Source organism: Magnolia sinica, chromosome 4 (assembly GCF_029962835.1).
Source record: "Magnolia sinica isolate HGM2019 chromosome 4, MsV1, whole genome shotgun sequence".
NCBI lineage: Eukaryota > Viridiplantae > Streptophyta > Magnoliopsida > Magnoliales > Magnoliaceae > Magnolia > Magnolia sinica.
Genome location: NC_080576.1, coordinates 14679063 through 14751151, shown reverse-complemented (window position 1 = coordinate 14751151; position 72089 = coordinate 14679063). Strand labels below are relative to the sequence as shown.

Here is a 72089-nt window from a genome sequence, read left to right as displayed (position 1 = left end):
CCCACCTGATATTTGGAACTGCCTCAACCTTGGTATTGACGGCTAAATTACCATGATAAAGAGGATGGACGGATTGAATTTCTCGAAATCATCACAGTGGACCCCATATGTATAGCATGTGTACATAGTGCACATGTGCACTGCATGAGCACCGAACGACCTGCGTCGGTCAGCAGCGCTGACCCGACGTCCTTTTCAAAAACGGAACTTTCCGTTTCAGCGCCGCGCGTAACGGAAGGAAATCCATTTTTACGGACCGCTGTGGGCCCCACCGGTGGCACGTACGTCTGATCCAGGCCGTTCATCGTGTAAAGGGTTTTGACAACTACAAAACCACGTTTACATTTTGTACCCATACGTGCACATGTGTTCGGTACAGAGGACACAAACAAGCTGCTCTATAACGTTCAAAAAGATCTTAGCATGATTCCTTCTTTGGGCCGCGTCCACGCAAATTCAAAACCATCCATCTTTGAACGAAATCTCGTCCTCTATCCAATGGACGGGGTGGATTTCCCCGAAAACGCTTATGTGGGGCCCACCGAGCATCACAGCGGAAGGATCCGCGTACCCTGTTTTAGCGCGCCCGGACGCTGTCCGATTTTGGCAGTGGTTGTGGCCCACCATCTTCGATCAGATGGAAGATCTGATCCGTCCATCTTGTAGACGACTTGGAAACGTCCTAAGGGACGGTATTTGTTTGGAAACTGAGCAAGGAAAACCAAGGCTGTTTTGCATCCGAACTCAGCTGCGTAAAGAAGTTCCGCACGCGGCTGTTGCTGCGACCGAGTCCTTCTACGACTCTGCCACCGACCCCAGCCATCCAGCAGCTATAAAAGGGGAGTTTTGGACATGGGAAAGGCATTCAGAACCAGGGGATTCCAGATCTGAAGCAAGGGAGAGAAGAAAGAGAAGAACGAAGAGAGAGAGAGATTGTTTGGTTTGACGTTTCTTTTATGAGTTTTATTTAATATTTTTTATGGATTTTATGGGTCACTAATCTCTCAGCTAGGGCTGAGATGAAGCCCCTAATTTGATTAGCTCTTGTATTGGTTGATTCACTTTGAATTTCAATTAATTTGTTTCTTTCTTTAAGTGGGCTTTATGGGTTTAAATTCTATACTTCTCCATCTATGAACTTGATTAAAATATATATATGGATGTTGTTTGGATGCTTATTATAGGTACTTGTGTCTGATCAAGAACAAGTTTCCTATAGAGGAAGAAACAGTGTGCTTTAATGAATGTACATTCCATGTACCTGACCAAGGATATGGGATATGTCATTCATGGCATTGCTTAAAGGAATTAGGCAGTTTGTATGCCCGATTAAGGACACAGATTGTGCTTTCTCTGTATAAGTGATATCAATCTAGATCAAGGTGAATCAACAGACAAAACAAGGGTTAGGATAATTAGGGGTGGATTCGAAAGTCCTAGTGCTCTCTCTCTGATTGAATTTTCTTCCCTGTTCTTAATTAATTATTTTTCATAAAATTGTGCTTAGTAATTCATTCCACTATTTGTTGGATTAGTTAAGGAGAATCATGGATTTGAATTGTGACGACCAGTCCTCGTGGGAACGATCTCGTAATACGTACCGTATCTACATTCTTTCATATGATCTTTCATATTATCAATTTATTATAATGCATAAATTGAAATATGTAAGAGTGGGGGCATTATGTATTAGGTAGATAAACAAAACTCACTCTAATTAAACTTAATTATATATTATTTTTTCAAAATGAATGAAAAAATCACCTTAAAAGATATTTTTAGAATATAAAGAGATCCATTGGAATATGGAAAGACAGCGTTGAAGGGGATGGGACTGCTTTTTGGGATATTCCCTGACCTACGGGGACTCACCAAATGCACGCCGTGGATGTCCAATACACATCACGTGCGATAGGGTGTGGATGTCCAATACACATCATAGTGGGCCCCACACAACTTGACCTCACAAGGGATTTCAACTGGCTGGGTTTAGTGTAGGTCTCGGCTAGGATTTTGAGCTGTTTCAAGTGGAGCCATCAAGCAACCTTATTCAAATTTTAGAATTTTTGGGCTCGAGCCTGGCCGTTGATGCCCCTAGACTTCATGGGAAGTTCTCATGATGTCGACCTCATGTAACATTTGAGAGAGAGAGAGAGTTTAAATAACTAAGAGGCCTGTTAGGATGACTTGAAGAGACACTTGTGCATCTTTTATTTTGAATTAAGGGTATTATAATAATTTAATTATAACAGTCACTTAATACTGTCAATGTCATTCTATACCATCCAACCTAACTGTCATCTCGACTTGCACTAGGGAAGTGTCACATTATCCAACCATGTGTTATACACATAAGTGCCATGTGGGTGCTATGTCATATAGCAGTCAACGCAGAGCCAGCTATTGACTAAGCCTTCTTTTCTATTTATACTATGTTGGAGTATGTACCCTGAAAAATCAACATAAGACCTAATCCATTGGCAATGTGGATGGGACAAAGCTTATCTCGTCATAGATCATAATGACATGGGTTTCACAATGACAACTTGATATACCTTAGTATGTAATGTTACTTTGAACTCACATCGATTTAGGGTAATTGAGGAGTGAGTCCTCTGTAGTTCTAAAGAACTCCATTCTTGACACGATGGCCATTGCCTAAGGAGAGTTGTGATCTATCAATCTCAGTACCTTGTTTAAATCATGATCATCACAGGTACATAAGACACACCTATGGATGCTCTATTATAAAATACATGGTTATCTTGTGAGAGGAGACTAGCTTGGGTCAGGATGGATAGTTTCCACCATCAAGGAGCAAACTTGGTATTAGTGTGCCTTAACACTTAACACACATAAGAATGTGTACCATGGATACAGGGTTTGGTTAAAACCTGTAGACATTCACATTGGTCGATCAAGATCGAGTCAATGGTTTGGATAATGTAATTGGGCATACTGGTATATATCTTCCTAAGGGTTGGATAATGTAATTGGGTATATTGAGTTGGATAATGTGATTGGGCATACCGGGTTGGATCTCCTTAAGGGTTGGATAATGTGATTGGGCATACCGGCACCAAACTCTTAAGGAGATCCAAACCATTGATCAATTAGGCTCATCTTATGGAATTCTTATGCCACCAACATCTCCTGGCCATCCATCAAGGTGGATCCCACCTAATCTCACCAATGTGCGTTCAGTGCATGCAACCGTAAGTCCTTTCAATGCATGTCTTGTATGGAAACTCAAATCTGCTTCCATCTCTTTCAAACTCTCCTCTCTCAGTACCTCTATACTCTTCGTTGATCAACATCTATGGGACCCACCTAATTGATATGAATCATCCATTAGTTAGCCTAAGGAGACTCCCAATGATTGACGTTCCTTCCACCAATTTTTAATCTTACAACACACCTAAAATTTGTACATGTTTAATAATAAAAACAATAGTCAACCACAACTTGGAGAACCCAATGAACGGATTGGATGGTGGACCCACCTAGTTTCACCAGTAAAGCTGGGCAACGAGTCGAGTTGGACCGAGTTAGGGTCAACCCAAATTCGATTTTGAAATAGGCCTAACCCAAGCTTGACCCGACTAGGTACCGAGTCCAGCATACTTGAGCCAATTCAAGTCCAAGTCTAGCATAGACTAATTTGAATTGAATCCGACCTGGTCACAAGTACCGAGTCAGGTCGAGTCGACCCCGAGTCGGGTCGGGTGTAGCATGTATCTACGGGCTGAAATCACAACTCAAAACCTCGATACACTTGCCGGAATTACAACCTCTCCATCAGCTACATGGCATCTCACATATAAAATGTCGTATCTAAGTTTTTTTGTTTTTTTGTTTAAAATATATATGTACGAGTCAAGTTAGTACCAAGTTGGATTCCGAGTCGAGTCGAGTTACTTGGTGACTTGAACTCGACTCGGTTTGAGTATGGATTGGGCGAAGTCAACTCGGTTCAGATTGAGCAGGATCTAAACGAGTCAGAAGAGTCTAGTTTGCCTGGTCAAGTCATCCGCTCTGCTCACCAACAATCTGAAATCCCACCGGAAATGGGAATCCTCTAAAAAAAGACTCATATCTTACCATCATCAACAAACACCGACCGGTTAATCCATCACATCTATAGCATCAAACGGATGTCGCCTGACAGATTCCAGCTGCCCATCTAGCAGCACCCCCTCCATAGTTTCCAGCTTGCCCATCCACAAAAGTCTACCATTGATCCATGACTAGGGACTCATTTCAAAATCAGATTGTTTACATGATCTTAACCTCAAATTAATGGACATTTGTCTATTTAATTTGGATTGTCAACAACTTTTAACTTCAGCCGCTCATTAAATGTCCACTAATACTTCAAAAGAGGAAATTAAATCATGAATTTTATAAGTTAAAGGAGAGAAGCTTAACATCTCCCATCACATTTTGCTACAGTATTAAAGTTTTTCTTTTCTTGCTTTTTTTTCCTTCTCTCTTTGATTACTCAAGGTCAGAAAAGAAAACGAAAACAAAAGAATCCGACCGTGGGAGATTTTTTTAGTGACCCCCTTTCCCGGTGAGATGATCATTCAAATATCTTGGATTGCCCATAAATATTCTCAATTGAGCGCGTTCCATAATGCAATTGGCCCCACAATCAATGCCAGTGTAGGAAAAGTTGCTCTTAGGTAACCGGTTCTCAATAAAAACAACGGTGATGGCTTCAGTTCAAAGGAGAAGCAGTAGGATATCTCATTACAAGAGATTTGGGGAGGTGGATTAGCTACTGAACCTGCTAGTAGCCGCTACTGAAGTGATGTCACCACGTTCTGCTAGCCCCACTATGATGTATGTGTTGTATACACACGTTCATCCATTTGAAAATATCATTTTAGGGCATTATCAAAGAATGAGACATTGACAGTGACACGCACTATTGAAACCTTTATAGGGCCCAACATCAACACAGGCATGGAATAAGGGAAAACAAAATTACCGGCTTGATCGAAAACTTCTGTGGCCTCCAAAAAGTTTTTAATGGTAGGCACTCAATATCCACTGTTTTTTTTTTTGGTGCTAGGGTCTACTTAAGCTTTAGATTTGCCTTATCCTTTATCTCATGTCCTAAAATGATCTCTCCAAATGGATGGGCAGTGTGGATACAACACATACATCAGACCGTGGTGTCATCACTTCAGTAGCAAGACGAGCTACTGTCACCAATCTGCTTCCAGATTTTAGACGTTGTTAATTTGATGACCACCAATTGAAAGTTTGTGTCATCCAAAAGGAATTGAAGGGCTTGGATGCACCATGGTGTGAATGTGTCCTGATGTGCCAGTTTATCCGTGCAGGCCTATAGTTCTAGGATTCCAACAGTTAGTCTAGGAGAGCCTGCGGTGGCAGTTGGTGCCTAGAATATCTTCTGCACCAGAAGGTTCTGAGTTATGGACTGTCGCCCAATTTATAAATGCTTGAATGCAACAACAATTTCAAAAGTCAAAAAAATAAAAATAAAAATAAAAATACATGGGGGGTCTCTTGAGCCATGCCTCATCTATGAGGTTGGTGGGTATAAATTCCAACAACGTGTTGCAAAGAAAGCAGCCTCGAGGGGAAGAAACGGCCCATGTCTCTGAGCTAGGCTTTGAATTCTACTATTTTAGTTGGGTCTGGCCTCTGGTAATATGGACCTTGATTCAAGCCCAGGTGCACCCTCAAAAGTCATGAATGAGCCTATTCTAGGCTCTAGGCCAACCCAAGCTATTGCCAAAACCTGATGGGTCTATGTAACCATGGGCCCACCAAAGCAATTGCAGCTCTATTGATGGCTTTAGACATCAATATGCGTGCAGTTGAGAGAGATCGTCAGAGATATTGAGAGATGGGGCCATCAATGGCGGGCTCGGGCGAAGGAAAATCAAAATTTGTGGACCGGCCGAACATTTCAAAATCCGGGCCCAAGCTAACCTGGACGGGGATTGCCTACTGACACCACCATGATGTGTTTCTTTTATCCACGCCGTTCGTCCATTTTTCCAGATCGTTTTATGCACTCAAAATGAGGCAGATCAGAATTTCAGGTGGACCACATGATAGGAAACAATGTTGATTGAACAGCCACTATTAAAAACTTCTTATGAGCCATAAAAGTTTTGGATCAAGCTGATATTTGTGTTTTCCCTTCATCCAAGTCTTTGTAACCTAATAAACAAGATGGATGGAAAACAAATATTTCAGCGGGCCCTCTTAAGTTTTTAATAGTGGGCAGTCAGTCATCGTTGTTTTCCAGTGGTGTGGTCCACCTGAGATTTAGATCTGCCTCGATTTTTTTGGTTCGTGCATTAAAATAAAGATCCAAAATGGATGGACTGAGTGGATAAAACACATTCATCATTATGGGCCCACAGAGAACCATCCAGTAAGGGCCTCCCTACTGCCAGCGTCAAGACTGTCCATCCAATCTTCCCCGAAAATCCGCTTTATCATTGGCAAATGACAGCCTTATTGAGAGATCCATGGAAGGAGAGAAAGATGGATAAATGGGAGTTGGACTGTCCAATCTTCACCAAAAATCCACCAAGCATGGCATGCACAAAACATCCAATGGCTCTACATTGATTACATAAAATTCTTGATTTAAGTGTTAAAAAAATAAGTTGTCACATCTGCATTGGGAAAGATGTGATAATTAACTACATAAAAAATTATTACCTATTTACATGTTAATTATGATCCAGCTGAAAAATCAAACGAGCTCTTATTATGCCAAAAAAAATACTGAGTGCGATTCAGTAGTGACACCTACGTAACCCATGTCCATGCTGGAAAAGCTCTATAGCCCTTAATTACCATGATGCATGTGTTTTATCTACGCCTTTCATCCATTTTCCATAGCAAAAAAATGAGACAGATCCAAATCTTAGGTGGACCACTACCACAGGAAACAATTGTGATTGAATGCCTACCATTAAAAACTTTCAAGGGGTATAAAAGTTTTGGATCAAGTTGATATTTGTTATTTTTCTTTCATCATATTTAAGTGACCTAATTAATAAGTTGGATGTCAAATAAATATTACAGCAGGTGACCTAATTAATAAGTTGGATGTCAAATAAATACTACAGCAGGCCTTATGAATTTTTAGCAGTGCATATTCAATTAACACTGTTTCCTACGGTATAGTCCAACCGGGATTTAGATTTACTTTTTTTTTTTTTTTTTTGTTCAAACCTTAAAATGAGCTAGCAAAATAAATGGACTACATATGGACAAAATGCATGCATCATTGTGGTGCCCACAAAGCTTTTCCAACACCATCGTGTCATTGGAGGATTCACTACTGATCAATCGGAGTATCCAACCAACTTTAAAAGATACACAAGCTTGTGTGTATCAATCTCCCAACATAACAACGGCTGAGTATTGTTACATGTGTTCAATCATAGTCATCATCCTAAAAAAGGAAGTAAAATTTCTTGTAGAAATCTCATTTTTAATAAAGAGAATGGGTCCTAATGTGTGACTTAGTGGTAGATGCTTCGCGTTTTAACGATATCATGTATATATATATATATATATATATATATATATATATATATATATATATATATATATATATATATATATATACACACACACACACACACACATAAACACTATATGGTGGGACGAATGATCACATGAGTTCTACACATTATAATTACCATATGTCTGAGCTATGTAAGGCCAAACCGTGCATATGGTGTGGTGGGTGTGTGTTTAAATAAATAAATAAAGGAGAATGATCATATCAGTAATAGACATGATAACTATCATGTGCTATGGAAGGCCAAACCGTAGATGTGTTATTTCTAACCTTACATTAATGAATTATCCCGGAGAAGAACTCAGTAGAAGATTTTATTGAAAGAAAAACACGGATTTCTTGTAACCAATGTTACATAAATCAGGAGCGGATTGCGTGTGAACCTAGAGAGAGTGCTTGGGGCTGTATGGAGGTGGCAGAGATGTTCCTGAAAAATCCACTCTGTCCGTCTGTTTTGACCACAATAGAATAGGATTCTAAAAATCAGTCAGATAAAAAACTCACGAGGGCTACACCAACAAAACAGTTAAAACAAAAACATCCACCGTTAAAACCTTCCTGGAGCTGATCATGATGTTTATATTCCATCCAAACTGTTCATAAAATCATTGCTATTCAGATAAACTGTAGTAACAAATATCATACTAACACAAAACTTCTGTCATCACAAGGCATTTTATCCCCACTATGTTAGACAAATATCTGTATGAGTTTTTGATCCGGACATTTCAATAAAAGCACTAGAAGTGCAGTCCCAGATCAAGTGGTGTTGCCCACACCTTATGTAATTGTTTTATATCCACGACATCCATCCATTTTGCCAGCACATTTTGGGAGTCAAATGCCAGTGACCGAGCACAGAGCCGTCTGGGACCATAGAGATGTCTGTGCCAACTCCACTCCGTTCATCTGTTTGGAAATAACACGGTAGGACAGGATTTTAAAAATCAGGTAGATCCAAAACTCATTTGGCCATTTCACATGAAATAGTGGGGTTTGAATGCTTAACCGTGACAAAAGTTGTGTCGGAATGATAGTGGGGTTTGGATGACATATAAACAGGTCAGTTCCAATAAGTTTTCAACGGTGGATGTTGTTGTTCCCACAGTTTTCTTGGTGTGGCTCACCCAAGCTTGGATCTGCCTTATTTTTAAATTCATGTCTCATCGTAGTCTTTAAAAATAAATGGATGGAGAGGATTTGTATGGACATATATGTAGACCCAAGCAGCTCCTCCAACAGAGGATGGACACGTCCCCATTTATGTACTGAGTAAACTCAGTCGTACCCATGGTTTTTTTTTTTTGTTTTTTGAGGGGGGGAGGGGGTGTTAGCTTGTTAGTACAAGCCCATGTCCGTACACACTCCATGTTAGCCACCCCTGCTAGGGATCGATACCAAGACCTCAAGTGTTGCAATGAGGTATCTCCACCCAGTTTGCCAGTTGAGCTATGGGTTTGGGTGTCAGTTAGACCCATTGTGAATGTATATAATTTACCCAGCCGTCTATCCATTTTTTCAGTGGTTGAGCACAAAATTGAAGCATATCCAAAGCTCTGGTGGACCACCCCACATGAAACAGTGGGAATAATGACTTCAACAATTGAAACATTTTTAAAGGTGGCGGTGATTTTTATTTGTCATTCAACCTGTTAATAAGACCAAACAGACACTAATAACAGCTTGTCACAAAGCTTCTATGGCCGTCAAAACTTTCTTAAAAGAGAATTTCAATTCACACCGTTTCCATGATAAGGTCCACTTGAGATTTTGATATACTTTAAATTTTGTCTTAAACTATAAAATTATCTGTTAAAACAGAAGAATGGAGTAAATAAAATATATAAATCACATTGGATCCCACACAGTACGCTTCCCACATTTTAAGACATGAGACAAAAATGCAACATATCTAAGTCTCAAGTGAATCACACCACTAAAAAAAATAGTTATTGAACACCCACCATTAAAAACTTCCCTGAGCTACGAAAGTCTTGAATCAAGCTTATATTTACGTTTTCCCATCATCCATGACTTGTATGACCTTGTCAACCGGTGGCAAACCAGCATTAATGCGGTCCCTGGAAAGGTATCAACGGTAGATGTCATTATGAGCTGACAAAATCAATGGATGGCGTAGATATAAAATGTATACATCGAGATGTACTCGCTCAACACATCACATCACCACCGCTAGGGTGGTGTGGGCAACACCACCTAATCCGGGTCCCGACGTGCGTCTCCATCAACAGTGTCCCCTAATGTTCCCTAGCTGTGGTCCACCTAAGTTATGGACCAGGCATGATTTTGAATACACACTTAACATTGTGGGTCTCATTTAATGTATAGGTTGGATGAAACTAAAACATCACTGTGGACCCCACAAACTCCAACGTATGGTAATAATTATACACATGAGCGCATGTGCGTGGCCCCTGCTATGGCCCCTGATGTATTCATTCTATATTCACACCGTTCATCTACTTTTTAAAATTATTTTAACGAATTGGATAAAAATATAAAGCAGAGCAAAAACTCAATTGGACCATACCATAGGAAACAGTGGTGATTTTAGGACCCTCCGTTAAAAGCTTTCTTAGGCCAACCGTAATGTCTCCGTAATATTTATTTTCCATCAACCTATTTGTAAGGTTACACAAACCTGATTGAAGAAGGAGAAAAAAATACATATATCACCGTGATCCAAAACTTTTGTGGCACACAAGATTATTTGGGCGCATGCCCTGTATTAATCTAGCAAAACGATTAGACGTTGTGAATATAAAACACATACATCAAGGTGGGGCCCACCATAAGGGACGCACCTAATCTGCTTCCATTCTTATTTTTGATCCAGGTAATGCCAACGGTGGGCTCACATCGATGAATGGTCTATATCTTGCACAAGCATTTCAAGTTGGCGCGTGTGCAGTTGAATCACCTCTTTAGTATTTTCTGGTGAGAATTGTCCAACCATTTACCAACTGTGAGATGTTTCACAACTTCTAGAAGATGATGGTGACTTAAACATGCGAGGTCAAGACCGTCCAAATTGTGGACAGAATCATAGAAGGATCATGCGGTAAAAAGAACACTGATATGTAAATCTCAACCATCTAAATTCTCTCCACCGATCATCACCAGACATTTCATTCACTAACCATGCTTTTGGCATACACCAGGCTAAAACACCAGAATTGCTCAGTCGGTGGAATTTTCAGTCTATACTCAATCAGCAAAGCGTCCAACGTTTTGGACGGTCCAGATTCCTGTTACACTATACCACGTGCTAAGCTGATGAGTGTTTTCGAAATTCAATTAATGTGTGCGGTTAGGAAAGCATAGCATGCTAAAGTCATACTAGACTCAATGTTTGATTGAAAGCTCCCCCACGTTGAGATGGACCATTTAAAAACAAATGGTTAGATTTAATTGTCCTCTCAATTATAGGCTGTGACAAATCTTTATAGATTTTTTTAGCCTTGTATCTTAATGACTTGTTCTTTCATCACTAATGACACCTAATGTATTGATCAATAGAGTAAAGATGAACAAATTAAAATAGAAAAAAATTAAAATAATGTTGATTTTATTTATTCATAAATAATGTTCATTACAATTGACATATTAATTAATAAATGAGAGATAAATAACTAAATCACTTATATTGACATACTGTTTAAGTGAGACTCGATTGATTAAGATTCAACAATGGAAGGTTGTGAATATTTATTCCACTTATACGGTAGTGCGGCGGCGACACTATACTATAAGCCTGTTTGGATTGACGGTCGGGATTGATTTGTATTATATTAAGTGTCGAAATATGTCATATATTATGTTTGATACAGAGTTGAAATCCGGAGTCTATCATCCCCACGAATACCTCATAGAATGAATATTAATGGATGGCGGTGCAGTATTGCCAGTCGCTTGTGCATTGAGCAGTGCAGCGTACTCATGATGCAGTATTGGGTAAGAAATCTAGTTTCTGAAAGGAAGATGCATTTGTGGACGACCATTGCATGCTACTCCCTCATCTCTCCCGATCATCCGCTTTTTACTGCATGTGGTTAGTCACTTCCTCTGAATCTCTTTCGAAGGTTTGCGATTCATATTACAGGTGAAGCTTGTTTCGAAGAGTTGGAACAGGACGAATTGGGAATTCATTTGAACTGGTTTGACTGAGTATCATATTGGATCGACTTTCCGAACAGTAGTTCTTCATTTCTACAACTTGTAATTTAAAACATCTTCTTTCTATTTTTTCATGATTTGTCAACTTCTAATTCTCCTAGTCGTTTACTTGAGCATCTACGGAATAAAACACTTGGACATATCCTGATGGGTCCCACAAGTAGTAGAAGCTGAGAGTGAATTGGATTACCTCCCTCATGCATATGTTCATTGTTGATGATGGATGCTATATGTGCCCCATCATGGATGGGCGGACGACATCAATTGGCTACAAAAGCCTAATTCAATTACGATCTGACGAGTATAAAATAGATGGACAACATGGATGGGTCACAAACATTATTGTGGGGCCCATATAGCACTAACAATCAACCCATTGAAGCCCGACAGTGGAAATAGTCAACTTGTAACGGCCTCAATATAAAAGGTGTATACACTACGTAGCCCATATATGTCGTATCCAAACATTGACCACTTGGATGCATTTGTATACTTGCCTAACTTGCAATCTTAATTAAACACTGGACTGTCATCTGTAAATGTGGATGTATATCGATTTTGGTCGAATGTATACATGAACAATAGATGGATACAATGCAATACACTAGTTTAGGTATATCCAAACATGCCTTAAGAATCTAATATAAACCTTGAACGTTCTGCAACATGGTTGGACAAAAATATATGGGATAAAGTTAAGCTAGATTAGGTTAAGATTTTAAAAAGAAAAGAGAAAAAGAACGAAGATAAAGAATCTAAATATAGATTGTGTTTGGGGTGGGCCTTTAATAACTTTAGGATGTGGCAAAACCTTTGTTGGTTTTCTCATTAGTTAAGGATTCTTCGCAGCCACGGCTTTTTATATTATCTTCTCATAAGAGATCTCCATAAATTTGAAATCATTTTTAGATCTCTTGCTAGCGTGGCCCTAGATATTTAAGGACCTTTAGGGTTTTGTCTTGTTGGGTCCGGTATGATCACAAATCATTTTTAGATCTCCCCCTAATGTAGCCATGAAAATTTGTGGATATGGTGTAATTGATCTCTCTCGATTTGGATCGAGACCTAATTCATTGGTTTCCATCTATCCAAATATTGGTCCGATTTTTTAATCTTTATAATTACCAGATGAACTCTAAACGTCTCTGAAAAAATCACCCATTTTGAAAAGATTGTGAGAGACTACCTTACCAAGTATATTCGAATATATGATAGTATCTTTATCTTAGTAGGTTTTTTATTTTATTTTATATATATATATTTTTATTTTTTTTACAGGCGTGCTGGTTACATTTCCACAATTACATACCACACGAATTAGGGCCACATGTCATTCGTTGCTTCATTTCCTCTAAATATGTGTGCACATTTCTATGCTACTATATTTATGACTAGAGACATGTTGTTAAATAATAAAAGATGAAAAATATCTTCGAACATGAGTACAAATATGTCATTATTAAGCGCGTAGTGCTCACACATAATCGTATCTTATTGATTTACGAGAGGGTGTATAAAAAATAAGTGTACACAATGAATTCCTCCTGCATGTGTCAAATTATCACAACAATGTAACTCCTTTGTAAAAGAACATGGTTTATTATTATTATTTTAAATTTATTTGGATGGTGAAAACAATAAGTTTGTAGAATAAGTTTGTTCTACAACTCTTGCCCTTGGCCACTTTGATGTTTCCATATAATCCAATTAGTCGGTTCTATCACGAGATTAGAATGCCTCATGTGGTCTGGCTTAGCGCACTATTTTTATGATCTAACTTGCTCATCAAGTGAGCCTCACTATAATGATGTGTTTGAAAGCATTTAGTGCCATCCACCACTCAAAAGATGCCAAATTCACGCGGTGGCCCACACAATGGTTAGATTGATCTATACTATGGGGTATGGGGGTGTCCTCCTTTGCTGCCCTTCCGTACAGACAGTGTATGTGTACGGACAATGCTAGTAGGGAAATGGATTGGCTACTCCCCATGACAACAGCTCCGTGGCTGGTGGTCGGTGCTTTGTGGACCCCACCATGATGTATGTATTTCATCCATTCCGTTCATCCATTTTTACAGATCATTTATTGCTTGATCCCAAAAACGATAGGGATATAAATCTCAGGTGGACCACACCACATGAAAACAATAGTGATTGGATGTCAACCATTAAAATCCTCATATGGCCCAATATACTGTTTATTTGACATCCAATCTGCTGATTAGGTCATACAGGATCAGATGAAGAGAAAAAAAAAAACAGCTTGATCCAAAACTTTTATGGCCCCCAAAATGTTTTTAATGGTTGACCCTCATTCAATACTGTTTCCTATAATGTGGTCATAGAGATTTGGATATATCTCATTTTTGTACTTACACCATAAAATGATCTGTAAAAACAGATGGATGGAATGGATGAAACACATACATCATGGTGTGGCCCACATAGCACCGACCATCAGCCATTGGCTGGTGTCAGTGGGAGTAGCCAATCCGTTCCCCTTCTAGTAGTGACTTACTATTGGATGGTGCGTTGTGTGCCTCCAGGGGGTGTGTGTGTAGGTGGGAATTGAATGCCTTTGAAAACCTCCTAATAAGGCCCACTACTGTAAATGACCTTGGAAAATGTAAATATTTTCTCATCCATAAATTTTGTGGACCACAGGAATTTTTAACGGCGAGCATTCAATGACCATGGTTACAGTAATATAGTTCACATGAGATTTTGGTCCGACTCAGTTTTAGACTCATGCAAAGTAAGGGGTGAAATGGATAGACGGTGCGTAAAACACATTTAGCACGATGGGCTTATAAAGCGAGAACGGATTAGCTACTCCCCCTGCCACCGGCCCCGTGGCTGATGGTCAGTGCTCTGTGGGTCCCACCATGATGTATGTGTTTCATCCGTTCCGTTCACTCATTTTTACAGATCATTTTATGGCTTTCTAGAAAAAAATTAGAGGGATATAAATCTCAAGTGGACCACACCACAGGAAAACAATAGCGATTGGATATCCACCATTAAAATCCTTCTAGGGCCCACTGTAGTGTTTATTCGACATCCAATCTGCTGATTAGGTCATACAGACCCAGATGAAGGGAAAAAACAAAGATCAGCTTGATCCAAAACTTTTATGGCCCCCAAAAAGTTTTTAATGGGCGACGTTTATTTAACACTATTCCCTGGAACGTGGTCCACTGGAGATTGGGATATATCTCATTTTTGGTCTAGCAACATAAAATGATCTAGAAAAATATATGGAAGGCATGGATAAAACACATACATCATGGTGGATCCCACGGAGCACCGACTATCAGCCATTGGCTGGTGGCATGGGGAGTAGCCAATCCGTTTCCTCATAAAGCACCGTCCAACGGCGAGTAGCTTTATTTCCCTCCATGCGGTTCGATGCATGAACGGAGGATGCCTGTCATAACTTCAGCAAAAACCTGCTGCTACACAGCTAGGTGGGGCCTACCGTGATGTTCTCCATCCATCTATTTTGCTCGACTATGGTAGTACATATGCCAAAACTGAGGCAGATCTAAAACTCAAACGGCTGCACGACAGCAAAAAGTAAAGATTAAACGTACAAAGTTGAAACAGTCATGAGGCTACAGAAGTTTTGGATCAGGCTATTATTTTTGTATTTTTCAGTTCATCCGACTAGGAATGAATTTATGAACGGTATGGATGGCATATAAACATCACGGTGGACCTAGGGGGTTTCAACGGTAGACACTTCACTACTTACTCTTTCCTTTCGTACGGCCCACTTGATTTTGAGTTTTTGATATGCTTCATTTTAGGGGCATGTCCTAAAATAATTTGTAAAAACGGATGGACGGGGTGGATTCCTCACAAACATTGCGGTGGGCCCCACCTAGCTTACTGTTGCAGGCAATACGCGTCCAATTGCCAAACACACGCCTATGCGGGCCCCACCAGCAACGTCTTATTCTGCAAACGTTGCGGTGGAACCGGCCTTTAAAAACCAAAGCTCGAAAGTCGATTCCCTTCATTTCCCTCCGGATGGCTTCCTTGGATCGTTCCCTCTCCTCTCTCCTCCTCTCCAAAACCCATCCCTTCCGTCCTCAAAACCCTACCCCTAGATTTCTCTTCCCTCAAACCCTCTCCTCCTTCAAAGTCTCCGCCAAAATCCAGCAGCAGAAAAGCAACGGCAGCAGCAGAGAATCTTCCATTTCCGAGAAGAAATCATTCGCAGTCGTCACCGGTGAGCTCTTCCTAGGCCTTGCTTCCATGCTCGTCAGGCGAGTAAACTCCAACAAGGGTTCAGATTCCGGCCCTCCCGTTGGTATATTTGACGAACGAGAGAAATCGGTCCAGGGCCCGTATGCTCAGGTCGTGCAGGACCGGATTGCGTCTGTTGTGGAGGATTCGATCAATCCGGATGTGATCTGGGAGCAGCGTCTGAAGGACGTGGAGGCAGAGAGGGGACTGAAGAAGGTTACGAGCCCTGGGTTTAGCTTCTCCGCCGCAGGGCTCCTGTTTCCGTACCATCTCGGTGTTGCACAGTTCCTTCTAGAGAAAGGGTATATCAAGGTGAATTCTGTTGAACTTTCTCCCTTCTCCTTTCTTGTTTCTGCGCGGAGTAATTGCATTGCTCGAACTTGAGGTTTGGGGAAATTAACAGCACTGAGGATATAGGCATTTGAATTTTAGCAATTTGTTGTATGATTTCATGCTGCTTAAGAGGAGATCATAATGTGTTGAGAACCTAACCAATACACGAAAAGCCCCAGAACTGATGGAAACCGTCGAGTTAGGCTATGAAATACGCTCCGCAGCACCCACTCTGGCCTCTTTTCCAGGTGGTCCTTTCCATTCATGGCAGCTGCACCCTGGTTCTCCAGGTAGCCCTTTCCATGCCGTGGTGGCTTTTACTCTGGTCCAGGTTACCGTTTCCACTGGTTGGCCCTTTAGTGACTCGAACACAGGACGTGGTGTTGGCTTTCATACCAATTGTTAAGAACCTAACCAATGCGCAAAAGGACCCAGGTCTGATTTGACATCAAGTTAGGCTATTAAACCACATTGGGATTGTAACGTAATGATTTGTGTTAAAATTGAAAAATTGATGTGTTTGGTTGCGTTGAGACTTGAGAGGGCCTAGCTACATGTTTGACGTGGGCTTCTGCTTTCAAGGGATACCCTGGGAAATTTTTTTATTACCCATTTGGGCACATCTTCTTTGTGTCTTGTAGAGTTACTATGCTGCTGAACTTTGTCCGATTGTACTTAACCAGGTTACGATTTTTGACTTGTGATTGATTTTGAGTGGATGTTTGACTTTGGTTTTGGAACAAAGTCCATATTCAATACTCTTGTAGAATTCTTAATTTTTTGAGGGGGAATTTGTCGTGGAAAACCATTGGTAAGCAAGGTCATTGTGTAGTGATTTGGTTCTCCAAACAATTGTTGCTGTTCTGCTTGCTAATGAAAAAAAAAAGAGTCTAATAAGTACCCTGATGGTGGTTTCATTGCATTTGCATATGTCATTTTTTGGGGGTTCATCTGACAATGAACTGACATTTAATGACTCTCATGCTAAACTTTGTTTAAGAAATTGCATGCATCCTTCTGTAGTTCTGTCCCAATTATGCATGGGAAATTTTGTTTTTGTTTTTCCCGATTGAGTACTGCTGAGCTGCTATGACAAGACTATAGTTGTGAATTGTTGTCCTTTCTCAACCTTCAGGTGAAATTTGCATGATGAAGAAGTATGGATATAAATGCCCCCTCATGTCAAGAGGAATGGCTTACCTGCACATATTACCTGAGCATTTTTGAGCTTTTATCCTGATTTCTATAGTATGCAATTTTATACACTTTTATGCGATTAGATATTTTGATGTTGTTACCAGACACCTCTTCTTCTTTTTTTCCTTCCTTTTCCTTTTTCTGTTGTTATGGGCTGCTGAAGATCTTCCAACTGTGGTCGGGGATGTGGATCTTCAATAAGCAATTAAATATATTTTTTTTGCAATAAGCAATTAATTGATTTCAATATCTGGAGACAGTTCTTTGATGTGACATAAACTACTTATGTCAATAACAGACTACTAGAAATTTGTACCAATAGTCTTGATGTTTCCCTTTGGATATAGCAACTCAAAACTTCTAAGTGCCTCACTTGGGCCACCTAATTCTCCAACTTTTGGATTTCAATATGAAGCTGGGAATCCTTTTATTATTATTATTATTATTATTATTATTATTATTTTGTATAGCTTGAATCTAGGAATCATTACTTGTTGTTTATGATTATATTGCATTTGGTTAAGTGATTGGCAATGATACAGAAACTGCATAATGTTCCTGTTTAGCAATCATTTTCTTTTTGGGATTTTTATGAACAACCACCCTTATTATAGTGTTTTTTAGATGGAAACACCCTTTAGGGGTGAGGTTTGATTTTATCATTTCCATCCAATCTAGCAAACAGCCCTCACAGGTATTGATGAAATGAGGAAAATAGTCTTATATTTTAAAATGACAAAAATGCCCTAACTGCCTATGCATTGCCATTTCTTCCTAACTATCCATGTCTCCCCACACATGTGGACCAGCCTGCCTGGTCTTCAAGCCAGGCCATCTTCATGGTTGGCTCCCATGATGAACTTTCTCAGATATGTGACATGTGAGCCATCCACCGATCTCAGACATTTGTGTCCTCATCCATCCAGCTGTAACATGTCTGTGCCATCATCTGCCCAGATCTGTAACATGTGGGCGCCCTCATTGATTGATCTCTGACAAATGTGCTCCTCTTCCGTTCATCTCTGACACTTGTTTCAAGCCTTATCTGGATCTCTGACATGTCATTCCCTCATCGCTCGATCTCTGACATGTGTGCACCCTCGTCCGTTGATCTCTGACCCATGTTCCAAGCCTTGCCCAGTTCCGTGATATGGTTCTATGTCTGGCACACGTGTGCTGAGCCTTGCCTATAGGCAATAGGAATCTGTTTTCTTGGGTTTAATATTGAAATTCATAGATCCCATTTCGGAATTTCAATGTTTTTGTGGATAGAAGAGGAGAATGAAAATCATTGTAAAAGAAAGAATATCTATGGTCTGATATGTGAACATGTGTATACATCCTGGACTATATGCGCACGTGCCTGCATGGATGGACAAACGTACATGATAATCTGTCGCTACATGTTTTCAAAGTATTGGTAATTGCACTAATTTGTGGTTCTAAATTTTTACAGGGGCATGTGTTCATTTTAGTATGGGGTAATTTTTGGCCAGTTTGCTAGAGGGAGTGGATGGCCGTTATCAATTTTGGATGGAAAGTCAGTGTTTTTTAAATTCAATTAAGACTCTTTTTTTTTTGCATGATACAGGAAAGCACACCGTTAGCTGGTTCATCAGCTGGTGCCATAGTCTGTGCAGTAATTGCCTCTGGAAGCAGCATGCAAGACGCTCTAAAAGTGACCAAAATACTGGCTGAGGATTGCCGACTCAAAGGCACAGCTTTTCGCTTGGGGGTATGAGCACATCTCAGTACTAGAATGATTCATTTTACGAAATATTGTAAAGTATGGTTATTTGGCAGATATGTTGAGTACCATGTACTTAATCTTTATTTGGGGAGAAGTAAATTGAACTGAATAGACGTAGTACGGTAGTATGGTAAAGAACTCCTCAAAGATACTGGCAAGGCTGGATCATATGAAACACCTTCTATACACCTTGGTGCCAATATGTCTACCAACCAATTGGTTTTAAAGAATACAACTAAAACAAAAGACCTGAAAAGTGTGTGAACATTCAAAGGAACTGTGTTGTGGGAATATGGCACAAATCTCTCGTCCAATGCGTTATTGGAAAGATTCTACAAAAACAATAATGCAATAATAGTTAAAGCAGAATGGTGGAATTTAATAAATTAGCTGTCAGTTACACCCAAGATCCTTAGCCTAAAATCAGGGAGTGCATCAGAAGAAAATTACACGGAAGTAGATAAATGATGTGCATGCTCTTCACGCAAGGTTGGTGGTACAATCACCTTTTTGTCTTAGATGCTTATTTTTACATTAGGCATACTATTTTTGGTGCTGACTTTGGTCCTGAATATGTTGCTAGGCAATACGGATGCATATGTGTTATGAATATATCAATATTAAATACATATTCAGACACTTCCTTTGTGCTCTCAGTATCCAACACTTCTGTTCCAGCTCTCCTGATGTTGCCTTTTGTTTCTGGTGAGGTGGTACTGCACTACTGCTCTTATTAGGCTGCCACTCTGGTCAGGCTGGGGTCAACCTGAGCCCAGTTAAAAAAATGTCAGTTGTTATCGCAGACCTAATCTGAACAGATTTTCAACCTCACCTCATCAACCTGAGGCCGTCCATTTTTATATGTACCCAACCTAATCCTTACCCGGCCTACTGCTAATTTCTGGATTTAGGTAATGAAATGTAATCCAAACCATTGATGTCAAGATCCCCACCACGAATTACCCAAAACTCTTATAGATTGGAGTTAGGGCTGTTTTGACTGTTTATTCAGTTTGGGTTGGGTTATGACTCTTACCTCTTCTGGACCCAAATTTAAACGGGGTAACAAAAATCCAACCTGAACCTAACGCAACTTGATTTAACCCAAGTTAAATAGGGTCAGTTCAGGTTGAGCCAGCCCAAGTTGCAACCTTCCTCGAGGATCATCCAAATCAGCCTCTCTTTGACTCGCAACACTCTACAGACCTGTTATAAATTGGCTCGACCACAATCAAGTTTCCAATGTTGAATGCAACGGTTGGAAGTCCATAGGAACTTTTAAGATTTTCTTGATGTCTTCCGTGTTTTTATTGGTTTGATGTCTTTGTTTGGGAGCTTTATTTTTCATCCAGGAGTATCCTTGTTGATAAATTAGCCTGTCTTTCACTCGCAACACTCTACAGACCTATTATAAATTGGCTTGACCACAATCATCAGTTTCCAATGTTGAATGCAACGGTTGGAAGTCCATAGGAACTTCTAAGATTTTCTTGATGTCTTCTGTGTTTTTTATTGATTTGATGTCTTTGTTTGGGAGCTTTATTTTTCATCCAGGAGTATCCTTGTCAATAAATTGGTTGGATAATTGCAATACCTCTACAGATAAGTTTGTCTTGGACAATGCACATATGAATTCTCTTGCACCATGCACATAGTATGTGACATATTTTCCTGGGAATTAGAGGCGTTCTATTACACAAATAGCTTCATAGATTTTCTTTGTCCCTACTAAATGCTAAATAGTGGAAGGGCTCTGAAGTGTTCACAAGTCATGTAAGAAGCTTGATACCAATGATTGAAGAGACAGCTATTTGATTCCTTCCATGTTTCTCTCATGCAGGCTGTTCTGAGGGATGTTCTTGACAAGTTTCTGCCGGATGATGTTCATATAAGGTCCAATGGAAGGGTTCGTGGTGAGACCACTTTGCTTTTGATCTTTGGTGCTACAAGTAGGCTTAGTTGCTTAGTGATGGTAACATTATCTCTTGGTGCTTGAAAGTCGAAATAAGTAGCTAGTTCCATGTGGTGCTGTGCTTTGCTTCTATTGTGATCCAGCCTTCACAATTCAGTCACTTTCTCGAGCTTGGTTTTGACTCGTCTAATTTTCTGAGCTAAAGTCTTTCCTGCCGAACGATTTGTATCTTTACATATTTATCATTATGCATTTGAGGTGCCATGAATATGTTTCGTTGCGCAATTTTGGGGTGCCTCGTGTTGGGTGTAAACATTATAGGATTCATTTATAAACACAGGCAAGTTTTGGTTTATGGCCAAATGATAAAATAAATCTCCAGTTTCCAATTAGGGGCTGAGAATTCTTTCAGTATACCATGAGGAATGTTGGATTCTGATGCTATGGGAGTAGATGAAAGCTTCTGGGATTTTCTTCAGTTCTATTTAAACTTGACATTTCATAAATTTACATTTGAAATAGATTGTCAACTATTCCCATACTATGGAGGGGTTTCAAACAAATAATATGGCATCACATTTATAAGATCTTTTATTGCTCCCACTGTAGAAGCCATCATAACATTCATCATCTACATCATTATCATCTAAGCCTTATCCAATTAATTGGGGTTGGCTACAAGAATCATGTCTGCTGTTCCACTATATCAAGGACCGTATCCTCAGATGATTACCCATGTTCTTTTCAGCCTCTCCTTACTTATAGCCTTCAACTTGAAGCAACTCACTTCTCCTAGCTGGTGCAATTCTTGGTGTCTGATGCAAATGTTATGTCTGCTTCCCGCAATCTATTGGGGCTTCTACTAAGTTCCCTCGCATGTGTTCTTTTCTAATTCTATCCTTGTTTTGTTACTCATCCATCTCAACATCCTCATTTTAGTTACACTCATTCTATGAACGTTTTGTTCCTCGACTACTGCTGCTCTGTCTTGTAAAGCATGGCTGGTATAAATCCTTTAGAATCTCCTGTTCTTTGATTGGTATGTTGCAATCACATAAAACTCCATAGGCACATCTCCACATCATCCTACCAGCTCTAATTCTAAGATCAGCATCATTCTCAATCTCTTCGTTATCATGAATTTTCTGTTTGGATCCATGGATTCAGAATGAAAGCAATCGCAAGCTGTAATTATTGCGATGGAACGCTAATTGAATATGGTGGATAAAAAAGTATTAAAAGTAGCCGTTTTACATTGCCATGCGGTTGGAAAAATTTCTTTGGAAATACGCATGCATCCTCTTTCTGATTCTCCTTGTCATTTCCAAGTCTCAAAAAGACCATTCAACTTAGGTTGAATGCTGCATCCCTATGAACAAACCTACTCCCTCATTCCATGTCTTGAACCCATACAATGTACTCATCTCTCCCTTCATCTCATCCCCTCTTCTCTACCCTTCTTTCCAAAGTCATCCGTGAGAAGGATTGCATCCTTAGAACTCTGCACCTTTATGCCGGCTCGTTCCACTCTCTGACCTGAAACAGCAACAGGATCCTGTCTATAGAGAAGCCATCGTCATTGCTAGCAGTCTAGGCATTCTGCTGTAAAGACTCCACAGATCGGTGACGAAGGTGAGCCTGTATGTTACATTCGTGTCCTATACACGGATAATCTTCCATTTCTTCAGTGTTATCTCACCCATGCAAGATGGCATGCATTATCATGCATTTCTGCCTCTGTATTTTATTCTTGAACGGCAAGCAATACAATGCGTCTTGCTCTGGTTTCTCCTTCCTGAATTTAACTCCATTGGATCGGGAGGATACGAACGCGGGAGAACATCACTTGCAATTGCATGCAGATGATTAGTTTTCCTGCCTTTGGTGCATTTAGCAATCGCAATCCGTGTGGATTGGAATCAGTAAGTCTACAGGGCATATTCAAACAGCTAGATTGGTGTGGTCTGGTAGCGGCACTGCAAACTGCTGTATCTGGTTCGGTCATGTGAATCATGATTTCCTAGTTGTATCCAAGCATAGATGATAGTCCATGATTGGACGAATCGGGTGTTTCGTATGAGCAAACAAACAGGGTTGTTTGAACGGCACTTACCATTGTATTCATGTAGACAAGTAATTGAATTTGTCATCATTACACTATTCCAATACTTTACACTGGATTCCACCAATCCAAACAGGCCCTAAGATATGCCATGAGGGTTTGTTGAGTTCAACTGTATGTATCCATGTTGGTTTCCAACACTCGTTTCCCTCCCTATGCAACAAGTGTAAGGGTTTAGAGCTATCTCATTTGCTGTTGTATTTTGGTTGCCATTATTTGTAATCACGAGGTTGACTTTGGGGCAACTGCTCCATATTGGGTGGGCATGTGGTAGTTGGTCAGGGGTCATATTGGGTGCAGCTCTGTTGATATTTGAGAGATGTGAATTTGAGTCTCTGCCTTGACATGTTCCGAGCCCCAGTAGAAGAGAATCTCCCTCCCTCCCTCCATCCCTCTGCCCTTTTTCGAATGGTAATAGAAGAGGACAGTCTGTCTAGCAGGCAGCTGATCATGAAACTTATGATAAACTGCCATTTAAAAGCCAACCCCAAGTTGCTGACTAGGATTCTCTCTCTCTCTCTCTCTCTTTCTCTCTCTCTCTCTCTCTGCCCTTTTTCGAATGGTAATAGAAGAGGACAGTCTGTCTAGCAGGCAGCTGATCATGAAACTTATAATAATCTGCCATTTAAAAGCCAACCCCAAGTTGCTGACTAAGATGATGATGATGATGGATGGGTTGACTTTGATATTTATTCACACATGGTTCTAGTAAAGTTCATCTGACATTACCTTTTCACTCATGTAATTACTCCTGCAAATATATGATAGACATGGGATGAATGCCATCATGGTATAGGGTTTGGTTTCTGTACAAGAGTAAATGAAAACCACGGGCGACGTGCTTTTATATTTCTGCTGAAGTTTTGGTTCAATTAAATTGATTCTGAGTTGTTTCTCCGTACAAGGCAACTTTCTAAACATCTAAAGCAATTCCCTTGTTGGAAAAAGCTCCTGTTTTCACCTATAAGTCTAGAGTCCAATTTCAACCTTGTCCTTATTTTTACCAATAAAAAACAGAAGGAGAAGGGCCGATAAAAATAAGAAATTAATATTGTTGTTTTGATGCAGTTGCTGTCACACAGATACTTTGGAGGCCTAGGGGCTTACTCGTGGATCAGTTTGACTCCAAGGAAGATCTCATTGATGCCGTCTTTACCTCTTCCTTCATTCCAGGGTATGTAAATGCGGATTCCTGGGTTTGTGTGCTCTGTAGTTCCAGCACCATGCTTGGAACTCAAATGGTGTAAGAAAAAAAAAAAATTCCAATTTGATGCAGGTATCTAGCTCCAAGGCCTGCAACAATTTTCCGCAATCGCCTTTGCATTGATGGGGGTTTGACATTGTTTATGCCACCAACATCTGCATCAGAAACGGTACTCTTCGATTCTTGTTACAATTCATCATAGACATCAAGACATTCAGGGGATGTGGGATGAAATTTGTTTTGCTTCTGATATGATGGAGAGAGCCAAGAGATACAAGGGTTTATGTGATTCCTTGCTGACGTGTTGATCTTGCATTGCAGGTCCGTGTTTGTGCTTTCCCAGCTGATCGGTTGGGATTGAGAGGGATTGGGATTAGTCCAGATTGCAACCCAGAGAATAGAGCTACTCCAAGAGAGGTTTGCTTGAAACTCCCACCACTACTGTGCTCCACTTTCTTAGTTCCGGTCAAGTCGAGACTGATTGTATCTTGTATCCAACTATTCTAGCTTCTTACGTGGGCACTGGAGCCAGCAGAAGATGAAATTCTCGACAGACTCTTCGAGCTTGGATATCTAGATGCAGCTGTGTGGGCTGAGCAGAATCCCATGGAAGCAATCGTGCAAGATGATCGCATCACTGAAAGCACGTGAATTGAAATGGCTGATGAAAGACACCAATTTGTAGAAGCTTCTCTTTTCCTAACCTTACTCAGCATCAGGCACTCAGGTAAAAACAAAGAATCCCAGCATAGCATCAGCAATTTTGCCTGTGCTCGATGACAGAAAGCTGTCTTTTAGTTGACAGGACAATGGTTGCTTGGAATGGTGTTCGTTGGCATTCATTAACGGATCTTGCTCCAAAGCAATAAAGGCAACCTACATGCAGGAACAAGGCAATTAGAGATTTATCCTTGCTGTTATTTATTCATAACCATACACAAATATACATGTTAGATTGGCAATTTGTATAGTATAAGATGTCGAAATTAGTGCAAGTTAGATATGATAGATGTTTGATAGGCATAGCTTCAGATGGAAGCTGAGGCAAATATAGTTCAATTTCTGGCACTAGCATCGGCAGCAGGTCCCTGTATGGGAACTGAAAAGGAGAAAAATATGTCATTCTTTTATGAACCATTGTAAGAAGATTCTGAAAAAAAAAATAAAAAATTTGTTTATTTCTGATTTGTATGTGAATCTTGGAAGCTCCTTTCTGGTTTTCCTCTGGAGCATTTGGATGCAAGCAATGCTGTGTTGCCACAGGCTATCCTGGTCATGCTGCATCAGACAAGTTAGTCTGTTTTCTGTTTGCCAAACAACTGGAAGAAAGGAGCAAGGATGGAGGTGTGGCACATGTGAGGAGTTCAGGGCCTGTTTGGATAGAATGCAAATAGGGGAATGCTACTCGAAATTTGCACCCATTTGGCAAGTATCAAATGCTGAAGCAAAATGCTTGCGTTTGCTTTCATCCTCAAATGGAGGAAAAAGTGTTTGCGTCTGTCTGATGTGATCTTTTAAATGGTAATTTTGGATGGAAAAAAGTTCTCCTTTGCAGGATAACAATATAAATAGTAGGAAGCATTTTCAGGGCTTTTCTTTAGCGAAATAAATGCCCGAAAGGTTTGCTTCTCTTGGCATTGTCGCCAGCTTACATCACATTTATGCTCTTTCCTTGTGTTTCCTGAGTTTACCTTCAATCCAAGCAGGCCTTAATCTAGATGAAGTATGTCTTGTTTATACTGCATGTGCACTGGCATATGCAGTGTTGAATTATTGGCATTTCTATAAGTTTCGTTAGTCAGAGATACGGAAACAATATTGATATTGCTGATAATATTCCCTGTAACTGGAAATGTGGTGAAACATGAGGAAAATGTGGGAATTTATCATTAAAACATCAGAGGATATTAAAATATACACATTTGCATATGTAGGAACAAAAAAAATTGTATAAAGAATGCATGTATAATAAGTTGTCATTCAATGGGGGCCTAGCATGTGGTGTCACAAGAAATCAGTCCAACCATCTCATCAATCTCATCTATCCATTATGCTATCCATCTTTGCATCTAAAAATCAATCAATATTTTAAAATATAAACTGTACACTATTTCGTCGAATTAGAAAAGAAATGAAAAATTATGATATCAACATTGCTCATGTTGCGATGACGATAATATCACAATATTATCAATACTAGCATAAAACTGTGGGCATATAAAAAAAAAATTGAAATGATTGTTTTTACACTATTTTGTCGATTTAGAAAAGAAATGAAAAATTATGATATCAACATTGCTCATGTAGCGATGACAATAATATCACAATATTATCAATACTAGCATACAACTGTGTGCCTATAAATTTTTTTTGAAATGATTGTTTTTTTAATAAACGGTTTTTGGTGATATCGATACATTGGTGATATTATTGAAATATCATCAATACACTAGCGATACAAGCGATATCTAGAATTTATACAGTTAAAAATATTGGTGATACATTGATGATATGAATACATTGGTGATATAAGCGACACCTAAAATTTATATAGTTGAAAATATTGGAGATACATTGGCGATATTGATATATTGGAGATATTTAGTAAGATACATTGCTAATACTTGAAATTTCTAATACTAATGTTATTGGTATTGTTGAACTGGAGATCAAGAAAATATTGGGGTTATTATGAACAATGAGCATATGTTGGGCACTTAAAGATTGATCATAATACATGTGCACATATGGTGCACTTGAATAATCACACATGGTATATTTGGCACATGTGATGAATGCAGTGTTCGAAGTATCACTATTGCTACAAGTTTCGTTGGTCGAGAATGCAGAAATTATTGGTATCATTAATAATATCGTCGATAACTAGAACTGCATGGAAACATCGGGAAAATAATGGAATTTTTCAGTGAAACATCATGAGATACCAAAACACAAATACTCATATATTTAGAAATAAAAAATTTGTAAAAAATAGCATCCACGATAAGTTTTCATTTAATAGGAGCTTAAAGCATGTATTGTCGTAAGAAATTAAAACAGTCATCCCATCCATCCCATAAATTTATCCAAGTTTCCCATCCAGCCTTGTATCCAAACATCCATTGATATTTCAGAATATCGAAAACAGTTGATATTTCATTGAGAAATCACCGATAATTGGAAATGAAATGAAAATTTGTAATATCAATATTCTTCATATTGCAATAATAGTAATATAACGATATTATCGTTGACAAATTAAACCCTACAAACAAACAAATTAAAACCCATAAAAAAATTGAAATGGAAAAAATATCAATAAACAAATTTTTTCGCAAAATTGATATATCGGTGATTTTATCAAAATATCACCGACTGACGCTGCAGTGGGATTTCATCACATATGGGTACTCAACCTTTAACTTGCTGTTGAAAACTCTTGTGAGCTACCACCGGGGCAAGAGTAACGACCCATCATAAAGGGTTTGACATAACAAGGATAATCTCTTTTCAAAAGATTTTCTCTGCTAACTGTTAAGCATTCAACTGCCCTAGCATAAAAGGGTTTGCATACCAGGGACATCGCTATACCAAATGCCCTTTTGGAATCTTGGGAGATTATCATTTAAGAAGAAAAAAAACAAGTTTACCTTGTGTAAAGAGAATTCTTGCTAACTGAACCCTTTTAAGCCGATTGGAACTGTTGATCTGATGGGCCACCACGATAATGTGGCCACATATCCCTAATCACAGGGATCAGATGATCTTAGACGTTGTGTCAGTCGCCCGAAAATGTATTGTTAAGAGTATGTGGGGGTAGGGATTAAACTAAGCAGCTGATGGACAAGGCGAAGTGAAATGAGTGCAATGGCTGCCGAGATGAACATCTGTCAACATTCAATAGGTGGAATTTACCATGAGTGATGGCTAGGATTATAAAATCATTGTGATTTTCGGAAATGCCTATCAGCACCATGGCCCAGCTGAATAGGTCTGATTGTACTTGACGTTTGCAGCCTTTGTACGTGGTCCACTGCCGAAGCTGTATCATGTCAGGATGAGGTGCACTTATGTTGAAAGCGTGGGCCCTATATTGACGGTCTGGATGTCCTCCTTGCAATTGCCACTTGAATTGTCCACGCCTGAACGTTCCAGATGATTCTGTTAAGTTGACCATCTGATCAATGGATGTTTGGCTTTTAAATGGTGACACATTATGTTCGTGTGACCTTAGGAACAGGTTCGATTATAAATAAAAATCACGGTGGGCATCAGGAACGTTTCAACAGTAGACTGCTTCCTGTAGTGTGGTCCACTTGAGCTTTGGATATGCTTCAATTTTGGGGTCATAACTAAAATGATCTGAAAAAACAGATGGACGGCGTGGATAAGACACATACATCCACGGTAGGAGGCCCCACAGAGTTTACTTATAGCGTAGTTACTCAGTACGCATTCCGTTTCCCCACTAATCAAGGGGCGCGGCTTCGTGGATTCCCCGTCGTGGATAGATCCCTGATTGTGGGGCCCACCATGATATATGTTACTTATATCCACTCCGTCCATTAGTTTTTACAGCTCAATTTAGCGGTTGATCCCAGACAGAAAGAATATCCAGATCGCATGTGAAACACACCATGGTAAAAATTAGTGATTGAATACCCACCATTAAAACCTTATTAGGTGCAACAGGAATGTTTATTTGCTATCCAACCTGTTGATAAGGTCATAAAGACCTGTATGAAGGGATCACGTAAATATCAGCTTGATTCAAAACTTTGCGGCTCACAAGAAGTTTTAAATGGACAATCATTATTTTTCCTGTGGTGTGGTCCACCTGTAATTTGTATCTTCTTAATTTTTGGGATAGTACCCTAAAATGATCTGTCAAAACAGATGGATGGAGTGGATGTAAGGAACATGATATCATGGTGGGCCGCACAGTCAGGAATTAGTCAGGGATCTCCCCATCTGAGTGGATCCGAGGATCCACCCAAGCCGCTCCCTAATCAAGCACGCCACACGCACACGTTAATTTCAATTGCTTACACGTGCGCAACCTGATGGGTATGTACAGGCCCGCATGAGGAACTACCTGTTACGCCACACGTGTAAGACGTGTGCATGCTACCCATTGCTAGTGTTTCAGCTATAAAGAGCAGCCCAGCGGATAAGGGGGACTGCCAGAAAGAAGAAGAAGAGAGAGAGAGAGAGGTGACAATGGCTCAAACACTAGCAATGCCAATCTCTCCATCTATTTCAATAGTCAGCAAAGGAGGAAACCCTTCCTTTTGTCTTCCAAATCCTTCCACCATTTCCTTCCCTTCTAATCCCTCTTCCTCTCTCAACGTACTACTACTACCCCTCTCTCTTTCTATCTATATTCTCGATCTCAGATTGATAGACTGAATTAGGGGATTTGCTTGTATTGCAGTATCGGGGGCTAAGCATAAGGTGCGCTCGTGTAGGAGGGGTGGAGATCCCGAACAACAAGAGGATAGAGAGCTCTCTGCAGTACATACACGGCATAGGGCGGACGAGGGCCCGACAGATCCTATGCGACCTGACCATGCAGAACAAGGTCACCAAAGACCTCTCTGAACATGAGCTCATCATCATTCGTGATGAAGTCTCCAAGTACATGATCGAAGGCGACCTCGTATTCTCTCTCTCTCTCTCTCATATTTCTTTTGAAATTTTTTCCTTTTTCTGTTCACTTAGTCTGTTTTAGATGCATTAATTGACTGAATTGTGATTGTTTGCTTTGATGATAATGATTGGCCGAAAATTAACTGTTTCCCATTTTTCATCTGGATAGTGACAAATCTCAGCCTGGAAATTTCTCAGGATTTTTTTTTTCTCCTCTGATTTTTGACAGTTTTCTCACGATATTATGGAAAAAAATATCTCTGAAAATTAAATATCGAGATATTTATTGTAAATTAATGAATAATTGTATAAAATGAATTATTTCAACTTTCAAACATTTTTTTGGTGTTAAATCGTCTTGATTTCACAATAAATTCACAAAAAGAAAAAAGAAAAAACAGCCGAGATTTTGTAAATCTCGCCATATCAGCGCTATAGTCTTGTTTGATCAATTTTCTACAAAATATTGAAATCTCGGCAATATTTGTTACAATGTTCATAGGGCTAGACTCCTATGATAGTTCACCACCATTTTATGAGTGGCAGTGACTCATCAGCGTAACAGTGCCCCATGGCCCAAAAAAACTTGGGGGTCACACGGAAGCAAACCCGAATTCAAGGTAACAAGACAAAATCAAACGAAAGCAAAACGCACAAAGAACATACAACTTTTACATGGAAAAACCCTCACAGGAAAAACCACGGCACAAAGCGACAAGCAATCCACTATGAAAGCAATATTACAAGAGATGGATGGACTTACCAATCCAAACAACCCCAAAACCTCATTGAAATCCCTAGCTATGCTCTTGAACCTTTAGGAACGTCTTAGAGAATCCTAACATTACCATAATCCCGATTACACCTGATGTATATAATACCACAACCAGAATAGGAAACAAATCGCCCACTTACGTAGTTCTACGCACGCCTTCGATGGGACCTTCGATAGCATTAAAAGCCATTGAGGACTAGTCGATGACACCGAAGCCACCTTCGATGTCATCGAGTAGCAACTCTAAAACTGTCCAACAATCAACTAGGATTTTTCTAGATTTTCTTGATGGGATTGAGCATCTGTTGATGGCATCGACATCTGCTCTATGGAATCGAGTGGTCTATCGATGACATCGATAGATTCTGGTACAGACAAATTTAAATCATTGACAGCAAAAAAATACACCTAATTTTAAAGTCACCATCTGATTTTGCCCGTTGAATTTGAATCAATCATGGTTGGGATTTGCTCAATCGATGCGATTTTCCAACTATGGTCCATCAGCAATGTGCTCCACAATTTGGATGGTCTAGATCGCCTACATTTGTGCAACATGTAAAGAGGATGACTCCCCAGCATTTTGAAAATGGTGCTGAGCTACCGTGGGAATCTTATTGAGTATTCATAATGGAGGGGCTCGACTGATTCGTTGTTTATCTACGGCCGGTTTGTCTCTTTGGCTGGTTGATGATATCCAGATGGTGGGCGTTGCTATGGATGGGCCATTATACAGAAACCGCTGTGTTTGGTGGATGCTACTATCTTATGTGTTAAAATCTGAACTGCTGACACCTTTTAATTGTCACCATCCATTTGAAGGCTACATATTGACAGCTAGGGTTGCACATATCTGGTTTGGTTTCTCCATAGATTTGCTAAGCCCACACGTGTCTAAGGGAGCAATCTATTTGTCGATTGTGCCAGTGTGGCACATGTGGGATGGGATCCAAGCCTTCCAAACTCCATCAGGATGCAACTCTGCAGATTCCCTAGACTCAGAATGAGGCCACTCATCATGTGGGGCACAATGTTAGAATTAGTTGGACTGCTTAGAAAGACCCAAGTTTTTTCAATCCATTGATTTCTTTTCTTTGGCCCACTTGATTAGTGGACAAGCCTGATTTTTGGAATGGGGCGATAGAACAGTGAGAACCTTCGGATGGATGGCTCGGATCTCATGCCATTGCAGTGCTGCCAGATCTGCTGTCATGTAGATGGGTTTTACTTTTACAAGCATGTGGGCTTAGCAAAGCTCGGTTCACCAATGTGGGCCACACACAGCAGGCCCCATCAAATGGACAGTCCAGAGTAGCTAACTATGCTACCAAATGGTACCGTGCAGTGGAAATGAACCTCGACTGGTTCATTTCATGATGTGTCAGTGTCAATCACTACATGAGCAAGTACTGCCCCCCAAATGGAGTCACATTCCCACCAAGTCAAACTCAAAAGAAATGTTATTGTGATTTGGAGCCTGATCTCTCACTACGAATGCTAAGGAAGAAGTTATTTATTCGCACTCTATTAGCCTAATTTCAGTTCCATAGTGCACCATCTTAATTGAATCTGTATTTAAAATGCAGAGGCGTTTCAATGCCCTTCAGATTCGGAGGTTGAAGGAGATCCAATGCTATAGAGGGATTCGCCATATTCAAGGGCTGCCTTGCAGAGGGCAGCACACAAAGAACAATTGCCGCACGTTGAAGGGTAAGAGGGTCTCGATTGCCGGCAAGAAGAAGACTCGTTAAGAAGAATGAATTGGTGAGAGACATGGTTCGTTCATAGTTCATATTGGAAATTTAAAAGTTTTGAGCAAATTGTCTTTCCCTACATTTTGGAACTGGATTTTGTCTGTACTAAAAGAATGCTATGGTCTGGAAACATATGTGGATTTCCATCTTCTTGGAAGGTTTCCTTTGTCACCACTTTCCAAAAAATAAGAAAAAAAAAAACCCAAAAAAAATTTGTTATGATGGTTCTGTAATTTTATTTTTTTTTTGAAAATGCTATCTTTCTAGATTTGCAGTTTACTTTGAAGATTCAGACAGCTGTTTACATCATGTTGCCTTTGCTGTGAGTTTGTGAGATGGATTTTTCTTGGAAAACAAAAAATTTCTTAAAATGAAGAGAAACAAGCATCAAGATAATGGGAACAAGTTTCTGATACAAACAATTGATCGGCTCTGCAAATCTTCCAAAGTGATGAACATCTTGTAGGGGAACAAGTTTCCCATACAAACAATTGATCTGCTCTGCACATCTTCCAAAGTGATGAACATCTTTTAGGGAAGTATAAGTCAATGAGCAGTACTACTGTAGATGGTGCAACCCGGTTATTGAGTCAATGAGATCTCGACACCCGAATTACAAAGAAATGGACAAGAGTATACCCACATGAATTTTAAGTAGAGAGGGCGGACTAATTCTCCCCAAACCTTAAATGAATCTTTAATGGGAATCCCCAACTAAGAGATTGCAAATCTTTAGCCCTCATGTCTTCAATCCCATCTCCCCATATCTTCAATCACATCTTTAAATTAGTCTCCATATTTTCCACAAATAGTAAATTGCAAAATTTGATATTTAGGCTCTAAACCCATAAATAAATAGTCCAAAATCAGCACATGTTGGGCCTTGCGGTGGGTCGTAGGCTTGCTTTAGTAGACCACCTTAGGGCTAGTTTTGATGCAGTTTTGATTCGAACCCAAATTCCCAATATGACAATTTTAGTGGAGACGATACTTTTGTTGCTTGGGGTGTTGATGAAATTGGAAGTTGGAACCCCCCATTATGAGGGCTTTTTTTTTTTTTGCCTTCTCCACCCCATTATAAGGATGGGAATCTTATTCTCATCTAATTTTGGCACAATGCTTTCCCTTCACCTTGGAAAGAGGTAAAAACTAAGCATAGTTTAATCATAATCTCTGATTATGAGCTTGTGTCCCCCCCCCCCCGTTGAAGTCATTTGAAGATCTTGTCTTCCAATGTCTCTCTCTCTCTCACTCAAAAGAAAAAAAGAAGAGAAAAGATCTGTCTTCCAACCAGTGTTCGAAATATCGGTATCGTGTTACGTATTGCATTCTTGGGATATAGATATGTATCGGTTATCGCATGGGATATATCGGTTGTATCGTGTAGTGTATCGCTGTTGTTAGAAACATGGGGAAACATTGGGAAATTGGTTGAATTTTTTGGTGATTGTTAAAAAAGACATCAATACACACTTATAAATCAAAACATTATATAAAAAAACAAGTACATATAATATGTTTTCTTTTTATGGGGTCATAATCTATGTGTTGTCTAACTGAATTGATGCAAGTATGTTCAATGTCTATTCATATAATTTATAAATGTAAGAAGATGTGTGGAAACACAACAATACATTCAAAAGCAAAAGAAGAATCACTAGATTAGGTTACATACATGTTTGATTTGATGTTTGGACACAAAGATTACAAACGATTTGCGAGAAATTGAAATTTTTTTTTTTTTTTTTTCAATTTTCCACAACTCGGCCGATCTCCTCCAAATCTCGAAATCGAAGCTCCCAATCCATGGTTTTTAATGCAAAACATGAAAAATCATGGATTTGTAGCAATTTGACACTAATTTAACATGATTTATAGAAAATAAAAGGATTGAAATTCGAAAATGCTCAGCAGATCAAACATGTGCGATATATCGCACTACTTGTGCATTTCATATCGCACTAATGGTATACAAGATATATCATTGGATATATCGGCCGATATTGTCGATATTTAAAACATTGTTTCTAACAACCTTGGTGTTATCAACCGTAACATCACTCTTTCCATCATAAAAAGTGACGTTGATAGGAGCCATCAAGAGTTCATTTTGCACTCATCTTCCGCCAAGGTAGTAGGAAAAGTTCAGTCCTAGTCAGGTTTGTCCGAGTCAAGACCTTGTCAGTGCATTTGTTACATGTTTGGCCTTACAAAACCTACAAAAAAAAATAAAGACAGCCTAGTCTATGTTTTTTTTAGTGTTTGAGAGGGTTCCCTTGTTCCTATAAATGCTAAGGACTTGTTTATCCTTGTTGCGGTACATGTTATTATAGTGGGTCGTGGCAGATGTGCCACTGGCCACTTCAGCGCCGAGAATTTACCACATTTAACCTCCCAAGTGTCCTTCATGTGTGGATATGCCCCATGTTCCAAGTTGTACATGTGCCACTTGTGCCCCCATATATCGTCAAATCCCCCAGTCACTATACATCTTCAAGCACCCCACATGCCACGTGAAACATGTGCCACCATACAATTTCAAGCACCAAACATGCGCCACATGTGCTAAGTTAGAAGTATGCACATGCACAACATTTGATAGATAATCATTTTTTTAATCCTCAGTGCATGACAAACAGTAAAAGTTCAGATCAATCTGTGTCGGCTAAACTAGTCAGCCTATTCTTGATCAGCTTGACCCGGCTAGCTTGATTGGGACATAAGCTTGCTTGCTTCCAAATAGGCCCTTAGTAAAAGAGGATGGAGGACACCACCTCACTGTGAGAGAATTGCGATCATGGGCCAAATATGTTGAGTGAATGGCAGTGCAAAAGGATTTGTTCAACGATTCCTCTTGTTGTTCAGCACATGATAGGATTCTTGTCCAACACATCCCAACTTGGCTCATTTTGTTGATTTGTGCCAACTGTCTGAAAGAAGTCATTCTTTGGTCAGAAATAGTGCTATTTACCTTCTTACAGCCCAAAGTCCCACCAAAGATTTGTTGAAGGATGTATTGATAATGTGTTAACATGATATCCCCAAATATGACAAAAATACAACGTTTACATGGCGTGAAAACTACTAGAGTAAGAAGGTGGTCTTTCCTAGTTTGGGAAATCTAGGTTTAGGAAAATGATTCTTGGTTTGAGTTAGATCCATTTGGAAGCAAGTAGAGCTTTGTTATGATTAAGCAATCTAGGTGAAGCTGATCGGAACTAGATGGACTGAGTTAGCTGACCTCAACTAATCTAGACTGTTGTTGTTTGTCAAGCACCCGGGATGAGGAAGGATTATCCATTGCATGTGATATATGGGCACACTTCTAACTTGGCACGTGTGGCATATGTGTGGTGCTTGAAAATGTATGGTGGTATATGTGGCACATGCAGGGTGCTTGAAGATGTAAAGTGCACATGTGGGAAGTTTGGTGATGCATTTTTTATGGCACATTCATTGCATGTGCAACCTGGCACATGCATCACATGAAGGCCACTTGAAGGCTAAATATGGAAAACTTTTAGCGCTTAAAGATGCATGGCTTGTGGTGCATTACCACATGCATATTGCAACTAGCTCTACCAACATGTACTATGACAAGGATGAGCAAGTGCCAAACATTTGCAGGAAAGGAATCTTTCCAACAATAAAAAAAATAGTGACCAAGTTGTCTTTATATTCTTGGTTTCTGTGTGGCCCAACATATGACAAGTGCATGGATAAGGTCTTGATGCCGACAACCCTTATCTAGACTAAGCTTTTGCTGCTAATCAAACAGCCCTTTTACGGAAGTAGGAAGGTGATCTTTCATAAATCAAACGTACAATAGTACATGGGGATGTCCTTTACTTCTATGTAGTTGGTCGTATGCCAAGTTATATGCATACCCACATGGGTGAGTCATGCAGCAAGGACGTTCCATTTCTTTCTATAAAAGATAAATGTTTCTTTTAGTAATTTTACTTTTCCAACCAAGCAAACATTTTGGGCAGTTTGTTCTACCATTTGATAAGCATAGAGTGGTTATGGTTGACATCAGGTGCACTGCTGATGGTAGAACTTTTGCCAAATAATCATGTGATTTCTTCTTTCATATAGGATTGGCATACTGATATCTGTAAAGGGGACCCCAAATATCTGGGACAAGGCTATGGTGATGGTGATGGTGGTCATGGTTAATTTGGGGTGTTAATATGGTGGAAACCTTGGTTTCAGCCATTAAGATCAACCGACTGATTGGTGAGATCCTAGGTGTGGCATTCAAAATATTTTTTCGTCCTTCAGGTCAGAACCATCTTTTTGAAATACCTTCTTATCCAGTTCAAAGCTTAAGAAGCATCGATTCACCGACTGGTTGGTGAGATCCTGGGTGTGGTATTCAAAATCTTCTTTTCATCCTTCAGGTCAGAACCTTCATTTTTGAAATACCTTCTTTCTTATCCGGTTCAATAGAAAGTTCCGGTCAGGAAACAATCATATTCAATAGAGCAAGTGGAGTGCTTATGTGTGGAGTGAAGCTAATGGAAGCAAAGGCTGCTAAGCCGTAGCTAGCAGTGTATGAACTCTATGGGGCAATTCCGGCCAATAGCCTTTTTCCGAAGACTGATTTTTGTTACATCCTCAAAGTATTAGCCTGACTTCCTGCCAAAGCCCAAATTGTTGTTATATCAAATTGGTAGATCATAATATTGATATTATAAACTTTATTTGGACATGGTGGATATTACAAGCTTGTTTTACCCTTGCCTTATTCTTAACCATTGATTGTAAAATCCTTTCCAATCCCAAAACTTGCATTGTATCAAGAACTTCATCTATGAAAATTCTGTAGATGTGTAGTGTGCGAGTGATCCAGGGTTCAATCCCTGGTAGTGTTACCTTTCAAAAAAAAAAAAAAAAAAATCTAAATGAAAATACACTCCTAAAAATAGGTAATTTTTCATACGAAATTTTAATTTTATATTGATAATGTAGGTTGTTGTTGTTGTTTCATTTCACTCATAGTAATTGGACTAGCCTTTAAGACACACTAACTATATTTACCAGCAGATGATGATAAAAATGTTAATCATGTCTTGGGGAAAGAGATTTGTTCACCTTAAAAGAGTATTCTGAGTTGGGTTTTCAGTTCTTTTGAAGGATCTGAGGATAATAGCTGTTTCAAGGTTCGCGATTGAGATTCAATGTTCTTCCCTTGCATGTATTGACTGATGCTGTATGCATTATCTTGAAACACGCTTAAAACTTTCTTACAAGCCTGTGCACTCTGATTGATACTTGCGGGGTGATTTCTTGTTGTTCCATTTTGTGTTGTTCTTGGCCTTTTTATTTTACGTTTTTCCTTGTGTCTTCTCAGAGAAAGGAGTGAAAAAGGTGATTTTTTTACTGTAGTCTTCTAGATTTGAGTAAGGAATATGTGGATCCAATCTGCCTTTGACAGATCTAAAGCTGGAACAAAAATCTTCAATAGTGGTAAGAACCTTAAGGCCTCATTTGGCACCCCAGATTCGGAATACCTGTATTGGGAATCCCTTGGATTCAAATACTCCAGTTGTCTTTGGCACCCTGGATTTGGAATCACCTGTAATCCAAATATATATATATATATATATATATATGTGTGTGTGTGTGTGTGTGTGTGTGTGTGTGTGTGCATTTAAATTCTATAGTATATTTACAAGAGTTTGAATTTAATTACTAAATCAACTTTAATATCCCTAATTAGTGTAGATTTTTGTTTGACACAAGGATTGTAATATATATACTTTGGCTAAAATTGATGAAATTCCAAGCCTTGGATGGGCCACAAGCATACGATCCCAACCAAGCGACTGACCAATATTTGTTAACTGTTGATTTACTTGGCCAATGTTTGGACTGCTTAGATCATTCTGTTGATGTAATTTTAGTGATGCAGTTGATAATCTGATTGTTTTGGGATATCATCATCAGCAAGCCATGCGTACAATAGATTACGTAGCCTAGTAACACGTTACACATGCAACTCTCCTACCTTTAAAAAGGAGCAGACAAGGGTGAGGATCGGTAATCCAAGCAAAAGGGATGGACTGATGTTATTATGCCTTTCACTTTGGTGCATTGAAACTGATTTGCAAACTATTAAGACCTTAGAACTCAAAATTAGAGTGAACGGGACAAGTGGAAAATTCAAAACTGAGCTTCAACTATGGACTGGACAATTGCAGCCTCGAGTCCTGTCTGTAGGTGGGGCCCTTACTAGTGAGCTTCATCTGCATTGTGTGTCTGCAGGGGATCTCTGGGGCCCGCCATGATGTATATGTTTTATTCACACCCTCCATCCATTTTGACAGATCATTTTAGGACATGATCCTGAAAAGAAGGCAGATTGAAAGCTCAAGTGGACCACACCATAAGCAGTTAAAAACCTTTATTTATTTATTTAGCAATCAACTGAGAAGTATAGTTATTACAATTTTACTTTGGTAGAATGCAATCCAAACAGCTCCCAATGTAATTTTGAACCACCGGCAATCTTCTTTTTGACTGCCAATTTGATGAAAGCGCATTGTGAAATAGTGTCCAACAACTGTGATTTCCAGCATATCCTCCATCCTCTGGTGAAACAGGATGCCAATTGCCAACCATACCTGTGGCAGGAAGTTCTTGTGCTTAGAAGCTATGTGTGGCCCGCCATGATGTTTATGAGAAGTCCGCCCTGTCCATCCATTTTGCCAGCTTATGTTAAGACATGGGCCCAAAATGAGGCAGATCCAAAACTCTTAAGTGGACCACACAACAGAAAAAAGTGGGTGGGGAAATGCCTACCGTAGAAGCCTCCCTGGGTCCACCGTGTTGTTTATATGCCATCCAAACCGTTCATGAAGCCATTCCTACTAGGATGAAATGAAAACACAAAAATATTAGCCTGATCCAAAACCTGCGGCCCTATAAATGTTTCATTGGTCAATGTTCAATCCTTGCTGTTTTTTTTTTTCTGTCGTGCAACCCACTTGAGTTTTGGAGTTGCCTCACTTTTGGGCTTATGTCTTAACAAGAGCGGATGGATGCGCAGATTTCTCACAAACATCACGGTGGGCCCCACCTAGCTTCTGAGCACAGAAACTTCTTGGGACATCGTGTGGTAGGCAATCCACATCCATGGAGGCAGATTGGGTGAGGTTGGGGCCCACCTTGATGTATGTGTTGTATAAAGTCATTTTAAGGCATGAGCCTAAAAATGAAGCAGATCCAAATATTTGGTGGACCATATGCCAAGAAGGACAACAAACTTTACTATTCCGGCATCTCTCAATCCACTCATATTGGAATTACTCCTTGATGGTTGATCAAGCTTGATAGATTCACCGAATGAAACAAGAAGTTCGCCCACCGTTAAAACTAGAGCTGTATATGAGTCGAGTTAGCTCAGTCAGCTCGCTTGATTCGACTCAAAAAAGCTCAACTCACCTCGGCTAGAAATAGGATTTGGACTGAGTTTGAGCTGGTTTTTGGAGCTCGGAAAAATTTTGAGCTGACTTCGAGCTTGCCTCAGCTCGACTCGACTCGGATCGAACCTCAACTCGAACAGACTTGGATCTAATCAGCTCGATGACTCGGTTACTTTGATATGAATGCTGCTTGCCGAGTGTTTGATGAAATGACTCAACGAAGTGTTGGTGAGGAAGGATTGGATATGTCGCTTGTTTGATTATGATGATTCCGGCCCGAGTGTTTGATTTTGATGCTGCTCTGTAGGTGTTTGATGAAATACATGTGAAATATTGTTATTGTTTTACATTATGTGAGAAATTGAAGATGCAGCATTCTACATGTTTGAGAAAATGCCGAATAGGTTCGAACTGGCCCGAGCTGCTAACCAAACTGAACCAAGCTAGCAAGACAGGCTTAAGGACCGAGCCAAGTCGAGTTCGAGCTGGGGTTAGCTACTGGCCAAGCCGAACTATGCCAAGCTTGACTCAATTCGACTCATGTACAATACTAGTTAAAACCTTCTTAGGGCTCACTGTAACTTATTTGCCATCCAACCGTTGATAAGTTACATTGATTTGGATAAAAGGGTAAAAAAACAAACATTGGCTTCATCCAAAACTTATGCGATCCATAAAAAGTTTTTAGCGGTCAATCACCACTGTTTCTTATGGTACGATCCGCCTCATATTTAGGTATGCTTTATTTTTTGGCTCCTTCCCTAAAATGAGCTGGATTAAGGGATGGACAATGCAATATACAACATAGCTCTACTGTCAAGGGCCTTATCCAGGAGGATGTAGATTTCCTGCACAGGATGCTAGGTGAGGCCATGTTTGCAAGAAATCTACCATACCCATTTATTTTGGGAACTCATCATGCGACCAAAAATGAGGTGGATCGGACACTCAAGTGGATCTCACAAGAGGAAACTCTTTCCTCTCGTATGCCCTACTTAAGTTTTGGATTTACCTCATTTTCAATCGCATGTCTTTCCTCTCGTGAGACCCACTTAAGTGTTGGATCCACCTCATTTTCGGTAGCATGTCCTAAAATGATGAACCGGGGGGGGGTCCACTTATCATCCAAACAGAGAAAACCTCATACAGATTTCTCGCAAACATCATGATGGCTGCTAACCCGACCCCACCTAATCCCCGCCATCAGGATATAAGTAGTCACGGACAGTCCTGCCAAGGGCTGTGGGGTCCGCCGTGATGTGTATATTCTGTCCATCTATTTTGACCGATCATTTTAAGGCATGTTCCCAAAAAGAAAATAGGTTGAAGGCTCAAGTGGACCACACCACAAGAAACAATGGGGATTGAGCTTCTACCGTTCGAAACTTCCTAAAGCTTACCGTTATGTTTATTTTCCATCCATCCAAACTGTTCATATCATAAGGTCGCAGGACGCAGATTGCCGTCACTAGCCACAAACAGGCAGTTCTGTTGGCGGGCCCACCATGATGTATATGTTTATCCATGCCGTCCATCCCTTCTCTCATATCATACTAAGATATGAGCCCAAAAATGAGGCAGATCCAACAATCAAGTGAACCACACCACATATGACTCTTGCATTTAATGCAACCTGCATTTAATGTTTCGTGTATGTAATGCAATCCAAGCTTCTTATGTGATGTGGTCCACTTGAGCGATAGATCTGCTTCATTTTTGTGGTCATACCTTTGATCTGAGAGAAGGGATGAAGGGCGTGGATAAACAGATACATCATGGTGAGCCCGCCACAGAACTGCCCGTTCGCGGCTAGAGATGGGCGGGGGTAGGACGCAATCCACATCCGAGGTCACAGGGAACTGGACAAAAGGAAAACATGAATATCTGCTTTATCTCATAGTTCAATTAGATGCAAAACCTAAAATCTTCTGTAGCTCCCACTGCTCCATGTAATGTCGTCCACTTAAGCCTTCGATCTGCCTCTTTTTTAGCTCATGCCCTTAAATGATCTGTCAAAATGGATGAACCGTGTGTATAAAACATATACGTCATGTTGGGGCCCACAGAGCGCCTGACAGAACCGTTCGTCTGTAGCTATGTCCGGGTGGGGTAGGTAGTACACAATCTTCATCCGTCCTGATTGACCTGTAATGTGCCACGTACGGCTGATGAGTCACCTCAATTTAGGGACTCGTGACAAACGTGCATTGTAGCCCCGTCTCGACATTTCTGGTAAACGCACATCGGCCCAACTACCATCACTAAAGAAGAGAACATTGGTACTCTGACATTACATAATGGATGATACGCAGGCACTGCGATATTGTACATGTGGGATCCAGGTAGCTGAACATAAAATTTCCAAATCAGATGCCAATATAAATGGCTTGTAGACAGAATTACACTGATCCGAGTCTCTAACCGGCTGTTTGCTGGGAACAATGGAGGACCACGATAGAAAATAGTCGGCTGTCTACATTCAAAGGAAAATGACGATTAATTGAAGGTTAATATTGTGTAAATTCAATCAAACACAAAGTCACACGTGTGATCAAGGGCATGTATTTGGATATCGTGTGCAAGAGTAAGATCGGACACAATTTCCAACTATCCTATAAACCAGTGATGGTTAGACAACCTGGGAAGTGATGGGAGTTAGCCATTTTGAATGATTTTTTTTTTAAAAAAAAAACTGTGTATAAGGGTGCATTCTTTCATCAATATAATCATAATACACTTCTTAAGAGAATGAAAATAAACACATAAATAAAAAGGTTGATCAATGCTGATTTCATTAATTAAATACATGGCCTATTATAATATACAAAGTATTGAAAAATAACTTAGAGAAATAATTAAACAAGAGATAATTACTTAATCGGTCCATGAGAACAAATGATCAAGGTGAATGGTCAGTAAAATATGATTGAATAGATATGATCACCCAAGTAAGAATTCACTTGATTGAGATCCAATAATTTAGGATTGTGGACATTTAATCTAATTATACAGTACTGTAGTGGTGGACGCTAGACAGTAGCGATCTATGCTAAAGTTAGGCTACGCTATGCTAAAATAAATGTAAGATAAATTAAGAAGTAGGTAAATGTATTTGGCGTAGGGCCTCGAGCTATTCTTTGATTTTTTTTTCTTTTATATCTTGTTGGGGCAGTTAAACTCTTGTTAGGTTTCTTTATTGATCCTAAATTCTTCGCATTTATGACATGTATTCCAAATAGGAAGGGTTTTAGATAGATCCAAAACTGTTGGCTTATCGAATCTTCTTCTTATAGCCGATCCCTTGATAGAAGATATTCGTGACCCATTAATCGAATTCAGGATCAATCGGGAGAATCTCTATCACTAATCCCGAAACTCAAATTGTTCATGGCCACTCATCTGGTTGGCCTGATCAAACCACATTATACATTTAATCGGAACTTTCATTCCTTAATGGTTTAGAGTGTTGGAGAGATTAAATAGATTGGGGCCACCTAATACCGATATGTTATCGAACGGGTCATATTTTTTATTAAGCTCTCTCATTCTCTTAATTCAAATTAACGTACGGCTTGGGACCTGATCTGATGTTCGCTCTCTCCTAATTTGGGTTTGAATCATATCGGTCCAATCTCGAGAATACTTAGAACTTTCTCGAACATCGCGGATTCTCTGAACATCTACGAGAATATCTCTCATTTTTTAAAGACTATGAGAGACGGCCTTATTAAGCATATCATACCATATTTATGATAGGATACATTCTAATTAGCTCTTTTATAGACGTGCTAAGCATGTTGCTGCATTAGTTGGCTTGCTTAATCGTGGCTAAGTGGTATGCAACAATTCACTCCCTTAAAAGCATGCATAAGGGTTTGTGCTTACGCATTAATAACATAATGCATATTAGTAAAGGAAGATCTTGTTAGCATTAATGTGTTAGAATTAATGTGTTGAAAATAGTAGATAATATTCGGAATAAATAAATAAATAAATAAATAAAATAAAATAAGAAAAGATGGCTTATTTGTTTAAGTCGAGGTATGACGGGGTCACTCGGCTTGAAATCAAATCTTTCCTCCTTAGACCGCGTCCCAAGTGCCTTGGACAATTGTCCTCCTTGTGCGTCCCAAACAAACACATACCTAGTTTGAAATTTCGCACAAGTACAAGTATATTCGTAGAGTGCGGAACAAAACCATTAGTGTGAGTGTATTCTCAATCCTCACATAAACCTAGACTCGGACTGACATGGCTTGGCGAGTGCTTGGTCAATGGCATAGGTTCGGGCTAATGGCATAGCCTCCATTAGACCAAATTCACATGCCCCCAAAGAAGGGGCTCAAGCCCCATAAAAAACTCATTTCTTATATGCTTGGGTTTTTCTTTGTTCATTTTTAATGTAGAATAAGAAACATACTAAAAATAAAATACTTACAAACAGAAACGTAAAAGAAAATCTTTGAATTTTGAAACAAAATTATTACAAATTTCTTTAAACTACAACAGATCCATTGAATATATATCTTAGGTGCAAGTGAAACTTGCTTTAGCATTAAATATATAGTGTCAACTTATAGCTGCTTTCCATTGATCCACGTTAGGGCACCGAAAATGGATGTAAATAGTTAAGATACTTTAATCAGTCTTTCTTTGGGTTGTTAATCTATCTGGGTCCCATAACTTGACACTTTATCACCAGTTAATGGATGATGCGTGTATAATTTGTATGTGCCTGCGTATCAAGCATTACAATTTGCAGTGTATCAAGTTACTTCCTGTCAGGCAAAACCGGATGTTTGCTATAATACATCCGGACACATTGGAAAACAAAACTTTGGGATTATGACCATTGGATCTGGGGTTACTTTCAATAATCCAAACCGTTTACAAGAAGGTTCCCATCGTCGGAGAATGATAACTAACAAAACTCTCCAATCCCTTTGATTATTTAACTTTGTCCATTGAATATGGATCATCTCCTTGATAATTGCTTTGTGGGCCACTGATTCTAACAACTAGGATTTTTTAAACTTTGAATTTTTTGAAACATCCATCTTCGTGTCGTATTTTAATAGATGGAACGGTTTAGATCACTGAATATAAACTCCAAATCAAAATGTTGTAGCCCAAATGTATCCTATGGCATTACATCCGGTTGATAATTTTGTCGTAAAAATCATTTCATTCTACGGTTTTCATAAGCCCAACTCATGTGCAATGCATGCCATCTAAACCACCATACGTGCCAACTATTTAGACATTCAATATCCAAGCCATCCATTGGGTGGGTCTGACCATATAATCTTGTCATAAAAAAAGAAAGTTGGCCCACTAAGAAGGTGATCCATGGCTAGAAAACTCCATTCAAGTTTTTCTCAGCCATATGTTTGCCTTGTAGACTACTCCCTACTTAAATAATGGATTAATCTGAATCATGGATTAGGGCAACTACACAAGGGTACTGTAGACACGCCACTCGGGTTAACACTTTGAGAGGGGTAAGACAATCCGGGAATCATGATCATATCCTAAACTTAATCCTAGCTTAAACCTAAATCTAACCCAAAACCTTGACCCAAACTTCAAACTTCCAATCCGCAACCCAAAACCTTAATCCAAACCGTTTAACCCACATACAGCCCTGGCCTATACTCTATACCTTGATCTGAGCCCTTTATCCAAATCTAAGTCCACCTATCCGAACCCCAAAAGCCCAAAAAGGAGACTATCGGACGAACCAGTGCATCAAATAAACCTACACGCTTGAGCCCGGCCCGAGTCCTTATCGGGCGGTAGTCCAACTACCGTTGGCGATAGTCTACCGCTGGCGGTACTTGGAGTGCCGCCCCTCACGGCTCGTGTGTGATCTTCTGGGGACAGCTTCCCAGCATCCAAAAGTCAACTTTCTTCAGAAATTACCCCCCCATCCGACTTTATTTACTGTTTTACTAATCCCAAGAGCCAATGAGAGTACGCCACGTGGCATTCCTCTCTCCTCAACCATTCACCACTTGTCATGTCATATTTACCCCTCTCAAATCCAGAAATTACCCCATTGTCATTAGAGAAGGCTATAAATAGCCCTCTCCTCTTCACATTTCACACCAACCACTCCTCATTTCCAAGCTTAAGTGAAAGAGAGAGGAAGAGAAAGAAAGAGAGTGAGGGTGACGGAGAGCTCCCAAGCCCCCAGGATCAGATTTTTCTAACCATCTCTTAGCCTCCTCCTAACCTTCTTAATCCTAAATTTGGCCCTGATTGATCATGGTGAAATCCATATCTTAGCCTACTCAAGTTCAAGCCAAAGATCCTTTTACCTTATGTAAGCATTCATCATGACATCTATTCCCTTTTCAACCACCCTACTCCTCTAGATCTCTGGTGAGCGTATGCTCTGTGACTTGTCGTACACCAGATCCTGTCACATCAGAAATTTCTAGTGATCTAGTCCACTCTTCTTTACCTTTTTATATAAGCATCATTACATTCACCTTCTAGACACACCGTTGGATGTATGCTCTATGGCTTGTCGAAATCTCGGATCTTGCCGCATCAGAAATCCATGTGTGTGTTTAGTCCTATCTCCACCACGTCATCTATCCTTTGAGATTGTTTTACCATACAAAGTAGAGACCACACGTTCGTGCAGGCAGAGAGGGTGCCTAACACCTTCCCTCGTTGCAACCGAGGTCCCTTACACGGAATCCCGGATCATAGACCAGAAGTCAATCTAAGGTAGGAGAGTCTTCGAATTTCTCCAACCTTACGTATTCCGTGGGTTCTAGCCGACCACGAGATTCTGAGATTAATTGGCTAGTGGTGACTCCAACATCCACAAATCAGCTTGTTAACCCCATTCTTTCACGCCACATAAAAATACGCCAAATTTGCATAGGCGCCGATTTTTCAGTGTCTACAGAATGACGACTCCACTGGGGAAGTTACTAGCTCGCACTAGCTGAGACCCAACTCGAAAGTGTGTGATACTTTAATCTTAAGGGATATCATCACTGCATTCATACAAAAAAAAAACATCTTTGACTACACTTGTTTAAGCATCAATTCAAACCATGACCACTCGATCCCGGGTAGCCATGACTTCTCATGCTACCCATGATAAGGAACCAGCGGCTCCGCTAGCTTCCAAACCATCAGGGTCAGAACCAATCCATACACCCACGATAGTACTAGTGGTACAAACAGATTTGCCTGTCATAGCGGCCTTGAATGAAATGTCCTAGAACTTCAAAGCATTACAAGAGTTACTGCTTTGCCTAGTACCAAGCGTAGTACCAAACACGCTGGCAGCCCAGCCAAGCGTACAGAACAGCTCAATCTCTCAAACCCCTTTCACCTTTTCCTTTATTCCTCTAGCAAATCCTGTTCTCCCTCTCCTAGAAGAGTCAGCACAAGATCAACAGCAACCAGCAAACGAGAGAAACCCTTCCACACATCTCTACTCATCACATCACAACAATCAGGTTACAACACAAGTTCCCCCTAACAGGAACCACAGACAAGTACTGGCGGATACCCACGAAGGGGGCCAGTTTCGAGTCCAACTCACCCCCCCTAACGGGAGTAATATTCTGGAATTAGCAGATACCCTAGGCAGGAGCTATTTCCGAACATCACACCCTCCTCCGAAAGGGAGCGGCGTTCAATTCCAGCTACCTCTCGCCACTGGGAGTTTATCTTCTTTCCAACAACCCTCTATTCTCGATCCATAAGAAGAGGAAGCAGCACAAGCCCTACAGCAAGGGGCAAGATATTCGCAACAAGGCAAGTCAGAAATCGAGAAATTGCGAGAGCAGTTGCAAATGGTGCAAAATTAGCTCCAAAGGCAGCAAGAAGTGGATCACCCATCCACCAAGTACAGGGATCTGTGTCCCTTCCCTGATGCCCGGGTACCCCTAAACTTTGAGGTACCAAAATTTAAAAGATATGATAGTAGCAAGTGCCCCACAGCACATCTGAAAGCATTTTGTGGGGAACTCAGTGCAATAACAGGGAACAATGGAGCATTGATACGACTTTTCCAGAAGTCCCTTAAAGGTGATGCTTTGGATTGGTACACCTCGTTGGACAACCATCAAATTAGAACCTGGGAAAAACTCTCTCAGGCATTCATTAAGGTTTTCCTATAACTTGAATATGGCTCTAAGAAGGTCTGATCTGGCTGCCCTGAGACAAAAAAGCGACGAGTTCTTATCAACATACGTAGGGTGATGGCGAGCCATGTCAGCTTGAATGAGAAACCCCATCGATGACGAAGAGCAAATATCTATGATTGTGCATTCGGCAAATTTCAACATTTCAGGATATCTAATCTCGTATCCATATGTAAATTTCTCTCAGCTCATCCGAGCTGGGGAATAGGTGGAAGCCGGGATCAGAGCTGGAACCATTTCTCCATGGTCGCACCAGGCCCCCCAATGAAAAGAAACAAAGTCGAGGGGAAACCTGTCGGATATGGAAATAGAAATAATACTGCCCCTGCACAACGCACCATAGAGGTCAACAATATCATCGTAAGTGCTCAAGGCAACCAGTATGCTCCACAACCGGAGTCACAACAAAATAGGCAGTACTAGCCACCAAACTAACAATACCGATCACAGCAACCCCAGCAGGGACATCAGGCACAACCGCCTCAACAACAACAACAACCTAGGAAAAATGTGCAATACAAACAAGCAATGCTAGGCAAGGAAATTCAACCCTTTAGCACATACATACAGTCAGGTTCTAATTATGTTAATGCAAAAGTAACTTTTAACACCACTCCAACCTCGACTTCCGCCCAATCCTCTACCACCAGGATACAATGAAAATCAGTATTGTGCATATCACCAAGCTCCTAGTCATTTAATGGATCGCTGTTTCACTTTGAAGCATGCGGTCCAGGATTTAATCGAAAGCCAAAAAATCGCAATCACCTCGCAAGCTAACAATATGGCTCAGGCTAACATTCTCCAAAATCCCCTGTCGTCGCATCAAGCGGGACTCAGTACATCCAGCACCTCTAACGTCAATCACATTGAGGGAGGACGTCCCACGTACTCCTCCTCACATCATTCCATACAAGCAATCCTGCCCAATATAGCAACTTGAATATGGGGATACCGACAGGCGCTATCGCTTGGGCCATAAGTACTCCTTGAAGCAGCACCAACAACACAGCCTCTCATTTTCCTTGAAGCGGCACCAACAATGCAGCCTCTCATCTACCTCGAAGTAGCACCCAACAGGTCTCCGTCTCTCATCTTTCAAGGGGCACCCCCATCGCCCACCAGGTCACATCCTCAACACCTCGCTCCCCAAGGGGCACATTCAGCTCCAATCTCAGCAGATCGAAACATGTCGAATTTCGAACCCCTTATTCTTCCAATAGGCCTCCCTGATATAGCCCCACTAACCTTGCATGGGGCACCCCTGGTCCAAACACCAAGTTCCTTAATGCCTCACCAACTGGCACATGCCCAAAGGATCCCTCCCACACCTCAGGGAGACAAAGAAAACTCCATTTCCAAACCCTACCAAGATTCGATCACACTCTAAGGGAAATCATCAAGCCCACCACAAATAGTTCTAGCTGCAACTTCTCAACCTCAAGAACTAATGATATACCTAGAAGGAAGGATGGTTCCCTCCTACAACCCAAAGGCAGTCCTATGGCATTACTGAGAATGTGCTGAAGTAGGCAACAATGAGAGATATTTCAGGAGAGATAACCAGAATCCAAAAGAAATCCAGGGAACTTTGTCAGGAGTCACCCATAAAGCCGACGTTGCTTACGACATAGCGACCCAACTCAAATCCATCATCGCACAAATTTCCATTTGGGAACTCTTATGTACATCAAGATCGCATCGAGAAATCTTTGCGAAAATATTGAATGATGCACATATCTCCCCTGACGTACCTCCCGAAATGGTGACGAATATGATCGGACAACTCCTCGCACCGCGAGCCATCACTTTCTTTGATGATGAGTTGCCCCCAAAAGGATGCAAACATGGGCGCTCATTAAACATAACAGTCCGTTATGAAAATTTCAAGGTCCCACTTGTGTTCATAGATAATAGATCAAGCTTGAATGTCTGCCCTTTGAGGACTGTCGACCATTTGGGGATAAAACCGTCTTCCTTTCGACCCATTACTATAAGCGTTTGAGCCTTCGATAACTCCCGGAGGCAAGTCGAGGCAGAAATCGACATTGAAATACAAATTGGACCAGATATGACACTTGTCACGTTCCACGTTATTGACATCCCTACCTCATTCAACCTTCTGTTGGGGCGGCCATGGCTTCACGCTATTGGGGCCATCCCATCCACTCTCCATCAAATGGTTAAATTCCCTTCAGGAAATCGAATCATCTCAGTGCTGGCCGAGCTAGAAATCATTCTACCGGTAACGGTCAATATCCCAGAAATTGATATCCAAGTGATTGACGTTCAGCACGTAAAGGATGATATATCATATCATAGTTTCGAGTTCGAAATTGTGAACTCAATCGCCAACCCATACCCTCTCGTTGCTGAATATGTCATCCCTCTTGCTGAGCGATTAATTTTGAACTATCGAACTGAATTCCATGAGAAGGGCATAGTAGTGAAGCCAGCACGTGCCAACGTGCAAAGACAGGGGCTGGGATATCAACCGACACCGAAAGATCAGGCTGAAAAGTCGAAAAGAAGGCAACCGTTCAAATGCATGCCCATTAGCTTCGGCAGGGCTGGGACAGTTTGTGGGGACACGATGACCCCTCTTGAGGACCACCTCCAGCGGCTCAAACTCACAGACATTCCAACTAGGAGTCCATTTGGCCACCGATAAGGTGGGACAAGATCCTCGGGGTGTCAAAAGCACATCTTATACTAGGGGCAGAATCCTCAGATCCATTACATGAGGCTAGGGGCACGGAAGCAGGTCCACCCACGAGGGACCCAGGACGAGAGGTGCCCCTTACAAAAGACACAGGCAAGAACAGGGAGGCACCCACCTCCACCCATAGTCAGGAAGAAACCCCCCCATCAACAACTCAGCAGCATAAAGGGTCGAAGCAGCCCATCCATTCGATCGATAAAGGGAAATGACCCTCTCTAGATTGGATAGATATTAGGGTCCCATCACAAGAAGAACCCGAGGAGCTAGAGGAGCTCCAATTTTTGGGCGAAGAGATCGAATCAGATTCCGACTCTGAGCCCAATCCAACAGACATCATGGTCATCAGGACAGATGACCCACAGGAACAGACAGGAGAACAGCAGGATTGAAAGGTGGAAAGAACCAAGATGGACAACTATCCCCCTAACGGTCGAATCAGCCGGTAGACCACCCACGAATGCCGGCCTTAAAAAAAAGGCCAGTGTAAATAGCAGTTGGTACCCCGAATCAGGACAGGACCAATCATGGTTCGCAACACCGTTCTGTTTGGGACACCTTGGCGACACAAAAAAAAATCAAAAAACCTTCAAAACACAAAAACATTATATATTCCAAAAAGCACAACAACATCAAATATTCTCCAAAACCACAAAACATCAGAAAATCCACATCAGAAAACAAAAACAACAGAAAAACTTTCAAAAATCACTATGCCATACACTTAACACACAAGGCTAGAGTTCGAGGTCGACTCGTACGATTTCGATCTAGAGTTGGAATTCAAACTCATGGGTTTGGATGAAGCCTTGGATGAGGGAAATGATGATACAGCTCTTGAACTCGAGGACTCTCTCGAAAAATTTGAAACAAAGGCCAACGTTGCGGTAGACGATTTTGAAGTTGTGAACTTGGGATCAGTGGAACTCCCTAGAGAAGTGCACATCGGTAGTTCACTGTCCCTGGAGAACAAGCAGAAGATGATAGAATTCCTGAGACCAAGGTTATCCAACTTTGTTTTCTCTTACGAAGACATGCCGGGGCTCGATGAAGACTTGGTGGTACACCATTTGCTAACAAAGCCAGACATAAAGCCTATCAAGCAGAAATTACAGAGAATGAAACCAGAATGGGCCCTGAAGGTCCGCGATGAAGTCATCAAGTAATACTACCTGGAATGGCTTGCAAACATTGTACCAGTTCCAAAGAAGGACGGTAAAGTTAGAATGTGCATCAACTTCAGGGACCTCAACAAAGCGAGCCCTAAAGATGACTTCCCTCTGCCTCACATCGACACACTGGTAGATAATACTATTGGATATAAGATCTTCTCCTTCATGGACGGCTTCTCGGGCTACAATCAGATTAAAATGGCCATCGGAGATCGTGAGAAGACTTCTTTCATCACACCATGGGGAACTTTCTGCTATCAGGTTATGCCCTTCGGGTTAAAGAACGCAGGAGCTACATATCAGTGAGCCATGACAGCCATGTTCCATGACATGATAAACAAGGAAATGGAGATCTATGTGGACGATATAATTGTCAAATCTCGCACGATCGAAGGGCATTTTGAAGACCTCAAGAAACTCTTCAATAGGCTGGATAAATTCAAGCTCCGCCTCAACCCGCAAAAATGTATCTTCGGTGCAACCAGAGGAAAACTGTTAGGCTTCATCATCAGCAAAGATGGTATCCGGGTGGACAAAACCAAGACTAAGGCAATCATTGAAATGCCGTCACCTAAGACTGAAAAGGAAATTCGGGGTTTCCTCGGACGAATCTAATATATCAGCCGATTCATCGCACAGCTCACTCTAGTCTGTGAGCTCATATTCAAGCTTCTATGGAAGAATTCTTCAAAGGAATGGAATGACGATTGTCAAGTGGCTTTCGACAAAATCAAGAAGTACCTGCTAAACCCTCCAGTACTCATGCCACCTGCTCTGGGTAAACCATTACTGCTATATATCTCTTTCATAGTAGAAGCAATTGGATGCATCCTCGGCCAACATGACGACACAGGAAGAAAGGAGCAAGCGATCTACTACCTAAGCCGACATTTCACAAGCTATGAAGCCAAGTACTCCAGCCTAGAGAAAACATGTCTCGCCCTAGTTTGGGTAACACAACAATTATGACAGTACATGATCGCTCACCCAATCCTTCTGCTCACTCACATGGACCTGTTAAAATACTTGTTTGAGAAACCAGCACGAACAGGCAGGATCGAAAATGACAGCTACTACTTTCAGAGTTCGACATCACCTATGTCACTGAGAAAACAATCAATGGGCAAGCACTGGCCGATCACCTAGCACCACACTCGTTGCCTGACTACCAACCACTGAAGACCTTCTTCCCTGATGAGGACATCCTCCTGATTGAGGAAGAAGAAGAAAGAAAGGCGAGAGAGTGGACGCTTTTCTTCGACGGAGCTGCAAACTCAAAGGGAAGTGGAGTAGGCGTCATTCTCTACTCTCCCGACGACGTTCCAATTCCCATATCCAGGCGATTGTCATTCCAATGCACTAACAACATAACCAAATATGAAGCGTTATCGCTGGTCTGAAAAAAGTCATCATCATCAACATAAAGAAATTGCGAGTCTTCGGCAATTCACAACTCATCATCAATCAGATAAATGGCGACTAGAGGACCAATAATGAAAAATTGATCCCCTATCACATCTATCTGGAGAATCTAACCGAGGAATTCAAAGAGATCATGTTCTCTTACATGCCCCGAGCCAAGAACCAGTTTGTAGACGCTCTGGCTACGCTCGCCTCAGTGCTAGAAATCCCAAAAGGAGTTGCTGAATGGGAGCTTACTGTCGAACTTCAGGAAGAACCTGCGTTCTGCCTACAAATAGACGAAGCCGAGACACCTCTAAACAACCAACCATGGTATGCAGACATTAAAGAATATCTCAAGCATCAGAAGTTCCCGGAAGGAGCGACATCAACTGATCGTCGTACAATTCAACAGCTAGCGGCCCAGTTCATGATCACGGGGGGTATCCTTTACAAGCGATCCTTTAACCAAGTCCTTCTCCGCTACGTGAATGAAACAGAAGCAACCCAGATCATGACAGAAGTCCAAGAAGGATTGTGTGGCCCACGTATGAACGGACATATGATGGCAAAGAAGATCCTACGACTTGGTTATTACTGGTTGACAATGGAGACAAATTGCTGCAGATATGTCAGGAAGTGCTTCAAATGCCAGGAGCAAGCAAATCAGATTCATGTGCCTGCTTCCAAACTCTACAACCTGATGGCACCATGACCCTTCTCTATATGGGGACTTGACATCATCAGCAAAGTCAACCCCAAAGCTTCAAACGGGCATGAATATATCCCGCTAACAGTAGATTACTTCACCAAATGGATAGAGGCGGCATCCTACACCACCATCGCAGCATCTCATGTGGTCAAGTTTATGAAGAACAATATCATCAACCGATATGGGATCCCTCAGGTCATCATTACAGACAACGGAACTCCATTCGTCAATAAAAGGATGGGCGACTTCCTCGACAAGTTCAAGATTCAACGTCATCGGTCAATCCCATATCGTCCTCAAATGAACGGTGGGATCGAAGTCGCAAGCAAAACTATCATCCGCATACTGGAGAAAGTGGTGAAGATATATCGCAACTAGTTGGAAATACTTCCCTACGCACTCTAGGCCTATAGGACGTCCGTACGGTCTGCTACAGGCGCAACTCCATACGAACTCGCATACGGAATGGAAGCAGTGTTACCAGTCGAAATCGAAATCCCATCACTTCAGATATTACTGAAAAGTGAAGTCGAGGAAGGCGAGTGGCAACAAGCGAGGTACGTTTAACTGCATCTGATAGACGAAAAGCGCATGCATGCGCTAAGCCACTCCCAATGTTATCAAAGAAGGATTGCACGGGTATACAACAAGAGGGTCCAAAAGAGAAGTTTCAAGGTCGGTAACATGGTCATAAAGCATATCTTACCGCCGCACTTACCAGACCCAAGAGAAAAATTCAAACCCTCGTGGGATGGACCGCTGATCATTTGAGAAATACTCCCAGGAGGTGCTCTTCGGCTCACCAATCTGAGAGGAAAAGATCTTCCCGAGCCCATTAACGCCGATAACGTGAAAATCTATCACGGGTAATCATACCTAACCTTGTCAATGATTACAATCGCAAAGCTGTACCCAGTACTTTCCCAAAAAAATTAAATATATATTCGCCATTTTTCCCATCGGAAACACCAGTCATTTCTCCCATAAACAAAAAGAATAGAAAACAAAGCACAAACAAAAATAAAAAGAAAAAAAGAAAAGAGAAGAGGAAAAGGCAAGAAATCTCAAAAAAGAAGATCAAGAAGGGAAAGAGATAAGTCCAGCCCATATCCCAAAAATAAAAAAGTCCGACCAAAACCAGGTTACGATTGTAATCAAAGACAAGGACATGAAGGTAACTCGGTTGGCCGGCTATGAAGGAAGTCTCTTCGTCGCTCCTGACACTCTAGAATAAAAAAAGAAAAAAAAAGAAGAAAGGCATGCCTAAGCAAAAAAGGGCGAGGTGAAAACTCGAAAGGGCGCCTCGAGTAAAAACAGCAAGCATGTAGCGGACTTGGTGAAAACCTGAAAAGGCATCAAGGGTAAAAATAGCACAGCTACCAAGGGGCAGGCAAGATAAAAGACCCGGGATTTAGTGAAAATCTGAAAGGACACTACGGGCAAAAACGACGGGACAGGACAATCGTGGTGAAAATTCGAAAGGACGCTACGGGCAAAAATGGCAGGAAATAAAAGTAAAAATAAAAGTGCAGGAACAGAAGAAGCCGAGGCAGTAAACACCACAACGAGATACAAGGGAAGATCAACTTCGGATCAGGACTTTATCAAACTCTGCTCAAATCCAAAAGACGCGATCATGGATACCATCTTAGGGAACCAAGATCCCAAGTACACGTTCCAAATTACTACATACAATGTGGGCTGAGCACAATATTTTGATCCCAATCATCCAAAGCACAAATCCAAACATCAACAAGCACTGACAAATTTGGCACAAACAATTTTTTTTTCATTCCTTTAAAGTCTTTTTTCAAGTACATTGTTTTCTTTCTTCACAAAACCAAAAAACAAAAAAATAAATAAATTCATGCATACAGGACAAGCAGCAGGTCGAAATCAGAAACTTCAAGAAAAGCTCTTATCACTCGTACATCGACAACCTTTGCCTAAGCCTCTCTATCTCCATGCGCAGGTAGAAAATCTCGTCCCTCTCCAAGCGATGCGCAGCGAGCGTGCTATCATCATATCGTCTCCCAACAACCAGCCGGTGAGCCATGTCCTCACAAGAATGGTGAAGAATGGCAATCTCAGAGATAAGGTGGCCATGTGTCGCAAGAAGAATCAACGGATCAATGAATGGTTGCTCCTCAAATGCCTCCAGAGAATCATCAACACAAGAGGAAGACGAAGCAGTGTCACCAGCCATGTCCTGATCAGTAGCCTCGTTCGCCAAGTGCTAACCTGGAACCTGATGATAAAGTGACTGCTCTACCACCCATCGCTGATATGACGCTGTCGTTAAAGGAGGAGCCCAAGATTCGAGCTCCAGATTCATCACATCCAAAGGTCCCTGTTAGGAAATCCAGACTCGTCTATATAAAGCAATCAAATCAGAAGGAAGAGGGGCATGCCCAAATTAAGAAAATGTGAAATCTGGAATATCCTGCCAGAAGCCAAACTACCGAAGGAAGCGAGTAGGGTGATAAGAACAATGTCCCCGGAGGCCTAGCAATAGTAAAGGAGTACGAGTCGCACTACAGATCAATGGAGCACGATAAAGCTAGGAAGCCTCCTAGTTAATCTCTCATCCTCGGAGCTGGGAAAGCATACGGCGATACAGCGACTCGGTGGCCTCAGCACCCGAAGGGAGGCTATCAAGCAATAAGGACAGCACATCGCCGCGACGAGAATCCGGCCACAGAAGCAGAGGAGTCATATATAGGTGCTCCTATAACCACACCTATGAGAAGGCATAGTTTGAACTCAAATTGCAAATAGATAACCAAGAAAAGGAAAGGAAAGATGATAAGAGCAAAAGAATACCTGAAGGAACGAGCAACAACCCCGAAGGATGCGAGTATGTCCGAGCGAGCACTCAGTTAGGCCCAAAAAGAGCTCTGCCATCACCACGGAAACGATGCCCCTACGGAAAAAAATACGGCGGAACACATCCAACAGGATTGCCAACGATGACTGTCGCCAGTCTGAGAAAAGCAGCTCAGCCAAGACACAGAATATCAGTGCAGTCAAATACTGAAGCTGACGATCTGACCCAGGACCTCTGCGGGCAATAGAACAGCGATCGTACAAAAGCTCAAGTGAAAACTCACGGCCTGGCCCTCTGCAGTAGGAAGAGCAGCTAGAAATCCAAACCAGGAGATCAAGTCAGCAGGATTAACTGGCTCGGACGAAGGAATGTAAGCTCCCGGGAAAGAGAAAGACCCAATAAACGTGAGAACTCCTCCAACAACTGACCCACCTCCAGATCATTGAAGGAAAAAAGATTCAGTGCCAGAACCCAATCATACAATGCCGCACTCAATAGTCGCCAATCCAGGTAAACTCGGTGGACGTGAAGAATCTCTCGGAAGCCCAAATCACCTAGCTCGAAGATCTCAGACTCGGTCAAGCTCTCGATCCAGATGTGCAGTCGCTCAGAACAGGTGTCACGTGGCTGTAATCGGTAAGTTCGAACAGGCACACGCTCTACGATCTGGACCCCCGGGTCAACAGGAGAATCATAAAAAATGGGCATTCCCTCATCCAACAGATCTATCTTATGGTGACGAAAGAAACCGGACTCACCCAGTGTGTCCGCAGAGTGCCCTGAAAAGCTGTAACAAATGGGCCCGAGCAGCCAACGATCGTCATATCCGGAGCAGTCTGGAATGCACAGGCCCCAGGAGCCGCAACACCTAAAACATCCTAGTAGCTGACCGTGCCAATATCCTGATCCTCGACAATAGCTGCCTGTCCCATCATCGCCTCGAAATTTGCACCAAATATCTGACTCAGACCATCCGCAAGAGGTCCATCACCTGTCAGATCCAAACCACTCGAACCACCAAAGTGGGGCTCGCCACCCATTGGGACCTGATCCATTCCATCCACACCATCCATCATTACCATATTATCATCCACACCATCCATGGGCCTGTCGATCAGATCATCCATCACCATCATCATATCATCCATACCATCAAACCCATCAGCCCTCATCATATCGACATCCACAAACCTTGGTGGCCCATCTAGCGTAGACCCACTAAACTCACCCAATCTTATCAATCCACGCCTATGACCATCATTAATGGAGGTAGGAGCCATGCTATAAATAACATTAATTTCCTCCAAAGAATCCATCATCTCACCACCAACCGCCATCAATCCATCCATAAATGGATCCTCTCCACCATTTATGGACCCACCAACACTCTCTACCAAATCAACCATAATAAAGACAAGAGAAGAAGAAGACAAAGAAGAGAAAGAGACAAGAGAAGGAGACAAAAGGAAAGAAGGAAAAAAGACAAAGCGGAATGATCAGGGGACTTGGTAAAGAAAGAATAAACAGAAAGGGACTAGGAAGAATGAATAGAGAAGAAGAGGACTTGCTGGAAGAAAAGATGGATGGAGGCGGTAATTGGATTACCGCTAGTAGTACCGCTAGCAGTACTTGGAGTACCGTTGCAAGCACTGACATCCCTATATTACTGCAGCACTTGACAGAAAAGGCAGAATGGGCAAAAGTCAACGGGTGATAGTCGAACTACCGCCGGTGGTAGTCCAACTACCGCCCGGGCCCACATTTACATGCGGTCAACGGTGGGTCTAATTCCGGGACCCTACGGGCCCATTTCATCTCTGGATAAGCGTTAAGGCCATCCACAACAATATTTCAAGAACCAAGGGTAGAGGAAACAAGCTCGAAAAAGTTTTATATATCTGAGAAAGGATTGTACAAGGCGAGCATACAAGATCACACAATAAAAGAGAAACTAATCATCCTCGTCAGGGATATATTCATCTCTACCCTTTTGTCGGACGTGCGGACTCAAGATACTTCCACCAGCGAAGCGTGCACCATCACTAAGAGCATAAGCAGGCTGCAGTATGGGGCCGATACCATACTGCTCACACCAGGAGCTGTACTCTCTCGCTGGGTCAACAAAGGCGCTAGCATCAAAGCCCTTCAAAGCAGCAGCTAGCTCTCGCTCTGGCATCGCCCTCCAATCAGATGGACCAGATGTTGGACTAAATGGGACAAGAGGACTCCCCTCCAACTGCCAGAAGAGTCTTTCGTCAAGGTACCACTTTGTCACTCGAGGGTCTTCCAGGATATGACACCAATATGAGGCCCGAAAAGCCTCCTGGGCAGCAGGAGAAAGGGCCGCATTCGACCGAAGATATGGCTGAGTACGAAACTACAAGAATAAAAGGGCATACGTGAAGTACATTGCAAAACAACACAGGGCAACATGGAACAGGGCAATTACTTACGCCATCAGGAATCAGGGCATCAATGTTCGACCTCCGGGCGAGATCAGAAAACATGCATGTACGGTTGCAGTTATCCTTGTACCACAGCATCACGCGAGAAAAAGGAGGCGAATGATCAATCAAGGTGGGCACCAAGTGAGGGAAATGGTCGAAGAAGCACGCCTGTATACGGTCGCAGTCAACAGTCAATTTCGATCATCCCAAAAACTGAAAAATGTAAGGGGACAAATCCAAGGGATACCTCAACGACCGGATAGAAGCCAGTCAAAGATCTGCTAACGCAACGACTGGCCTTGTCCAGTCCTTCGTACAAATGGGCAAGAAGAGTTGCATTCCAATTATATGGTATAAGGAAGGTGATATTTGCTACTAACGTCAACAAGCGGGAACTCATGAGCTCGTTTCCATGGCAGAAGATCATCGCCCCCATTGTGTATAGTATCAGGGCGCGGGCTTTCACGATGGATGTAGCCTCGGTCTCAGGAATACGACGAGCAAAATTCAAAGATAGCCAAAGTAACCTGAACCGATGGCTAGAGAAATCAGAAGCATCCGACATTATCCCCAGGAGGCTCACCCAATCATCCTCAGAAGGTATCAGGAGATCATCCTCGAAAGGGACAGATCCCCCGTCATACCTAAGGCCTAACTGCATATAAATATCATATGGGGTGATCCCCCACTCTCCGAAGGGCAGATGAAAGGTATGAGTCCCAGCGTGCCATCGCTCTGTCAAAGCCGACAGAAGGGACATGATCGTCTTGCTCAGGCGAATCTGGAACAAACTGGCAAATGGGGTGCATTCCAGCACATTGAAAAATAAAGTCTGAGGGACATGGAACCAGTCTGACTAGTGGGTCCTGACTCCCCGCCCCCTCAGGATCGCAGGAGCACCACCCTCACGAGCCACATCAGATAAATAGCGACCCTTAGGAGGCACGAAACAAGGATCGGCTGACTGGCGGGAAGAGCCAACGTCACTCCTATGACGAGGTATGGTATGCTACACAAGCAAAACCCACAGGTAAGCCCCTCCTTACTGTCAAGCTTAAAGTCAAAGCCCTACTAAAAACTCAAGTCAAACAATCAAAGGTTCAAGTCAATAGTCAAGATCCTCAAAGCCCAATTTTAAGGCCCATTTTCAAAAAGCCGAGTTTCAAAGCCCATTCTCAAGGCCCAATTTTAAGGCCCATTTTCCAAAAGCCCAATTTCAAGGCCCGTCTTTCAAAGGCCCAAGCCATTTCTTAAGGCCCATAAGAGTCCATGAAATCACATCCAAGGATCACATCTCCAAATCAAGGTCCACCTCATTTTGTCCAACTCAGAATCATGATTTGGGGACCCAAGGAAAGTCATCCATACATCAAAACAAATAAATCATATGGGATGTACCACAAATGGTGGCACGCCATCAAGATCCACACCATCCGAAATGCCCAAGTGGGGCCCAAATCATCCAATATATATATATATATATATATATATATATATATATATATAGATATATATATATATATATATATATATATATATATATATATATAATTCCAAATCAAAGAGTGGGGCCCCTTTCTATATATATATATATATATATATATATATATAACAATAAAAAAATCCAGCCATCCCTATGGCCCAAAATAAAATCCAGCAAGATCCAACGGTTGAGATCTAGCCCAAGCAGTCAAGGGTCTTGATCATGGTCCTCCTAAGCCCAAAAGAAAGATCCAAACCCACCAATGAATCTTTGAAAAAATGATCTAGCAAAACCCAACAAAAACTCCTTAAATAAATGATCAAGTCAGTTGAAAATGTGAGAAGGGAAGAAAATACAAGGAAAAATCAACAAAAACCACCACCAAGGAGCTTCTAGGGACCACAATGGAGTCCCTGGACGTCCGAGGGCCGATTTCAAATAGAGGAAGAGGCCCCATCGTTCGGACCATTGCACAACTCAGACCACTGGACAAAATCTCGGACCAACAATAATCAGACTACCACCGGCGGTAGTCCAACTGTCGCTCCCGACTATTCACATGGGACAACGGGCTTGTCCCCTTTGATAGGATGGGACTCCGGCTCTTCCCTTGATCCATTGGATAATAACCCAAGAAAAGACAAAAGTGGAGAGAGAAGATTCCTCTCATAATTTCATCTAAAAATCTCACAAGAAATTCAAAATCTCACGAGAAATTGAGAATCTTGATAAAGTAAAACTTGGGATTGTTGAAAAAAATACAAAAAAAAAATTAAAAAAAAGAGAAGAAAAGGAGGAAAAGAAAATACAAATATAATATAATAAAATGAGCCTCATTGATTTATTAGTGGAGGCCATCTTATAATAAAAATCGGACGATCTCAAACCCCCCATGAGATTGGACGGATCTTTCAAAAATCCAAAAATATTTTCAAAAACGTAAACCCCGTTAATTTCTTAATGGAGGCCATCTATCAATTTTCACCAATAAAAACCGAACGATGACGCCCACCCGTGAAATCGAACGGATATTTTCTAAAAAATTCCAAAATATTTTCAAATAAAATCCCCAAGGAGTCTAGCTCTAAGGAGAATAGTTTCACATCAACACACACGACGCGCAGTACTCTGAAGAATCTTCCATATTCTCCAGTTACGGTTAGTGCAAATAGCTAAATAAGATTCGATCTCCCCCGGTTTCCCCAGATAAGAAAATCCGTACATGATACATGTACGATTGGCCCGATCTCTATATCTGGACAGTCGTACTAATGCTAGTAAAAGTGAGTGGATCTATCTTTAGAAAGAATAATCAAATTCAAAGTGATAACAATCCATTGTAACCAAAGTATTAGAATCAGCAGACTGCATGGCAAAGGTTTACCTGCACATACCTAGTCTAGGATGTTCATAAAATTTGATTGAATCCAAGTCGGCGTAGTGAGTTCCCCGTAAGGCCGTACCAACGCGCAGGGCAGCTAACCACTTTGACGATCAAATAGAATGAATACTCCTAGGGTGATTACGTAGCAAAGGAACGACAGACCAAACAGTATGAGAATCCTCGTAAAGCCGCACCAACGCGCAGAGGCCCTACTTTTCAGACTTACCCTCCAATGCTATTGACCATCTGACGTGAAAGGGTTGTGATTGGTGACCCGTAATGTCGGACCAACGTGCAAGGACAATCACAACATTTTTCTTAACCCTCATGATATGTGCAAGTCATCTCTTTTCCAAACAGTCACCTAGCAATGATACAATTGTAGGCAATAGATTCGAATCACTACCCTTTTTCTACCAGAAGGGTGGGGTGTTCACTCGCTTTGGCACTCGGTTGCTCACAACCTTGGCCAAAGAGGGGCATCTGTAGACAACCCATCCAGGTTAACACTTTGAGAGGGTTAAGAAAATCCAGGAATCATGATCATATCCTAAACCTAATCCCAGCTTAAACCTAAATCTAACCCAAAACCTTGACCCAAACTTTAAACTTCCAATCCACAACCCAAAACCCTAATCCAAACCTTTTAACCCACATACAACCCCCGCTTATACCCTATACCCTGATCTGAGCCCTTTACCCAAACCTAAGTTCACTTATCCGAACCCCAAAATCCCAAAAAGGAGACTATCGGACGAACCAGTGCATCAAACAAACCCACACGCTTGAGCCCGGCCCGAGCCCTTACCAGGCGGTACTTGGAGTGCCACCACTCGCGACCTGCGTGTGATCTTCTGGGGATAGCTATCCCAGCATCCAAAAGTCAACTTTCTTCAGAAATTACCCCCTCATCTGACTTTATTTACTGTTTTACCAATCCCAAGAGCCAATGAGAGTACGCCACGTGGCATTCCTCTCCCCTCAACCATTCACCGCTTTCCATGTCATCATTTACCCCTCTCAAACCCAGAAATTACCACATTGCCATTGGAGAAGGCTATAAATAGTCTTCTCCTCTTCACATTTCACACCAACCACTCCTCATTTCCAAGCTTAAGTGAAAGAGAGAGGAAGAGAAAGAAAGATAGTGAGGGTGAGGGAGAGCTCCCAAGCCCCTAAGATCAGATTTTTCTAGCCATCTCTTAGCCTCTTCCTAACCTTCTCAATCCCAAATTTGGCCCAAATTGATTATGGTGAAATCCATATCTTAGCCTACTCAAGTTCAAGCCAAAGATCTTTTTGCCTTATGCAAGCATTCATCATGACATCTATTCCCTTCTCAACCCCCCTGCTCCTCTAGATCTCTGGTGAACGTATGTTCTGTGACTTGCCGTACACCAAATCCTATCACATCAGAAATTCCTAGTAATCTAGTCCACTCTTCTTTACCTTTTTACATAAGTATCATCACATTCGTCTTCTAAACACGTCGTTGGACGTATGCTCTGTGGCTTACCGAAATCTCGGATCTTGCCGCATCAGAAATCCATGTGTTTGTCTAGTCCTATCTCCACCACATCATCCATCCCTTAAGATTATTTTACCACACAAAGTAGAGACCGCACGTTCGTGCAGGCAGAAAGGGTGCCTAACACCTTCCCTCTTTGTAACCGAGGTCTCTTACACGGAATCCCGGATCACAAACCAGGAGTCAATCGAAGGTAGGAGAGTCTTCGAATTCTCCAACCTTACGTATTCCGTGGGTTCTAGCCGACCGCGGGATTCTGAGATTAATTGGCTAGTGGTGACTCCAACATCCACGAATCAGCTTGCTAATCCCATTCTTTCACGCCACATAAAAATACGCCAAATTTGCATAGGAGCCGATTTTTCAGTGTCTACAGGTACTCTCATCTAATATATGAATCTCATGCTTACGTGTTATAGTGCCATGTATAGTATATTCACTGGGTTGTCTTATATATGCACGTGGGCTTATCAAAGCTATATAGTTTGTAAGGCTTTTTATAAAAGTATATGCAAGGTTTTGTGGGAGCACGAAAATAAAAACCACTTTTCAAATAATTATTTTTTAAAAAAACATGAAACATCATTCTCAATTTTTTAGAACAAAAAATATTCTTAAACACTTTTTATTTTTAAAAAAAAAATTCTATACATATACCTCCATTTGTTTTATAACTCTCGGGTCAATTTTTATTCTACCATTACACTGTGACAATCTTTTATGCTTTTTGGCCACCCTTTGACAATCTTTTTTATTATTTTTCGACTACTCTCTCGAATAAAACTCCTATCTCAAAAAAATGGATTCTTCTACTTCTTTTTACCTGTTATCTGTTATGTTGAAATGGGCTTGTTTGGGAATAAAATGAGAGGAAAAATATTATAAATATTTCACTTTTAAAAAATGAGTTTTTCTTTCTTTAAAAGATTATGTTCAGATGAGTTTGCTTAAAAAGAAAATAAAAGATATGGTAAAAACTTCTCTTTTATAAGATAAGTTCTTATTCCTTTTGCAAATATTACAGTCAAGTGGATTTATTTGGGAAGAAACTGATATAAGAAGAGGAGATATTAAAAACTCCACTTTTAGAAGATGAGTTCTTTTTTTTTCTTTCTTTTTTTTTTTCCTTTTTTTTTAAAGACTTGACTTAGATTGATCTTTTGCCATGGGCTTGACTTTGAGTCAACTTTTGAAATGTTAAACGACCTTCAAATAAGATTATTATAAAGCCATTTAAAAGTTTGTTGAATCATCTTTCCAACAAGCATAAGATTGCCCTGATCAGACCTGTAACAAGGGAGTTATGACCGTTTTTGTGGGATCGTATAATGTTGAAAACAAAAGCAAATATGACCTGAAATTTGGGTATACTTTTGAAAGGTCAAATGGTCTCCAAATAAGATGATTTCAAAGTCATTTGATATGTTTTTAATAAGTATAAGATTACCCCGATCTGACCTATAATGAGGAAATTATAACCATTTTTGTGGGATCGCACAATGCGTAGTCCAAACCGCGATCATGGTTTTGTCCAAATCATAATATGAATTTGGGGCCACTTTTGAAAGGTCAAATGACTTACAAATGAGGTGATTTTAAACCCATTTGAAGGTTCATAGAATTATCTTTCTAATAAGCATAAGATCACCTTGATCCGACCTATAACGAGGTAGTTATGATCGTTTTGGTGTGGACCGCATGATGTATACTCCAAATTATAATCAAGGTTTTGTCCAAATTGCAATATAGACTTTATGATAACTTTTGAAAGGTCAAACGATCTCCAAATGAGATGATTCTAAAGTCATTTGAAAGTCCATCAATTTTTTTTTTCCAACGAGCACAAGATTATCTTGATATGACTTATAACAAGGGAGTTATCTACATTTTTAGGAGTGCTTAATACTAGAAAAACTACGTATGGGATTTGTCTAAATCGTTATTGTTATCTTGTCCAAATCACTATCGTTGTCTTGTCTAAATCACTATTGGTGTTTTGTCCAACTCGAAATCATTTTTCTAGCATTGTGCGGTCCCATAAAAATAGTCATAATTCCATCGTTACAGGATCGGATTGGGGTGATCTTATGCTTATTGGAAAGATAATTTGATGAACTTTTAAATGTCTTTAAAATTATCTCATGTGGAGACCGTTTGACCTTTTGGAAGACACCAAAAGTTCATATTATGGTGTAGACTATGCATTGCGCGTCAATGAAAATTGTCACAACTCCCTTGTTATAAGTTGGATCGGATTGATCATGTGCTCGTTGGAAAGATAATTCAATGAAATTTCAAATGAATTTAGAATAATCTCATTTGAAAATCAATTGGCCTTTCAAAAAATGTGCCCAAAATCTCTATCGTGATTTGGATAAAAACATTATCATAGTTTGGACTACACATTGCACCGTCTTACGAAAACGGTCATAACTCCCTCGTTATAAGTCAGATTGAGGTGATCTTAACTTGTTGGAAAGATAATTTTATGAACTTTCAAATGTCTTTAAATCATCTCATTTGGAGACCGCTTAACCTTTCAACAATAGACCCAAAATCCAGCTCACATTCGCTCTCTCTTCCAACATCATATAATCCCATGAAAAAGACAATTACTTCTTTGTTACAAGTCGGATCAGGACAATTGTATGCTATTAGATAGATAATTTAACAAACTTCCAAATAATTTTAAAATTATCTCATTTAAAGACTAGTTAACTTTTCAAAAGTAAGCTCAAAATTTAACTCTCGGCAAAATACCAATTTAAGCCTAATCTTTTAAAGAAAGAAGAAGAATTTATCTTATAAAATTAGAATTTTTAATATTTCTCATTTCCTTATATCAGTTTTTTTTCCCAAGTAAACTTATCTAACCATAATTTTTGCTAAAGTAAAAAAAAGCACATCTTTTAAAAGTGAGATTTTTTACTATCACTTTTCTTTCTATCAATTTCTTTGTAAACAAACCCATTCCAAAAAATCCCATTTCAACAAAAAGAAAAAGAAAAACCCATTCTCCTGAGGTAAAAGTTCATTTCAAAGAAAATATTTAGAAAGCACAAAGGATTGTTAAAGGATAATCAGAAAGCACTAAAAATTGCTAAGGTGTAAAAATAGAAGAAAAGTTGGTCAAAAACTTATAATAAACAAAGGTACAAGTATAGAATTATTATTTTTAAATAGTAATATTTTTGTCTTAAAATTTTTATTAAAAAAAGTATTTTAGGTATAAAATAATAGTTATGTGAGGACAGATGCTATTTTGATGCTGGCAGGAAACCTCAGGAGCACTTGCTAAAAAAGCCTTAGCTTATGTAACGGTATCATTCACACGTGTGCCAAGTTGGCATGTGTGACGGCCAAGTCACCTTCAAATCCTTGGGGGGTGGGCATGCACGCATCTCTTCAAGAAAGCACGACCCATTCCAAAAGTGGAAGTTACTTGATACTCTGGCTGCCCATGAAGCTTGATGCGCAAGCACTTAGCAATGGTACAATATATTGACCTAGATTAAACTAGCTAAATTGAAATCTACTGTAGTTAAGTCACATTTCAGGAAAATTTTTGGAAAAATCCTAACCTCTGATTCGTGGACACTTGGGTTGTTAAAATAAGACCGTTGGATATTTTCGTTATCAATCGTCCAATAAAGGCATGTTTGGACGGGCAAGGAGCATTGGAGTACGGTGGAGTAGGTTGGATAGGTTTTCGAAATCCCATCCCATCCGTATGGGTCTTTGTTTGGGCGGCGACGGATTGAAGATTTACTGCAGATCGCGCTGGATTCGGACGGCTTCATCTGGGATTGCGAAATCCCGCGCTGGATACATCGGTGGATTACAATCCCTTCTCGATCCAATCTCACTCCTATCGACAGTCCATCGTACGGGCTGAAGATGGGATTTCTCATGGTATGTATTTGTGGCAAGAGATGTGGTAGATGGATGGTTTTTTTGCCGCAAAATCACCTATAAAGGGTGCCTTCAACCCGCGATGGCTGTTTTTAGATGACCGGGTCTGTCATCGCGAGCTGAAAGGAGTGGTCGGGCTGAGGTAGGTTGTCTTCCTCGCCCCTGAGCATGAAACGCCCTTGTGTCATGTGCATATGTCTTGCATGTTCTAGGAATTGTTGATTTCTCTAACATTTGAGAGGGGCATGAATGATTTTCATTTCTTGTGATGTATCCCTCTTAGATCACGGTGAAACAGGCCCAAATGTCATGCATTTGAGCCTACCAAGCTGGCTGCCATGGCATCGTTAGAAGTCCAGATATATATGTGTTGTTGGATTTCTTCTTCATAGGTCTTAGAATGATGTCCTGTTATTCCTAATACTTTAATCTGATGTATACACATGTGATGTATTTCCCTGCATCACATGATTTTTCTTGAAGTTCTTATAACTCCGACGGTGGATTTGTTGTTGGAGCATGGCCGTCTGAGTTTTCTTCTATACCGCTTCTCAGGTTTTGGGCTTTTGAGTTCTAATTGTCGAAGTCTTTGCCGCCGAAATGATCCAGGGGGGTTTTGGGTTCTCTGTATATATTTCAGGGATTTATGATTTTCCATGAGTTTCTTCAGTTTGGTAGATCGCATATGTTAGATAATGTAGTCTTTTCTCTGACTTGGCGTCGATCCATTGTTGTTCTTCATGAATCTGTCTTTACTTCTACCGTTACATTGATAGATCTCATATGTCTATCCATTGGACTTGAAAATCAATTTCTAAATTTTCTTCTTACTAGTGATCTCAGATGGATTTACTGTTGTTGGTTTTCCTTGGAATCCAGTTATATTATGTTTATTTAAACTAAGTATATTAATCATTGCTTGACCACTGATATCATCATTTGTTGAGGAGGTCATGTGTATTTTCTGTTAAGTCAATTGAGATGAATTCAAGTAGAAGGGGAATGCATTCTTATAAATTTTTGTGTCTTCACTTTCCCACCCTTGAAAACTTATGACATGGCAAATATCATAAAATTCATTTACATGCATCTGTCAAGTGGTGTGTTTGTGCAAAGATTATTAAGTATCCAGATCTGTCACATTCAGTTTCATCTGTGGAATTTATCTGAATATCTCTGTATACTTTGCCATCTGTTATTAAGTATCCTGTTTTTTCACATCTATCAATTTTGCTTCAATGTACCTCAGTTATTATTTGAGCCATATGGATTCTGATTTCTATATTATGTTGTGAACTTCATTTAACATTGACTTCACAACATCTGACTATCTAAGCATATTTTGTCATATGGGTTTTATTCAATAAACATAAAGTTGGATTTTGGACAATACTCTACTAATTTCATTCTAATTGATGCTGATTGTTCTTCATGAATTGCTGCTTACTCACAATGGGCAGTTAGTTTGATTGAATCTCAAAGTGGAATAAGATAGCCTGCCAAGTTCAGTCTACTTTCCTTATTACCACTTATCAGATTGTGGACTCCCTGTTGTTGGATTTCCCTGGAATCCAGTTCTGAGATTTGATTTACAATACCAATAATAATCAGTGTATGAAACACTTTCATTTTCATTTTCTGGAAGGAGTCCATGTATATTTTCTGTCCAATTCTGGTGAGATGAAATCGTTGTACATGTATTCTCACAAAAAGGATGCTTCTCACCTTCCCACCCTTGAAAACTAAAGACATGGCAAATTGCTTGCAGAATCATTTTCTTGCATCTGTCAAGCAGTGTGTGTGTGCATTCATCTGAAGATTTTGTTTTTCACATTCCTTGTAGTCTGTGGAATTATTGTGCATATCTTTGCATATGTCGTCATCTGTTATTAAGTATCCTGTTGTTTCACATGGGTCTATTTTGCTTTACTGCTTCTCAGTTATTATTTGAGCATATGGATTCTATTTCTCATATTATGTGGAATTTCATTCAATATCAACTTCGACTCATGTGACTATCTTTGTCATAGATTGTCATATGGATTTTCTTCAATATGCATAATGTTGAAATTTGTCTTATACTCTACAAATTTCTTGTCAATTGATGTTGATTGTTATTCATGAATTGTTGTTTACTCACAGTGGGCAGTTAGTTCGATTGAATCTCAAAGTGGAATACGATAGCTTGCCAAGTTTAGTCTGTTTTTCTTCTTGCCACTTATCAGATCGTGGACTGACTATTGTTGGATTTTCCACAACTTCATTTCTGAGATTTAATTTACACTACCAATATTAATCATTGTTTGAATCACTCTTATTTTCATTTCCTGATAGGAGTAATTGTGTATTTTCTGTCCAGTTCTAGTGAGATGAAATATTTGTTAACAGTAACATGAATTCTCCAAAAAAAAAGGATACGGGGGTCATTTTCCCACCCTTGAAAACTTAAGAAATGGCAAATTGGGCTACAGATGCATTTTCACTGCATCTCTCAGGCGGTGTGTTTGTGCAAAGATTATGAAGTATCTTGTTTTTCACATTCCTTATAGTCTGTGGAATTTCTCTGAAGGGCATTGCATATTTTTCACCATTTATTAAGTATCATGTTGTTTCACATGGGTCTATTTTGTGAATTTCTGTTTCTCAAGTATTATTTGGGCATATGGATTCTGTTTCTCATATTGTGTGGAATTTCATTCAATATCAACTTCGACTCATCTGATTGGCTTCGTATATTTTGTCATATGGGTTTTCTTCAACATGCATTAAAGTTGAAATTTGTCTTATACTCTACTGATTTCGATGAAATTGAAGTGGATTGTTCTTCATGAATAGTTGTTTACTTCACAGTAGGCAATTACTTTGATTGTTCTCTCAATGTGGAGTAAGTTGGATTGCAAGTTCAGTGTGTTTTCATTGTTACCAGTTTGTTTTCGATGGATTTACAATTGTTGGTTGACCTTGGAATCCATTTCTGAGATTTGATATACACTACCAATAATAAGCCTCATTTGCTTATTTGCTTATTTGCTTCATTTGCTGGAATCTATATGTTACGAATTTCTCATTTGGTTAATCGCAGCTTCGTAACTTTTCCCTAAAGTTTATCTGGTATAGTTTCTATAATCTCACTGTTATCTGTGATGCATATCTGGTATGGTTTCGCAATGATCTGGTAGTTAATAATGCACATCAAGTCATCGGATTATATGCGAACAGTTTGTCGGATATTCAACTTCTATTATAAGGGAAGGACAAGTGAGGCTGGATAATCAACCCTCCTTCAGTGTTGTTTCAAAAGGATACTCAGTTTCTGACATCCGTGCAGCAGTTAGTTGGATATTCAATTTCTATTGTTGTACTCACTAAAGGAGGGTTGATTAACTCTCTTATGTAGGTTCCATCAGTGAGACAAATATAGCTATGATTGCATGTAAAGTTATGGTCACGAGGGGAGAGTGATTAATGATGTTGATTATATCAGTAACAATTTTTAAGGCTAACAAGAGAGATGGTATAGAGGATGGGTTGCCTCCGGAGATCATGTATTTGCATTTTGGGCCTTAGGGGTGGCTTCAAAAATTTCACGCTGATTTAGATCCAATGCTTGGATGACATGTTAGCTAATTGGAGCCTCCAGCAACCCTACTTGTCCTTCCATAAAAACAATTTTCATGTTCAAATCAACCATAAAAACCAATTCATCCCCTAACTAACCATCTACTTACCAAAATTCGACAATTAGGTTTTCTTACAATTGCTTTGATATGTACAAACAAAGCATAGAATTACCAAAATTTCACAAGAAAAGAAAATGTCTAATTTACATTCAATGGTGTAGTAGGGACTTGCTTATTATGGTTATTTGTTACTTTATCTTAACGAATATTTCCATTACATTTTGTTCCATTTTACAGGAAACAGTGTTGAGCACATCGTTCTTGTTCATTTCAGAGACGTTTAAGAGGTAAGTTTCTAGTCTTCTGTTCATATGGGGAAACAAAAATTTGTTGTATTGTTCGGATGGCGACAAGATATTTGTGAAATGTACTTGATTCCATAGCTAGCATTAGCGATGAATACTTCCATTTCCACATCTGTTGTGTTGCTACCAATCAGATGATGTTAACGAAATTATGCCAAGAGAACTAGTTGATATCATTCCAGAA

The 72089-nt window shown here is 40.5% G+C and overlaps 2 protein-coding genes across 5 annotated transcripts; both read left to right on the top strand.

The window, feature by feature from the left end:
* Positions 1 to 15777: 15777 nt before the first annotated feature.
* Positions 15778 to 25750, top strand: LOC131242537 (uncharacterized). 4 transcript variants are annotated; one of them, XR_009169661.1, is made up of 8 exons: positions 15779 to 16347; positions 19157 to 19300; positions 21156 to 21228; positions 24418 to 24523; positions 24626 to 24722; positions 24875 to 24970; positions 25061 to 25280; positions 25359 to 25750. XR_009169661.1 is itself a non-coding variant. In XM_058241242.1 (7 exons), the coding sequence occupies exons 1-7, from the start codon at positions 15817 to 15819 to the stop codon at positions 25202 to 25204; spliced, it is 1191 nt and encodes a 396-aa protein (XP_058097225.1). In that variant the 5' UTR covers positions 15780 to 15816; the 3' UTR covers positions 25205 to 25750. The 4 variants fall into 4 exon arrangements, 2 of the variants coding, with proteins under 2 accessions (XP_058097227.1, XP_058097225.1); XR_009169660.1 differs by having other exon boundaries at positions 25352 to 25750; XM_058241242.1 differs by having other exon boundaries at positions 15780 to 16347; positions 25061 to 25750.
* A 3970-nt stretch (positions 25751 to 29720) lies between these two features.
* Positions 29721 to 32888, top strand: LOC131242538 (small ribosomal subunit protein uS13c). The gene is made up of 3 exons (XM_058241245.1): positions 29721 to 29902; positions 29988 to 30212; positions 32564 to 32888. The coding sequence occupies exons 1-3, from the start codon at positions 29774 to 29776 to the stop codon at positions 32726 to 32728; spliced, it is 519 nt and encodes a 172-aa protein (XP_058097228.1). The 5' UTR covers positions 29721 to 29773; the 3' UTR covers positions 32729 to 32888.
* Positions 32889 to 72089: the final 39201 nt, after the last annotated feature.

Excerpts from the sequence above, each read along its gene's own strand:
- LOC131242538 (XM_058241245.1), top strand. The coding sequence starts at position 29,774 with ATGGCTCAAACACTAGCAATGCCAATCTCTCCATCTATTTCAATAGTC. Across the intron at positions 29,903-29,987 it reads ATCCCTCTTCCTCTCTCAAC|TATCGGGGGCTAAGCATAAG; the intron begins GTACTACTACTA and ends CTTGTATTGCAG. Across the intron at positions 30,213-32,563 it reads ACATGATCGAAGGCGACCTC|AGGCGTTTCAATGCCCTTCA; the intron begins GTATTCTCTCTC and ends TTTAAAATGCAG.
- LOC131242537 (XM_058241242.1), top strand. The coding sequence starts at position 15,817 with ATGGCTTCCTTGGATCGTTCCCTCTCCTCTCTCCTCCTCTCCAAAACC. Across the intron at positions 16,348-19,156 it reads TAGAGAAAGGGTATATCAAG|GAAAGCACACCGTTAGCTGG; the intron begins GTGAATTCTGTT and ends TGCATGATACAG. Across the intron at positions 24,723-24,874 it reads CAACATCTGCATCAGAAACG|GTCCGTGTTTGTGCTTTCCC; the intron begins GTACTCTTCGAT and ends CTTGCATTGCAG.